This window comes from Nelumbo lutea, chromosome 6 (assembly GCF_056320005.1).
Source record: "Nelumbo lutea isolate HS-2025 chromosome 6, American lotus-T2T, whole genome shotgun sequence".
Classification (NCBI taxonomy): Eukaryota; Viridiplantae; Streptophyta; class Magnoliopsida; order Proteales; family Nelumbonaceae; genus Nelumbo; species Nelumbo lutea.
In genome coordinates, this window is record NC_142689.1 from 17,668,903 (window position 1) to 17,740,991 (window position 72,089).

The 72,089-nt window shown below is 37.7% G+C and overlaps 1 protein-coding gene across 2 annotated transcripts; it reads left to right on the plus strand.

Moving 5' to 3' along the window:
- Positions 1 to 6,415: 6,415 nt before the first annotated feature.
- UBP8 (ubiquitin-specific protease 8) lies at positions 6,416 to 56,285 on the plus strand. Of its 2 annotated transcripts, none has more exons than XM_088952084.1 (13): positions 6,416 to 6,798; positions 7,097 to 7,342; positions 8,090 to 8,231; positions 9,519 to 9,578; positions 9,669 to 9,764; positions 24,648 to 24,992; positions 25,133 to 25,273; positions 25,396 to 25,566; positions 37,101 to 37,358; positions 37,487 to 37,635; positions 46,670 to 47,230; positions 54,139 to 54,412; positions 55,720 to 56,285. In XM_088952084.1, exons 1-13 carry the CDS (start codon positions 6,713 to 6,715, stop codon positions 55,834 to 55,836), a joined length of 2,646 nt encoding a protein of 881 aa, XP_088808210.1. In that variant the 5' UTR covers positions 6,416 to 6,712; the 3' UTR covers positions 55,837 to 56,285. The 2 variants fall into 2 exon arrangements, with proteins under 2 accessions (XP_088808210.1, XP_088808211.1); XM_088952085.1 differs by having other exon boundaries at positions 6,568 to 6,798; positions 7,097 to 7,350.
- Positions 56,286 to 72,089: the final 15,804 nt, after the last annotated feature.

Below are 72,089 nucleotides of genomic sequence, written 5' to 3' on the forward strand. Positions count from 1 at the left end.
AATAACGAAGTGCAATAATCCATCACCCAACTTTTCACCTCCCTTGAAATCCATAATTGTCAAAAAATGAATATTCAACAACCTTTTCATAAGTGGTAAACACATTTGTTGAGTATTTTCATTGATGCGATTATTGTCTGGCATGGAAATAGGTTGGTGCAGATGCAAGAGTTCTTGATCCACCATAGCAGTCAAGTTTTTACTACTTTGTAGACTTTTAACTTTAAATTAATTATAGAAAATTAAACAATCAAATCCAAACTTTAATTCAGGGTATTTTAGTCATTTTCCCTTTTCATCAAAGTTAGCCATTTATAAATGTGAGAGGGGAGTCTATAAGTCTAATTAACAAAATTAGGGGATGTTTTGCTATTTATGTGAAATATGAAAGAAGGTTGAAGTCTTTTACCCTACAACTAATTAGCGGAGTTGTTAATGGGTCGAGTCGGGTCAGGTTCGGGTTTGGGCATTGGACTCGATCTTAGCCATGAGAGAAATGCACATCCAAGCTCATAACCAATATAATTCTTTAAAATTCTTTAAATTGGGATTAAGTTGGGACTTCATTAAAAAAATGAATCAATGTAATTCTTTAAATTCTTTAAATAGGTAATCATTTGCACCATAGGGCCATTTTCTTATAAAGCCCTTTATTTTAATGTTTGGGATTGTTGTTGGTTGTTGCACATATGTGTTTTTCAATGCCACTCCATCATATTGTTGCTACCCATAGTAAAAAATAATAATGATGCTTTCTTATACCACACATTTCTCAAATTCCAATGCATGGTTTAAGAATACATTTGTTGAAAAAAAAATATAACCAAACATAAGACATTTGAAAAAATAATGGATTCCATACGTGGTGCTGATGTAGTGTCTTTTTCAAGAAAACATTCCAAATGCTAACTAGGTCACTAAGGCCATGTTTGGTTTAATTATCATTATTTATCATTCTTAACCTATATGAACATTTAAAATGAACAATAATGGGTGAGCATGGATTTGCTTAATTCGGTTCCAAGGTAGAACCTAGACCAATATGGGTCGGTTTAGATTTTTTGAATTAGAACCTACCCTATTAAGATTTTTGGAATTGGACTAGTATGGGTCGGTTTTAGAACAAAACAACAATCTCCCCATTTTTTATGATACAGCCCATTGATGACAAATAATTTAATATAGTCATTAAATATTGTATCCAATCGATACTCGTCTTGGGCCGGTGGAATCAATCCTTAAATCACCACCACAACAAAAACGAGTGTCATATATCTTGGAATTTACAAGGTTTATGGAGTTCTCTAAAAAGTAAATGTCAAAGTACGAAGCAACAAGGGTGGTGCATCACCTATTTATCATTATTGATTGGGACATTAAATGAACATGCGTGCTACCAATTGTATTAGACTTTCAACCGGGCATTCTACCCTTGTCGAATAATTTTATATTTAAATAAACTCCTTTATGTCAATAAAATAAAGTGGGTTGTTTGAGTGATATTGTATTTGGTTGGAATTATAGTATTAAAATTCAAATAATTGATTCATTATCATTTCATGTACTTGTGAATATATTGAACTACTTTTGTGGACATGATTAGTATATATGGCGCTTTTATGTATATCACAGTATTGAATGATGTAATTCCTTATTTCAATTTCTAAATGTGTGTATGATGAATTTGTATGGTTCATTGTGAGTAACAGGTGATGTTAATTGTATACTGAAAATTGCATAAAAATATGGCGGTGGTCAATTCAACTTGGGTTTGATACTTCATTTTAACGAATTTATATTAAATTATAGCATTATGAATGTAGTTTATTATAGACATGTTTCGTTTGGTGTAATGGATGAAAAACTTATCTTATCAAGATGCGATTGGATGGAATACTGCATATATTTTAAATATTTATTTGTTTATGATTGTGGTGGTACATTGTCTTGCATTCATTGATAGTGGTCATTTACCTATTGTGCTTAGATTTTTTAATCATAACAAAACAAGCCAAGGCAACTATTTTAAAACAATACAATTCGAATAATTTACTTTTTTTAATAAATTCAATAATGCATGGTATGGAGTTGATGGGAAATTTATGAATAAATACACTGTTGTGAAGTATACTTTTGTTAATAGAGGTGAGATTACAAGGTCCATCATAAGCAAATTTAATGAATTTGAGAAGTAACTATTGATGTTGCAAGCCAAATCCCCATCCATTGCCAATGCTATATTGGAAAAGAAGTTATGAATCGAATTGGATAAATAACTTGTTCATGAATTAGAAAGTGGTTGGAGATAATAATAAAGATATTTCAATGTGTTGGCATGAATCTAAAAATACATAATTCATTTCATTGGCTTAAGCGAGTGGATAGCAATTACACTTCATTGTAATTTGAGATTGTGGTTCTCTTCTTGGAGTACTTCGAACAACTTATTTCCAACAACAATAATCCTTCACTATATGATTTCTCAAATTTGTCTATTGTGGTGTCTAATATTGTTTATCATATGTTATACCAATCTTTCTTTTTTCCTTTGAAGAGATAAATGAAGCATTTTTTAGTATTAACCCTTCAAAAGCCCTTAGCCCTGATGGTGTTCAAGTGGTTGTTTATCATAAATGTTGGTATTATTTCCATTGCCTATACATAATTGCATATATTGATCAAACAATAATTTTATTTACTCAAAAAATCAATTGCAATAGATGAGGCTAAGGATTTTCGTCTTACTGAGCTTAGCAACGTCATTATTAAATAGTGGGCAAAATAACTATGCATTGATTGAAACCTATATTAAAAAATATAATTTGACATTCTTCATAATGCATTTACAATAAAGATACAAATTTTGGATAATATGTCATTGCTCAAGAATTAATAAACACTATAAAGAGGCAGAAAGGTAAACACACATACTTTCTAATGAAATTCGATATTTCCAAAGCATGCGATAATGTATAGTGATGATTTATACTTTTAGCACTTGTTTTTTTCTATAAGCTTAAACGAGCATTTTTGTGGTTTGATATATAAATGTATTTCAACACCAAAGTTGATTGCTTTATTAAATGTAGCCCTTTACATATTTATTCTGACTGATTAAATTGGTTTAGGTAGGGTTGTTCTCTTTTTTCTATATCTTTACATTATTTGTATTGGGGTGTTTACAATAACTATTTTGTATGTTAGAGGAATGACTCGTAGGTGGCACTAGTTTTGAACAATCTTTGGTAAAATATCTTTAGTTGATGCTCAATGATTGAAGTTAGTAGTTTAAAGCAGTTGTTATCAACATTCTGTAAATGGTTTGGCCAACACATCAACTATCAAAAGTCTTCTATTTATTTTAGCAATAACACTTATTGATCGCTGCACGTGATCTTACATTTTTGTTTTTTTATGAGTGCATACCATGGGTGCTGATGATATTTATCTAAATTTGCCTAATTTACAATGTAAAACAATATTCTATGAATGACAAACTGAGTATACAATATGCATAAAAAGCTAGATGAATGGAAGGTTTATCTATTGTAACAAATAGGAATAACTATGTTTATAAAGTGAACAATGGATGTGGCACCAAATTATCATATGCAAAACAATTTCTACCAAATTATCATATGCATAAAAAAGCTTGTTGAACAATTAGGTTGGTTCAACACTTTTGACTATTTTTAATATTTTTTGTCAAAACAGGCCAATCGTTCGACCCAAGAACCAGACCCCTAATCAGTTCGTTATCCAGGTTAGCTTTAAAAACTTTGTGTATAATTTCTAATATATTTATGAGATTATCAAAATTACATGAAATTGATGGTGCATCATTGGTGAAGGTTGTCATGTTTCACCAAATTTGGATGGTCCATAACGTTTATGTATTCGAGGGTGGGATATTTGATTATATCAATGTCATTTTTAAAGCACAGAATTACATGAATTTTCTTGTTGGTTCTAATGATAGCAGTGTATCATGGGATTGCTATATAATAGTTTGTTAATGTGGATGCAACATTCAAAAATGATCTTTCAACGGTTGGTGTTGTGATTAGGGAATGGCAGAGCTGATTTATATTGGTGGGGGCAATTCCTTTCATATGTGAAAGTCTGTATATGGAAGATGTTAAGGCTTTCTATTAGGGTATTTAGCTCGAGAGACTATTATTTTGCTCTAAAATTGTTATTGAAAGTGATTGCTAATCAATTACAATCCTCCTGTTGGTAGACACTTGTGAACCATAATGGCTTCTTTATATACTATTATCGACAATTGCATGGGTGCTCTCTTTCACTTGAATCCTAACTTGACGGATCATATTCAAAGATCGTCAAATAATGCAGTCCACATTCTTGCTAAATATGAATTATTATTACAAAGATCTTTTAGTTGGTCTTCTATACCTACTTTCTTGAAGAATACATTTCATCGAGCTAATATAATGAGATGCCTTCAGGATTTTCATGTTAAAAAAACTAATAAATTTAATATCTTATAATTTATATTATATATACACTTATGCCATATATATAATATACCGTATAAAGCATAAAGTAAATAATTGCTTGGTACACATCATAAAAATTGAATTTGATTATATAATATTAAACTATATCTTATATCATTGTCCTTTACTTGCACAAATACATAACACATGCATTTACATTAATAAATTAAAAAATATTTTTTAATTATTAATTTTCTTAGCATCGGTGTCAGATTAAGGCCATGTTTGGGAGTGCATATTTTGGTTATTAAGCATTTATTGGTATTTGGGAAATAAGCCCAAAATAAATACTTAATTTTTAAAATAATGGCTTATTTTTTAAGCCCAAATTCCTAGTATTTTTTAAGTGCTTATACAATAAGCACCTATTCAATTTGTTTTCTTCAAAACTCATCCCTACTTGAAATTTCAAATATAACTTAAAAAATTATGCTTAGTTGAATTTTATAAAATACTTTCGTAAAAGTACTTTTATAAAAGTACTTTCGCATAAAAGTACTTTTGTAGAACCAATTTCATAAAAGTGCTTTCATAAAAGTATTTTCACAAAAAAGTGCTTTTATAAAAATAATATAGTTAAAGTTCTTTCATAAGGGTGTATTTTGAAAATCTGAAAGAAAAAGAAGGATAAAGTAGTCATAAATGTTTATTTTAGTGCTTATTGGAAAAAAAAGACTACCAAATAGGGGTGCTCATGCTTCGGTTCTAATTTTTGAAACAAACTAGGGTTAAAACCGATAATTGAAACCGAACCAAGCCGATCGGTTAACCAGTTGACCGGTTTAGTTAACTGTCGGTTCGGTTTGTCAATTTATTGGTTTTTTATTAGTGACAATATTTATTATAGAAAAATATATAAATATGTAATAAAATACCAGAAATATATAACATTAAATTTTAAATAATAAATAGTATATTATATATTATAAATATATATTTATATATAATGCATATTTATTAATTTATAATGTATAGAAAATATAATATATATTTTATAAATATACAATAAAAATATATAAATATGTGTATATCGGTTGATTTGATTAATTACCAGTTTTGGTTAATCAAAACCGAACTGATACCTTTGTTTTTTAATATTGAACCTAAACTGAACCTACTGATTTGATTAACCAAAATTTTGGGTCGATTTCTATCTATTCAATTTTTCGATTTTTTTTGCTCACCCCTACTACCAAATGAATGCAAAAATACTTATTCAAATAAACACTTATTTTTAACTTAAACACTCTCGGAGCTGGAACCGATCCGTATAACCACAACAGTGTCATCTATTTTATTACTTTTTTTTTTTTTCCAAATTCCGATGAAGGCACTATTTCGGACCTTGACTTTCAAGAATGGGACGTGAATCTGATCAAGTTTGTCCCCTTCCCCCATTTTTGGCACGAAGAATTGAATGACACTGTGTTCATTGAAAATCTTGTGAAGCGTAGACACCGTGAATTTGGAATATTTTCACTTGGATATGTCTTATTAAATCATTTTACTAGTTCCAGAAAGATCAAAAGCAGATTCCAATCTAACCGTAATTATAGCTTGGCACCACGCTACATCCATGGACCACCGATCGTGTGGTGGTCCGGGTTTCTCAAAGCATCGCGAGAGGAGAATATCCATGGTGCCTTGCTTTGGCTCACGCCTCACAGTCACAGGCTCACGCATATTTCGTTTCTGATTTAACTAAAAGCAGTTTGTTCTTTTCCCCATCACCAGTTTAACTTGCGGGCCAGTTGTTGATTCATGTACCGATTCCAATCTGACAGTTATCTAAACTGGGTTCAGATCAAGCAGCTTTGATCGTTTGATGTTATATGGCTAGGATTCAATGAATGGAAGTTGGCCAATGAGAAAGGATTGAGTTTCTGATGGACGGTCCAGATCTTCTGTTTCCTGTTAGAGTGCAGTGTGAAATCCTGTTCTTTTTTTTTTTTGCACACTCACCTCTCTTTTCTCCGCTTTACTTTCTTTATTTTCTTTGCGTTTTAATATCTTTAATATAAATATTTTCCCTCCTCAAATCCTCTTCACAAAAAAGCTCCATTTCTTTCTCTGCAAATCCGCCATTTTCTCTATTTGTCCAACTCTCTCCTTCTCTCTTAGCTTCAAATGCTCTGCATTTCCGTGAATCTCTTTAGCCGTTTTTGATCTCGAAGACCTTCAAATTCTCTGGAATGGACGACTTCGCCTCGGAAGACCGCGCCGATGGGGCTCAGCGTCCAATATCAGAAGATGAAAGGGTCTACTTCGTGCCTTACAGGTACTTCGTTGTTCTTATTCCGATGCGATTTCTGGTTTGTGGATTCTTTTCTCTATTGATATCCTCTTTAGATCTTAGAACTGTTTGGTTTCTGAATCTGGAAGTAGGTGTTAATTGAACTCTAATGATGCAATTAGGTGAAATTTTTATGATTCATGTGGAGAGTTTTGTTTTGGCCATAGGATTTACTTAATGGTTGGATATGTTATGTTGGTGTTCGTTTGTTGCGTAGGAAGCTGGAGATTGCATATTTTTATTAAGAGAATGTTTTCTGTCTGATGTATGGAGTGGATTTCAGGTGGTGGAAGGAAGCTCAGGAGCCTTCGTCTGGGGATGGAGATGAGAACAGAGGCATTGTATATACGGCGTCGTCAACCTCTTATGCCGGTCCGATGAAGATCATAAATAACATTTTTAACTCGGATCTCGTTTTCAACCTTAGGAGAGAAGAAGATTCCGGGCAGGATGATCTGGATGACGAGGGAGTATCGGGACGGGATTATGCCTTGGTCACTGGCGAAATGTGGTTGAAGGCGCTCAAATGGTGAGAGGGTAAAACCAAATCATTCTGGTAATCTAATTTTTTTGACTCCACTACGTATCCCATCAACTTCTTCGCATTGGATGTGTTTTTATCTACTCTGAAAACCAAAAATAAGAATTTGTACGTCTCAGTATCTTTTTCAATGATAGGTTTCTGAAGTGGAGTATATCATAACTACTACTTGTTACGATTATCTTCTGCTTAGGATGCTAGTTTCCCTTTGGTAGATGTTTTGGTTAAGTGAACTTCTCTGCAGATCCCCTCACTTGATGCTTTTTGATTACTAGAACTACTCCATACCGGAGATTACACACTTGTAGCAATACGTATTTTTCTTTATTCCAATTCCCACATCTTCTGCTAGAAAGACCATTAAACTGACTGTGCAAATGTTTCCTTTTATTTAGAATTTAGTTTGTATTGACTATGCCATCTTAGTGAATTTTAATTTCACATCTGGGTCATTGTTTCTAATTTTCCCATGCTCTTTTTTTTGGGATCAGCAACAGAAATATTCACCCATCCTTGATGCTTCTGGTACTTTATTTTTGGTGTGTGTGTGTGCTCTGAAATGAAGTGACATTTCTTTTTGTCACTTTTATTTGATTAATTAGACAACATCTATGAGGTGTTTACTTGTGGGTTTTGTTAATTATAAATTTTGGTTTTTTATTGATGCATATAGAACTAAATAAATCTTGGTTACATATTCGGAGGTTGATTTTTTTCCCTCTTGTTTTCCTGCAGGCACAGTGATTCTAATATGGCAATGAAGGACAGTAGGAACTTTTCAGGTGCGGAGGATGATATGGCAGATGTCTATCCTCTACAACTTAGGCTCTCTGTTATGCGGGATACAAATTCATTATCAGTGAGGATAAGTAAAAAGGTCAAACCTTGTGAAACTGTTCTTTCTCTCTCTCTCATACACACAAATATGCTTTGTTGCAAACCTTGATAATGGGCATGTACAATAACAAAGTACTATAAGTTTTGATGTAGCCTTAAGTTTGGTTTTAGAACTTTCTTTATCTCAATAGAAATCTAAATTTGCAGTTGCAATTTTTTTTTTTTTTTTTGCCAAACAGATCATCATCTAGTATTAAGTAAGCAGCTATGCATCGTATAACTAAATTTAATTTTAGAATGAGACAACTATGGCCCAATATTTTTTCTATAATTTGAAGAGTTGAACAGAGCATTTCTGGGATGCAATTTAATGATTAATTAGTTCTTACTTGTTAGGAAGCAATAAACAGTAGACCTAGCTTCCCCCAGTTGACTGGGGTTCTCAGGCCCCAAAATATATATTTTTTGGGTGTTGGAACTAGTATGGTCATGGCAGCTAGCTGGTGTCTAGTTAATTGGACTGGTGGATTGGTTTTCTCACTATCCACCACCACTTGGTCCACTCGAAGTGAAAACATAGAAGTGCTTTTCTCGCTGATCAAAAAATAAAAAAAAAAACATAGAAGTGCTTTCAATGTACAGCCCTTTGTGTTCTTTTTTTTTTCCTTTCCTTTTGCATTCTTGACCTGGCCATACTGGTTGTCTGGTTGGGTGAGGATTGTTAAATACCTATTTAGTCAACTAATTGAGAAGTAGGCAAGTAGCCAACAATTTGCATTTTTGGAAGCCTACTTTTGTCCAATTCTTAGAGGTGCAGACACTTAAAATGCATATGAGTTTATATAGGGTAAAATATTATAGGAAGTACTCTTTCCTTCTCTTTGTCTCTATGACATCTGCAACGGAGTCAGTAATAGATAAGAGAGAAAAGATGCATGATAACTTGATGATCAAAAAGTAACTAGTTAATTTGTTATCTAAATTAAAGTTTTCATAGGATTTTTCTTTGTTTGATTGCATTCACCTATTACATGCTATTCTTCTTCTGTGCTTTATCTGTTGAAATTTCCCCATGATTTGTACTGAAAATGGTGATGTAACAAACTTTATGTTGTATTTTTGTCTAAATAATTAATATTTTATTATTTGTTTTCTTTTTCTTCTTTGTTTGTTTAATATATATTTTTTGAAAGGTAAAGTAAGATTTTATTAATTCAGATAGTACCATGTAAACATTAAATACATGTAATTCTTGGTCACCATGTTCGCCTTATTAGAGCATTTTTGTTTTTAATTTTAACTCATAATGTTTATGTACATATTTTAGGACAATGCAGTTGAACTCTACAAAAGGGCGTGCAAGATTTTCAGTGTCGAACCTGAGCTAGTAAGCTTCCTAATTATTAATTTGAAGTTGTTTCAACCAGCAATGGTTTTACTAGCACTGGATGGTTTATTCACTTAAGCTATTGAACAGTTACGCATTTGGGACTTTTCTGGGCAAACAAACTTGTTTTTCATAAATGACAGCAGCAAGTTGCCTAAAGATGGTCAACGCCAGTCAGATCAAGAGGTAGGTAGTTGATGCCTTTTCATTAAGAAGCTTGTTTCATTCGCTCAGTTGTGGTTGTGTGTATCTCTTAATAGTTTTCCATTTGAAGGATGCTTTTTCACTTTTCTTAAACTGAAGATATTTCAACAAATCCTAGTACTTACAATAAAAAAAAGAACTTGTTATCTCTAATTCAATTATCTGATACATTAAAAAGTCACAAAATTATTCAATTATTGAATGCAGACTTTTCTGAGGACTCCGTACCCACTAAAGGGTGATATGGAATAGGGTCAGTTCTCTGGTAGATCAAGTTCATTTCATGTCCTAATTATAGTTAATTTTTTTGATAGATAAAATATCACATTTCCATTAAATAAAAGAGAGATTACAAGAACAGTCCCTTGGGAAGGTGCGAGATGCTGCCTCTTCAAACAGAAAACACCACATGGCTAAAGCAAAAAGTACATGAGTGTTAATACAAAATTACAGTTGAGCCCAAAACAATGTTTCCCTATTTGTCCCTTATTTTGCCAAGATATCAGCAAAGGAATTAGCTGATCTCCCCACCCACTGTATTGGTTTTTTGATCAGCAATTGTTAATTTTCATTAGATTAGAAACATGATATAGTACAGTGAGTACATATACATAGAAAAGACAGTGAAGAGATAAAACAACTTATTTCTCCCCTTAATTGCACCCTTCCCACCCCTTGTTTTGTTAGAGTATCAGCAAAGGAGTTACCGCTACGCTTACACCCGCTGAATGATACTTCCATAACCCTAGTTAGCCATCTGAATTTTTTCTTTTCATTGTTGTAGAACCACATCTTCATTTCATCACTATGAAACCAATTTACAACCAACTGTGAATCCCCTTCCACTATTAATTTCCTAATATTCAAAGACCTTGCCCTTTGGACTCCTTCCATCATTGACAAAACCTCTACTCTGAAAGAGTCTCCCTCTCCCACTGGGCTTGAAAATAAGGGCAATTATTCTCCCCTCTTCATCCCTAAATACACCTCCAATTCCTTATGGTTCTAGGTTTCCTATACTACTACCACCAAAGTTGAGTTTGATAGATCCTGTTTCTGGTGTAGACCAAAGATGAGTAGTAGCAGGTGTATAAGGAACAAAAGTTGCAACTTCCTTCCTTTTTCTAAGAATGTCATCCATAGTTACACTAGAAAAGGTTTCTAGAGATTTGAGCCAATGAGCCACCCTAACCATTAATGTTTCAATCAAGTCTTCCTTATTTCTTTCCTTTTCCAAGAATAGTCTTGAATTCCTTTCTTCCCATATTGTCCATAGTAGTCTCTACATTAGTCTTCCCCTCTTATTTGGCCATTGGAAGAATGAAGGTTCAAATAGTCTTTGCACGTCAACTTGAGGATTCCGCCCAAGGTTCAAAATATCGATATAGGCCGATACGCTGGTAGGGCATATCGACCTGTATTGATACAGTTTTTTTGATGTTTTTTTTTTTAATTTTTTTTGAAACTGGTTCAGAGGGGCTGGTTTAAGGCCAGTCTACCCCCTGAACCACTTCCCGACCCTAACACCCTCTGTAGGGGCGTATCGGGAAGGCTCCGATATGATACGTATCGGTTGATACGTGACAAAATTTTGATCCTTGATTCCGCCTACACCCAAAACAATGGAAGAACCATTCCCAAATATATGCAACAAAAGGTACAAGAGATAAGTAGATGGTAACAGTTCTCACCATTATCTTTGCATAAAATACACTAGTGTGGGGATAAACTTCAGTTCTTGCGCTTTCTTTGAAGCAAATCACAAGTGCCGATCTTTTCATGGACAACTTCCCAACAAAAAGCTCCAATCGTAGAAGGAATTGGCTTGCACCAAAGCTCTTTAGCTGGATAAGAAGGTAAAGAACTAATGGAGGGTTGAGAGAAGGCTTTGTAGAAGGAAGCACAAGAGAAAGAACTAGAAGGATTACAAGTCCAGATTCGACTATCTAGTTTAGCAGGATAAAGGAATACTTCCTCCAATAATTGGAGTAAGCTCATCACATTTTGAAGCCCAAGGTCTCTTATACCCCTTAGAAGCCCTAAATCCCAGCTTACACCATTGGTAGAAGTCAAGGGCATAGTTGTCAAGGCGTTGCCTAGGCGCACTTGGCTGGATGCCTCGCCGGAATGCCTTGACTTTTAGCAACTAGGTGCCCTTCTAGGTGACAAAAATAACAAGATGGGTGTCTTTTATAATATCATTTCTCTATATATTTTTTTGATCAGCAAAGGAGACTTTTATTTGAAATTAGGGTTAAAAAGTTTTACAACTTTGTGTATGGGATTAGAGCTCCCATACTATTACATATTTCTGTCCCTCTTTACATTGCAGCCCAAAACAATTGTTGCCTCAAAGCCCCTTGTTTAGTAAGATAATTAGCTAGCCCATTTGCACTCCTTCTAACCCATTTAATATCAGCCTCTACCTCCCTTGCGACCTTTTCCACTTCCCTTATCACTTGTTTGAAAGTCCATGGAGTAGTTCTATTGTTTTTAGCCCAAGAGATGATCACTTTGGAGTCTTCTTCAACCTCAATATGCCTCATTCCTAGTTGCTTAGCTATCTTCAATCCTTGTAGCAATGCCATTAACTCAGCTTTTAGAGAGTTACCCATGTCGATAGGTCCAAAGAACAATGCTAATATTCTCCTTTCAGAATTTTTGATTACTCCCCCGATACTTGACAGTCCTGGATTTCCAAAAGAGCTTCCATCAAAATTCAGTTTAATCTTGTTACCATTTGTAGGTTTCCATTCCATCCTTACTCTCTCTTTCGCCTTGAAGATTGCGCTACTTCTGTCCAGGATCTTATAATGTTTGTGACTGAGAAATCTTGAAAGATATGCAGAGATCTTACCCAATGAGCTACTTTAACTTTAATTGTGTCGATTACCTCCTCCCTTGTTCTACTCTTATCAAAGAATATTCTGTTATTCCTTTCTTCCCATATTACCCAACAAATAGTTGCCTTTGTAGCTTTCCACATAACCTTCCCTCTTTTCTTTGATTGCCTCAAAAAGTCTTGGTTGAAAAGTCCTGCCACATCTTGAGGGGAAACCCACCTGCAACCAAAGAGAAAACAAAAAAATTCCCAAATGTGATGCAGAAAGGAACAAGATAATAATAGATATGCCAAGGTCTCACCACTTTCCTTACAAAGGGAGCACATGTGAGGAGAAAGACAAGCAAAAGGCCTTCTCTACAGCATATCACAAGTATTAACCTTGCCAAGGAGAATTCCCAACAAAAGGCTTGAATTTTTGGAGGGATAGGCTTACTCCATATTTCTTTTATAGGGAAGTCCCCAACCGGATTGCTAGGTGTGGCAAGAACACTAAAGAAGGAGGAACAAAAGAAGAGCCCACCTGAGGAGCCTTTCCAAATTCTAGAATCTTCCATGGATGGGTCCAAATATAGGAGTGGAGCAGGCCACCACCGAGTAACATTTCACTAGAAGACAGAGAGGCTAGAGTGACACGCGACAGAGCCTCCCAGAGTTAGTTACTCAACAATTGAACTAAAGAGGCACATTCATTTTTCCTGAGGCCCCTCCTGAGATCTTGTTGGGACCCAAACACTCCCTTCAAACCCAACTATAGGAGTGGAGCAGGCCACCACCGAGCAACATTTCACTAGAAGACAGAGAGGCTAGAGTGACACGCGGCAGAGCCTCCCAGAGTTAGTTACACTGCCACCAGAAGATATTCTCTCCATGATTGCACACATGTAGGCCAACTATATAAGGCCCTGATCATGTAATAAGTGGCGTGAATGAATATCCCTTTCATCTCTCTCTCTTTGAGTCATTTTCTTCCTACCTTTCCCCTTTCCCTCCCATCTTTTGTTTCAGGAGGTTAAGCCACCCTCGAAGGGGCTTCCGAGGTGAGCGGTAACTCATCGGATTGGTATCAGAGCTAGGGCTGTTCATAAGATGACCCAACTCGAACCGACCCAATTCGAGTCGGCCGGGTTTTCTTCATCACCGGTCGGTTTCGGGTTATAAAAAATCATAAACCGATGATTCAGTTCGTAGTTACAACTGAGTTAGTAGTTACAACCTACTTAGTTACACTATATATCTCTCATCTCTATAGTGTAAGTGGACACCAGTTGGCAAGTAGTACTCTCAAACTCTGCTCCCTCCACAACTGGATCCATGGATGGGCCGCAAAACATTAAGGAAATGCTGGTTTCCTTTAGGAATGTAGAGCTAGAAATGAACACTTGAACAACAACTAAGTCACCACTAAGTAGAGCCGGAACCGACCCAAACCGACTCAAACCGATTAGGTCGGTTTTGCTTAACACAGGGTCGGTTTCGGTTTCAATTTCAGGTAACCCGACCAGATTGGGTCGATTGGAAAAACATCAGTAAACCGATCCAACCCAACCCATGAACAACCCTAATCAGAGCCAGGCTATCCAAATCCCATGCTTCACGATGCCACAGACACGTTCCACTACCGTGGATGAAAGGGTCGACCAGCTGGAGGTTGGATTTCACCAGGTGTTGAACGAACTCAAGGAACTCAAAGTGGTTGTCTCCAGCTTCGTTTCTCAGCAACAGTCCGGCGAGACCAGTCACCTAGCAGGAGCGGAAGCCTCTGCTTCCAGTAGCCAAAGAACAGGGTATTACCCCACTGGAAAGGTCATTAAGATCAACTTTCCCAACTATTCCTTTGGAGATCCCATTCCTTGGATCTTCCGAGCAGAAAGATATTTCGAATACCACGAAATTCCCGCATACCAGTGTCTCCATTGCCTTCATTCATCTAGAAGGAGACGCGATTCTATGGCTCTAGTGGTATCGCCAGAATCATCCCCAGGTAACTTGGGCGGAGTTCACCGAAGCTTTGTGCATCCGCTTTGAGTCGACGACGTTCGTGGACTACGACGAGCTGATCACCTGGTTGAAGCAGACTGGAACGGTAGCAAAGTATTGGCTCGAGTTTGAGCGGATGGCAACTAGGGTACACGACTGGCCGGAGAAAGCCTTAGTAGGATGTTTTGTGGGAGGTCTCAGAGAGGATATCCGTCTGGAGGTGAGGGCTCTCCGTCCGGTGACTGTCATGGTTGCGGTGGGATTGGCTCGCCTGCAAGAAGAAAGAATCGACAACCTTCATAGAGATAGCAAACCGACCTACCCAAATTTGAGGACTCCTCCACGGGTTGATCAACAACCCATGAAACCGTCTAGGGATCATCAGAAGCCCATATTGCCTCGGCCCACTATGCCCTTCAAACATCTCTCATGGGCTGAGATGCAAGCCCGACGTGAGAAAGGCCTTTGTTATAACTGTGATGATAAGTTTGGACTGGGCCATAAATGCTGGGTCCAACGGGTGTTTCTCCTACAGACAGAAGAAGAGCCGGAAGAGACAGACCCATAGCACTTAAATGACTGTGAACTGATTCTAGACGGGGCCGAGATCTCCTTACACACCCTCATGGGCCTCAACTCTCTTCAGTCCATGCGCGTAGAAGGAAGATTGGTGGGCCGGACCGTGATGATTTTGATTGACAGTGGCTCTACCCTGAATTTCATCACTTGCCGTTTGGCTAAGTAGCTAGGTATGACCTAACAATCCACTCCTCTCTTTTCAATCCATGTGGCTAATGGGAGTCAGATGTCGTGTAATGGTGTATATAAGAAGGAAAAAATTCTCATACGGGGCCATAATTTTGTGGTGGATCTCCACCCATTCGATTTCTCGGGGGCTGATATTATTTTGGGGGTTCATTGGTTGCGTGGCCTGGGCCCTGCTTTATGTGATTGGGCGAAAATGACAATGGATTTTCACCAGGATGGCCAGTCTTGTCATTTACAAGGGGTGCGGCCCCCTAGTCCACAAAGTGACACTTTAGCCTCCATGATACGAGCCTCCAAGGATGCTGGCCAACCCATATTTATGCACTTAGGCTTTCGGCCCACAGTCCCAATTCTGGACAACCAGGGTTGTGTTCACCCCACAGAAGCCCAACACAAGGCCTTACGACCGATACTCGATTAGTTTGGCGATGTATTCAAGGAGCCGAACCAATTACCTTCATCCCGGGCTTGTGATCATCAGATACCTCTCTTACCTGGTTCTAATCCGGCCAATGTGAGGCCATATAGATACCCTTACTTTCAGAAGCTGGAAATTGAGAAGGCAGTGAGAGAACTATTGGGAAAAGGGCATATACAGACCAACACCAGCCCTTTTTCATCTCCTATACTCTTAGTAAAGAAGAAAGATGGTAGTTGGCGCTTTTGCGTAGATTACCGGGCCTTGAATCAGATTACTATGAAGGACAAGTTTCCTATACCCCTCATCGACGAACTATTGGATGAGTTAGGAGAGGCATGAGTGTTCTTCAAATTAGACCTGCGGTCTGGGTATCATCAGATTCGGGTCCACCAGGCTGACATCCACAAGACGGCCTTTAGGACCCACGATGGCCATTATGAGTTTTTGGTTATGCCTTTTGGACTCACCAACGCCCCCTTCACCTTGCAGGCCCTCATGAATGACATATTCAGGCCATTTCTAAGGCGATTTATTTTGGTGTTTTTCGATGATATTCTGGTGTACAACAGGGATTGGGACACACATATGGAACATCTAAAACTCACCCTCACAACTCTAAAGGGGCACCCGTTATATGCCAAAATGACAAAGTGTTCCTTTGGACAAGGACAAATTCAGTACTTAGGCCATGTGGTTGCAGCAGGTCGGGTCATGACAGACCCAGAAAAGGTAGACCCCATCCAGAAGTGGCTCAAGCGCACTACTGTAAAGGCTCTGCGGGGATTTCTTGGGCTTATCGGATATTATGGGCGCTTCATTAAGGGGTATGTGTTTATGGCCGCCCCTCTAGCACGTCTATTAAAGAAGGATTCCTTCAGTTGGACTGATAAAGCCCAACGGGCTTTTGAAGACTTGAAGACAACAGTTTCTAGCCCTCCAGTCCTCACTCTTCCAGACTTCTCTCAGCCCTTTGAAATAGAATGTGATGCGTCGGGTGTAGGAGTAGGGGCTGTCTTGATGTAGAAAGGGCAGCCCATTGCTTATTTCAGCAAGGCTCTCTCAGCAGCTCACCAAAGTCAGTCCACTTATGTCAAAGAAATGATGGCTGTGGTGATGGCAGTGCAAAAGTGGCATGCATACCTATTGGGACGCCAATTTTTTATTAGGACAGACCAACGAAGTTTGAAGTACATAGCAGAGCAAAGGGTGCACACCCCGGAGCAGCAAAAATGGCTTAGTAAACTGATGGGCTTTGACTACCTCATAGAATATAAGCCGGGACCCGCAAACAGAGTAGCTGGTGCCTTGTCGCGAGTAGAAGAGTTAACCCATCTGACCTGCTCTCAACCCAACTTCCCTTTGTTTGAAGCTATACGACAAGAAGCTAGGTCTGATTTGCAGTTGTAGGTCATTAGAGATAAGTAGAGGCGAGACCCTTCACAAGTTGCTGGTTTGTTGTTGCCTAGAATTCGGCCCACAAAGCTGAACTGCTAAGGTTGTTTCATGACTCTGCCTTGGGAGGGCACTCAGGGGTGCTACGGATCCTAAAGAGGCTCAACAACCACTATCATTGGGTAGCAATGCGTAAGGATGTATTACAATATGTATCCGAATGCCAAACCTGCCAACAATAGAAATACTCGTCACAGTCTCCCGCTGGCCTTCTACAACCTCTCAAGATTCTAGATCAAGTGTGGGAAGACCTTTCCATGGACTTCATCACGGGTCTTCCTCGTTCTGCAGGGAAGGAGGTTATCATGGTAGTGGTTGACCGTCTCACCAAGTACAATCATTTCTCTGCATTACCTCACCCTTACACCGCAGAAATGGTGGCTGACATCTTCATTCGGGACATCGCCAAGCTGCATGGAACCCCAAGATCCATTGTCTCAGATCGGGACCCTGCTTTCCTGAGTTCATTCTAGAAGGAATATTTTTGGTTGCAAGGAACCCAACTACACCCCTCCACGAGTTATCACCCGCAGACTGATGGGCAGACTGAAGTTCTTAATCATTGCTTGGAAGCCTACCTTAGATGTTTCATAGGGGAAAAGCCTCGACAGTGGGCTCATTGGCTTCCGTGGGCAGAATACTGGTACAATTTGACTTATTAGTCGGCTGCTAGAATGACACCCTTCAAAGCTCTATATGGCAGAGAACCTCGTCCCATATTACCTTATGAATATGGGTCATCCAAGGTGGCAGAAGTAGAGACCCGTCTACTTGTGAGAGACGAGATTCTTAGATTGCTTAAGTTCAAATTGACAAAAGCCCAACAACGAATGAAGGCCCGCTATGACACTCACCACCACCCATTAGAATTTTAGGTGGGTGACTTTGTTTACCTTAGCTCCAACCTTACCGCCAGATCTCGGTAGTAAGATGGGCTTGGCACAAGCTAGCACCCAGGTATTATGGGCCTTATAAGGCTCTGGAGAGAGTGGGCCTTGTTGCTTATCGCTTGGACCTCCTTGCAACCTCAAAGCTTCATCTAGTGTTTCACATCTCACTTCTTAAGAAGGCGGTGGGAAATCATACACCTGTCTCACTTAACTTACCCCAATCCACTGAAGAAGGGGACATTGACACGGAGCCTATCAGAATTGTGGATTTCCGTTGGGTTCGATGAGGTGGTTAGGTTGTGCCAGAAGCCAAGGTAGAATGGGCTGGGCTTCCTCCAGATGATACCACTTGGGAACCCTATCTTAGGTTGAATGAGAGGTTTCCAAACCTAGACCTTGAGGGCAACGTCAATACTAAGGGGGGAGGAATTGTTGGGACCCAAACACTCCCTCCGAACCCAACCATAGAAGTGGAGCATGCCACCACCGAGCAGCATTTCACTAGAAGACAGGGCCTCCTAGAGTTAGTTACACTGCCACTAGAAGATATTCTCTCCATGATTGCATACATGTAGGCCAGCTATATAAGGCCCTGATCATGTAATAAGTGGTGTGAATGAATATCCCTTTCATCTCTCTCTCTGAATCATTTTCTTCCTACCTTTCCCCTTTCCCTCCCATCTTCTGTTTCAGGAGGTTAAGCCACCCTCGAAGGGGCTTCCGAGGTGAGCGGTAACTCATCAAATCCATATTCCAATTGATCCCATTTGGGCCATGATTACCTAAAATGCTTACTGTTTCCCTTTGAAGTTTGACAAAGTGTATAAGTCAAAGGGTGTTAAAAGATTTTATTATATGCTATATATATCAATTATACCTTGTTTTAATGTTTCACTATTGAAATTTAAAAGATCAAAGGGTTTTGAGGAGAGAAAAAGAAAGAAAAGAAAAGAAAGATTAAAATTATAAAGAGGTTTTTTTTTTTTTCCCTATTCTCCCTCTCTCTCTCGAATTAAATAAAACAGAAACTCCATCCTTGTTGTCTTGAATATTTATCATATAAAGTTAATAACCTTCTTTAGCTGCTAATTGATATGAAATTGCTCTTTTAAATACTTATTATATGGTAGTATTATTTTTGAAGATAATGAAATTAATATATGTAAAAGATTTTTATCTTTTGGATGTGATGATTTGCCACATTTTTAAAGGAAATTTAATGTTCTTACTAAAGGCAATTGTTATTATTATTTTTTGTTTCAATTAATATGCATGCTGAATGGTATATAAAACTAGGGAACTAGCCAAAAGTTAGTTTTTTATATTATAACATTTTTATTGCCTAGGCTCCCCAGTGTTGCCCAGAATCGCTTAGATGCCTTGAAAGCTATGTTCGAGGGAACGAGGAACTTGGAGATGGGCTCATTTTTGAAACAAGAAAGGGTAAAGAGAGAGGGAAGTTGATCTTTCAGAGTGGAAGAGCCCAACCAGATATGTTCCCAAAATTTAATCCCATTACTGCTATAAAGATTATATCTGATAAAGGGAAGGAAAGATGGTAGGATTTTATTGATGGCCTTCCAGGGAGATGCTTAATTTACCCTTACCGGTGCTCCAACATCTGTAAAATGCTATCAGATGCGAGAAAAACAGAGCAAGAAAACTCTGAATTAATTCCTTAAGATAGATGGTTTATATAGACAAAAATATCTGATTTGGACTAGTGGGCCAGCTGTCGGGTGGTTGTTAGAATGCAAGAGGCTTTCTGTTACAACTGTTATAACAACAGTTGGTATATGCTAACACCCCCTCCTTCAAGTTGGTGCATGAAGGACTTGAATGCCCAACTTGGGCACTAGATGATGGAACTTGTCAGATCCAAGAGCCTTTGTAAAGAGGTCAGCTGGTTGAGAGTTGCTAGGCAGATGGAAGGTCTTTATTTCACCACTTTGGACATGTTCGCGTACAAAATGGCAGTTGATGTCGATGTGTTTAGTATGTTCATGGAACACAGGATTAGCAGCTATGTGAAGTGTCGCCTTGCTGTCACAATGTAATTGCATGACGGGGGTGTTGATGGTTAAGTCGTGAAGGACTCTTTTCAGCCATAAGAGTTCAGCAGTGGCGGTGGCCATGGCACGATATTCAGCTTCAGCGGAGGACCGAGAAACAGTAGTCTGCTTTTTTGTCTTCCATGAGAGTGGTGAAGTGCCTAACAAAGTAAGATATCTGGTAGTAGATCTCCGGGTTAGTGGGAAACTAGCCCAATCAGAATCACAGTATTCACATAGCATGGGTTCACTCGTAGCATTGAAAAAAAGGCCATTCATGAAAGTACCCTTCAGATATCGAACAACACGAAGGGCGGCATCAAGATGCTCTTGTCTTGGCGTTTGCATGTGCTGACTGAGGCAGTTAACAACAAATCTAATATCAGGCCTTGTGACAGTTAGATAAACTAAACGACCCACAAGGCGACGGTAACGGGTTTGATCTTCAAGAAGAGGGCTAGTGGAATCAATGAAGTGACGTTGCTGCTCATGGGTATGGGAGAAGGCTTGCAATCTGTCAGTCCACATTCTTCAATGATATCTTTGAGATAGTTGTGCTGAGTGAGAGAGAGACCTGAAGGGGAGCGAGTAACTTCCAACCCCAAGAAATATTGAAGTGAACAAAGGTCTTTGATGCGAAACTGATCATCGAGGTATTGCTTAATGAAAGAAATGCGAGACGGATCATTGCTCGCAATGATGATATCATCAACATAAACCAAAATTGCAGTGTAGGAATCACCTTGGCTTTGTGTGAAAAGAGAGTAGTCTGCATTGGACTGTTTAAAGCCAAGGGAGAGGATGGCTTGAGTGAATTTGGCAAACCACATTCTTGAAGCTTGCTTGAGCCCATAGAGAGATTTTTGTAATTTGCAAAGCTTGTGAGTCCCTTCTTTGGCAAACCCTTGAGGATGGTCATATAAACTTCTTCATGGAGGTCACCGTGTAAAAGGGCATTGTTAACATCAAGTTGGTGTAGTTCCCATTGTTTGATGGCAGCAACGGCCAATAGGCATCGTACAATCACTAGTTTTTCCACTGGAGCAAATGTATCATGATAGTTAAGACCTTCAACTTGTGTATAGCCTTTGGCAACGAGCTGGGCTTTAAATCGTTCAATGCTGCCATCAGTTTTGTACGTGATTTTATATATCCATTTTGATCCAATAGCACGCTTTCTTGGTGGTAGGTCAACAATGGTCCAAGTGTTGTTCTTTTCAAGGGCTTCATTTTCTTTGGCCCTGGCTTCTCTCCATCTTGGGTCAGAAAAAGCTTGAGCAAAGGTAGTGGGTTCGTGGGCATTGGTACTAATTCCAATGTTGAGCACAACATTGGTGTTTGCATTTGAAATGGAAGGTGGGAGTTGTACAACATAATCATTGAAATGTGAAGGTAATCAAATTGTTCTTTGAGGCCTAGTGACTTGTTCATGAATGTGGTCAAGGCTGTTTGTGTTGGAATTGTGGTCAGGGATCAGTTCATCAGTAGGCTCAGTTACGGGCATGATGGTGGTGGTAATGGTGGGTTCATTACTTGGTATATTAGTGGGTTCTTGGGGATGGTGCTGATACGGGTGGATAGGTGTTAGTTAATGAATCTGAGGGTTGTGGTAAAGGCTTGACAGATATGGAAGAGGTTATGGGAACATTAATGTCAATGTTCTGAAAAGGGATTGTGGATTCATAAAAACTACATCTCTAGAGGTGAAAATGCGATGAGAAGGTAAAAAATTTTGTAACCCTTTTGCCCATGAGGATAATCCACAAAAATTCCTTTAGTGGCTCGACTAGCAAACTTGTCCCTTGGACATGGACGAACTTGTGCGTAGCATAAGCACCCAAAAGTATGAAGATGCCTGTAGTCAGGAGGTTTGTGATAGAGTACCTCAAATGGTGATTTGCCTGATAATTGCGGTGTTGGGAGCAAGTTTATGAGATAATTTGCTGTAAGGAGACATTCCCCCCAAAATGTTGTAGGGAGGGAAGCTTCAAACTGAAGAGCTCGAGCGACTTCAAGTAGGTGGCGATGTTTGCGTTCAACAACACCATTCTGCTGGGGTGTATCTTTGCAAGATCTTTGATGAATGATACCTTTAGTAGTATATTATTGTTGCATAGCTTTTGAAGTGAATTTAGAACCATTGTCCGAACGTATGCATTGTACACCACAGTTAAATTGTCGCTTTATCATGGCACAAAAAGCAATGAGAAAAAACACGGCCTCTGATTTATCCCTTGAGAGATAAACCCAAGTGCATTTACTAAAATCATCAACGACAGTGAGAAAAAAATGGGCTCTAGAGTGAGATGCAGTTCGGTAACCTCCCCAGATATCACAGTGCACAAGCTGGTAAGGAGCGGTGGTGCTGGATACCCAAACTGGAAATGGAATTCGTGTTTGTTTAGCATGGTGGCATGAATCACAACAGAAATCTCTCGGTGTGACGGGTATGCCGCTGATGAGTGAGATGCGTTGTCATGAGGCATGGCCAAGACATCTATGCCATGTGATGTTATTTATAGCGGAAGAAACAACTACATGTGCTGAAGATGACTGTGCAGGGGTTGTAAAATGGTAGAGGCCATCACAGAGCTTGCCCACTCCAATCACTTTCTTGGAGGCAAGGTCCTGAAGAACACAGAATGATGGAAAAAATATAGCCGCACAGTTGAGCTGATTGGTTAGTTTGCTTATAGAGAGTAGATTACATCTAAACTGTGGGAGATACATAACATTATGTATAGTATGGGAACCAAGATTCACAGACCCCTTATGAGTGGCTGAGATAGAAGTTCCATTTGGTAGGCTAACAAGCCTCTTATGACTCAAACACTGGGATGTTGTAAACATAAGACTCAGATGCAAGCATGTGGTCAGAGGCACCACTGTCAAGAATCCAATTGGGAGGAGGTAGAACCTTACCAGAGGTATTGGCCAAAGCAAATTCAGACCTGTCATTATTAAGAAGAGAAAGAAGTTGATTGTATTGATTCATTGTGAGCCCTGAGATGGGAGAGCTAGCAGCAGTCTCTGAAGATTCAGTAGCTACACATGATGTAGATCGAGGTTGATGTGGTGGACCCTTAGAATCAGACCGTCGGCTTGATCGATTCTTTTCCCAATTCTCCGGATATCCAATTAGCTCATAACAGCGGTCTTTGGTGTGACAATGATCACAGCGCAGTCATTGCTTGGCTTGTCCATTTGAACCCGATCCTCGTCCACTTGGTCTAGTAGAGGCATTAAGTGCTTCTGCTTCTGGCTGACTAGGAGAGTTGCGCAGAGATACGGTGAATAGATGCTTTTCTTCTTGAGTGACAAGAGCATATGCACGACTCATACTAGGCAGTGGATCAGATCCAAGAATCGCAGATCTAATTGAATTGAAGGAGTCATTGAGTCCCATGAGAAACTGATGTAGTTTCTCCTTGTCTCTTTCAGCAGCAAGAATCTTTGTTGCTCCACACGAGCATTCAGGTATAGTTACGAGTGTTCCTAACTCTTCCCAGAGTGTCTTGAGTCTGGTGAAATAACCAGTGACTGTGACTTGCTGGAGAAGAGCCAGGTCCCGTTTCAGTTGATGTATACGAGGAGTGTTACTCTGCGAGAACCGTTCTTCGAGCTTCTTCTAGATTTCAGCTGCGCATTCTATGAATGTTACGCTGTTGCATATGTCACGGGACAATGAATTGAAGATCCACGAGGTAACCATCGCATTGCATTTCGTTCAAGCTGATTCTTCTGGTGATGCAGCATCAGGACATGGCAAAGATCTATCAACAAAACAGAATTTGTTCTTTGCCTTTAAAGCTGTCTTCATCGCCCGTTGCCATGTCGGGAAGTTTTCTCCGACGAGTGTAGACGAAACCAACACTGCTCCTGGATTGTCCGTTGGGTGCAAGAAATATGGTGAGCTTCCATTGATTTCGAACGCCATTACCAATCTTGAAGAAACAAAAACCTAAGGATCTTGCGCCGCTCTGATACCATGTAAAATGCTATCAGATGCGATAGAAACAGAGGAAGAAAACTCTGAATTAATTCATTAAGATAGATGGTAAATATATATATACTAAAATATCTGATTTGGACAAGTGAGCCAACTTGGCCAACTGTCAAGTGATTGAGGGCCAGCTGTCGGGTGGTTGTAAGAATGCAAGAGGCTTTCTGTTATGACTGTTATGACAACAGTTGGTATATGCTAACAACATCCCATCCACTCTCCAAGAGCCCATGAATCCATAGGAAACAGCTTCTGAAGGCAGGGACTTATATAAAGGTTGATTATCAGTTTGCATATTGTTTTTGGATGACCATTTCATTCTGTTTTTTCACAATTATTCTTCTGAAGGCCAAACTTGAGTAAAGTGATCTGTCAATTTGTTTATTTGTAGATTTAGATATTATTTAATTCATGGTATTTACTGTATATTCTCTTGTTTTTGGTGTATATTTTTGTAGATTCTCCTGGAACTACAAGTTTATGGGTTGTCAGATTCCATGAAGAGCAGAGAAGGAAAGAAAGATGAACAGTCAAGATTGGGGGTTTCCTCTTATGGTGGTTCACCAATGGTTAATGGCAATGCTGGGAATATGGATTCTGGTTGTTCTCTAACCAACTCTTCAGTCTTTGGTGGAGGCTCTGGAGAATCCGGTTCTTTGGGCTTGACAGGACTACAGAATCTTGGAAATACCTGTTTCATGAATAGTGCCACCCAGTGCTTGGCACATACACCTAAGCTTGTTGACTATTTTCTTGGAGACTACAATAAGGAAATAAATCAGGACAATCCACTGGGGATGGAAGTATGTAATTATCCATGTCAAATGCCTTTTTTGTTTGTTATGTTTCTGAGAAATTGATGGTGGCTTTGCTTTTTCTAGGTAGTGGTACTAGGAACTTCTTTTCTCTTTTTCTGTCTCTCAGCTAGCTACTTCTTTGTCAGGGTGAGCTTGCCTTGGCATTTGGTGACTTAATAAGGAAGTTATGGACTCCTGGAGCAACTCCAGTGGCACCAAGAGTGTTCAAATCAAAGCTTGCTCGTTTTGCCCCTCAGTTCAGTGGCTTTAACCAACATGATTCTCAAGTAAAGTTTTATTTTTCTTTTTATTTTTTTCCACCACAAAAAAATGATGTTCTTATGAATTTTGGACTTGATTGTGTCTAGATGGAAATATTTGTTAATATGGTTAAGTTATTGCCTTTTAGGAGCTTCTTGCTTTCTTATTGGATGGTCTCCATGAAGATCTGAATCGTGTAAAACACAAGCCTTATATAGAAGCTAAGGATGCAGATGGTCGTCCAGATGAAGAAGTTGCTGATGAATATTGGCGGAATCATCTTGCTCGCAATGATTCGATTATAGTTGATATATGCCAAGTGAGTATTCTTTTCAGGTTTTGTCTAAACATGTTTTTAACTTTTTAGTCTCTATACTGTTGTTTTGCTATCATGGTTCCATGCTGAACTTGCTTCAAAATTTTATTATTGTTAACATTATTGTGCCTTAGATATGTTTTTTTTTTGTTATTGTTATATTTCCTTATAGCACTCAAACGAGCTTGGGCAACTTTATAATTTCTCTTATTATTTGTAGTCTCTTATTAATAAATGGTTTGAGTGAGGTGTGGACATCACACTTTTCCTTAATTATTATTTTTTCATCGTTTATTCTAAATGTCTGTTCTTCTCCATCTCCTCTTGACAAACCTTAGAAAGTTAACGATGTTGGACCGGAGCAGGTTATTGGCTGCACCACTGTACGTTGCTGTTCTATCTTTACCCCTTCAAATATGTTTGAAGAACAAATCTGACATCACTATGCCATACAGGTGATGTCAGGTCCTGCATGGTCAGCTCTTTTAACCTCATGAGAGAGGAAGTTATATGGGGACTATATATGATTTTTAAATGATTTTTGAAGGTAGTATATCATTTTCCATGATTTTTTTTGAGAAAATAGAATTCAGTTTAGTGTTCTTGGATGGTTGTTACCTTGTAGATTGGTTTTGGAAGAATCAGATGCATATTTATTTGATCCAGAGCATATCTGTGGAGATGCAGGGAGTTGTTTCGAGTTGATAAGAGCAGTACTGAATTTTTTAGAAGTCATTTTCTCTCCATATATTACTGGCAGCCATGAAAAACCCTTCTATTTGGACTGTTATGTAGGAAGGAAGAGCAGTGCATGCATTGCTGGTAGCAACTGGTCAGTTCTCAGTTGAGGGCCATACTGACTGCATCACTAGCTAGTTGTTTGATACTCATGATGCAGTTGCCTAGGATGACTAAGCCTTGACTAGGTTGACTAGTCGATTAATGACTTGTCAACCTAGCCAACCACAAAGTCATTTTAAAGCTTTATTTGTTTGTATCTCTAATTATTTAAAATAATTTATGTTTGCATCTCTAATTATTTAAAATAATGTAGAGTATTTTTTCATTTTATTATACTCAAACTGCTGCTTTAGATATTTGTAATGGAATATAAAATACATAAAAACATGAAATAAAAAAGGCAGTGGATGGGTTCTTTTATGTTTCCTTCCAATCAGTAGTGTGATGGTATGTAGTTGCCACAAACAACAGGCGCATCTAATGGCTAAGGATGCACTCTTCTTTGAAAAAAAACGGTTGTGGTTCTCAATCATATTCTTTCCAGCCTAACTTTTTCTTTGTTTGCAAATAAAAGCTGTCAACTAAATGTACAATATCCTTCTTTTCTTTGCATACTTTTTTTTTTTGATAGATAAAATTCAATTGATTTCAGTAGAAGCAACTGATAAATAGTTCGTTACAAGCATCCCAATATGAGGCGTGAGGTGCAGCCTCACTCATTGATACAGAAGCCTCATAAAGTTACAATTGGGCCCAGTACAATTGTTCCCTAGTTACCCCTTGTTTAGCTAGAGAATCAGCAAAAGCATTTGCCTCCCTCCCCACCCACTGTATAGTTACCTCCAGCTGCTGCGTTAACCATTTGAATTTCTTCAATTCATTTCTGTAAACCCAGATCACTGAATCTGGGTTTTTTTTGCATACTTGTAGTTCATATTTACTTATTTAGGAGATTGTACCAATATCTTTAATTTAGAACATATCTTTTCTTTGTTGACTAATCGTGTCCAGGCATTGACTAATCATTGCATCAACTAGAAAGGCAAAATGACTATTCATCACCTTATTGTATTGATAACACTATCGATGGTATTCAAGAGTTTAAACCCAGCATTATCCGTTGTGCTTGCAAGTGTGTTTGAGGACTGGTAGATATCCCCAATTTTTCTCATGTGTTGGACCGACAATTTATTGCTCTAAGAAATTTTAGCATTGGTTATACACAGTTTTAGAAACTAGACATGTCAGAAAATAGATGTATGCGAATGTCATATACTGCATTGGGTTCCAATAAATCCATGGGCATTGATCAGCTCCAAAGCAATTGATAGTGCAAATCACTACTGATAAGTTTAATGGGAAGAACCATTTGGAGTGATCTCAATCTGCAATCATGTTTATTGGTAGATGTAGTAATATTTAGTCTAAGGGTTGAGTTGGGTATGCTGGCATAAACCATTCTTATTTATTTCTTCTTAAAAAAAGGTAAAGTTACACTTCTACCCTCCATTACAAAGAAATATTTAGACTAAGTATAAATACTCCCCCAGAGTGGAAAATAGATGTCAATCATGCTCAATTTGTCTAATATAGTGTCCGGTTTCTTCTTTACTAAGCCTTTTGTCAAAAAATCAGCAAGTTGGTCTTTAGTCCTAACATATGGAAAGAAAATATCATTCCTGTCAATCTTCTCCTTTATAAAATACCTATAAATTTCCACATATTTAGTTTGATTGTGTTGCACAGGGTTGTGAGCAATGCTTTTAGCTATTTTGTTGTTACAATACAGCTTCATGGGATCCTTAGATTCTATACCAAACTCTTGCAAAAACATTTTTAACCACAACTCTGATATCCCATTGGCCATAGACCTAAATTCAGCTTCCACATTAGACCGGGCCACAAGATTCTGATCTCTTAGGAAGATTTTGACTGATTAGTTATTGTTATATTTGATTAGCTGCATAATTCGGGGAAGAAAGTTGTGGATTTACCAATATTGAGAATTTTGGGGTTGAGATGGACACCTTAACCCAATTTCTCCATCTCCTAAAATTCATACTACCCAGGAAATAATCCACTAACTACTTGTTAGCGTAGGGGTATTTCTGTCTTTATACCTAGATTAATGTTGCTGATCTGTAATGTTGTGTTGGAACATGTGCTCTTAACTTAAGTAAGGGCACATAGGTATTTTCAGTTATGTTTTAATAATAATATAAATACTTCCTGGCCGACTAGGAGAAGTCATGTTGACTCTTTCAGTTCGAACCATAATTCTCTCTTCTCTCTTTCTCTCTCTCTTTCACCTTTCTTCTTCTACATAACTGATCTCAGACAGACAGAACTCTAAGGCAGACTTGAATTCTAACATGGTATCAGAGCAACTTGAATCTGCCTAGGTTTCTATTCTTTACGGACCCTATCTAGGGTTTTTCCTTTTTTTCTGTGTTCGATTGGAGATAAGGGAAAGGGCTGAAAAGGAGTGATCGCCCTCTTCCCTTGGAGGTTTCTATGCCTTCAGTCAGGTTATATGTGGTCGGTTGCTGTGATTTCTGAGATCGCCCTCTCCTAGTAGAGGAAGAATAGAGGGCCGAACTGTGTGTGCAGTGGCTATCGTGTGTGGCTGTTGTGTGTGCAGTGGTTGTCGTGTGTGGACTGATTTCTTGCTCGTATGGGTGTTACTTCAGTGATAAGGTAAGAGATTTCAGTGCATGATATCTGTTATGGATTAAATAGGAAGTGTGTTTCAGACCATATGCTAGGGTTTCAGACAGTAATGTGCCAGGGTTTATGTTGGTTTCTTTGTGCATTTTGAAGGAAGAGATATGCTCATATAGTGGTGAGATTTCAGGTAGTTGTAGGAGTAAGGTTTGTGGTGTGAGCACACTTTTCAGCAACAACAAGTGCTGAAATTAGTGTGATAGGTGTGATCTAGGGTTTGTGGTGTAAAGAGCACACATTCCAGCAACAATAAGTGCTGCAATCAGTGTGACAGGTGTGACCTAGTGGTGTGTAGTGTGCAGATCTCAGTGGTAATAGATTTCAGCAAGTGTGCATTTTTGGTGATAACATAATGGGAGATAATAATGATTATAAACCTAGTGTGATGGTGCCTACAGATTACTTGAATGTTCAGATGACCTCCATTAAATTAAATGGAGAGAATTATGTGCTTGGGCTAAATCCGTTGAAGTCTTTCTGAAGGCAAAGAAGAAGGTAAAACACATTAGAGAGGAGAAACCCTCCTCTGACTCTCACGAGTATGAAGACTGGGAGCAAGAGGATGCTCAGATCATCACATGGTTGTGGAACAGTATGGAACCCATGATTAGTGTGAACTTCATGTTTCTTGATATTGCCAAAGATGTGTGGGACCATGCGAAGAAATTGTATTCGGGGCAGGACAATACAACCAGAGTTTATCAGCTTTATCAAGAGTACTTTAACCTGCAACAGGGCAATCGAAGTCTTGAGGAGTACTATGCCAACATGAGGAACATACGTAATGAGTTGAATGTCTATCATCCTCTCACTTCTGATGTCAAGATTCAGCAACAACAGAGAGCAACTTGATGTGACTAGATTTTTGGTGGGACTAAAGTCTGAATATGAACCAGTACGGGCTCAGATATTAGGAGGATCATCTCTTCCGTCCCTAGAAGAGGTATTTGCTCGACTTCGGAGGATTTCTATCGGATCTACTGAGAACTCTAATATCTCAGATAGATCTGCCTTTGTTGCATTTAGAGGCCATGGTGTTAGAGGTGGAGCTAGGGGAGCTCAGTTTGGCCGTGGTGGTGGTAGTGGTTCTGCATATGGCCGAAGTGGCAATGGTGGGTCTACTTATAATCGTGGTGGTGGTCGTATTGGGGGCAGAGATTCAGGGGGAGCCTGTGGTAGAGGACGTAGGTCAGGCCCGAGGAAGTGCACTCACTGTGGTATGGATGGACATACTATCAACTATTGTTATGATTTACATGGTCCTCCCTCAACCTGGGCCAATCATGTCGCGACCGGTGACTCAAGTTCCTGCTTTAGACAGGATAATCATTCATTTGATCATATGCCTCCTACATCCACTGATGGTCCCATGAAGGAGATGGTGAGTGTTCCCCGTGATGAATATGAGAGGTTTATCCAATCACAACAGAACATGGCGACTTTTGCAAACTCAGGTATGGCTTGTCTGGTATCTACACCCAATCCCTGGATCATTGATTCCGGAGCCTCCGATCACATGACTGGAACTCTGGGTGTGTTTTCCTCCTTATCTCATTGCTCAACATCACAATCTGTCACCCTTGCTAGTGGTTCCACATCCTCAATATGTGTGTTTTTCAGGATCTCAAGACGGGGATGAAGATTGGTGGAGGGCATGAAGCAGGTGGACTGTATTATCTTGACGGTGGTGGTGGTAGAACTTCAACAGCTCTCCAGTCATCTCTTTCTCCTCTCTAGTGGCATTGCCGATTTGGCCATCCGTCGCTCAAAGTCTTGAAGTCCTTGGTTCCGTCCTTGAGTCAGCTTTCTGTTTTGGATTGTGAGTCGTGTCAGTTTGGGAAACACCATCGTGTTCCCTTATAAAGTGATGTTATATAATGGATACAGATATTTTGTCATTTTTGTGGATGATTTTTCAAGGATGACGTGGCTCTATTTAATGAAAGAAAGAAGTGAATTGTTTACCATTTTTCAGAAACTTTATGCTGAGATTCGTAATCAATTTGGTAACCACATCAAAGTTTTTCGTTCTGATAATGGCCGCAAATATTTATCCTCATAATTTCAGGAATACCTGGACCAACACGACATTATACATCAGACCTCGTGTACCTACACCCCACAACAAAACGGGGTGGCTGAGAGAAAGAATCGCCATCTCCTTGAAACAGTAAGATTCCTCATGCATCACATGCATGTTCCCAAGTTGTTTTTGAGTGATGCAGTGTTTACCTCTTGTTTTCTGATTAATCGGATGCTCACGTTCATCCTTGATGGTCATTCTCCGTTTCAGGTCTTGTTTCCCACTTTGTCTCCGTTCCCTCTTACACTGAGAGTTTTTGGGTGTGCCTGCTTCATCCATAATCTGGGTCCCGGGAATGACAAGTTTGATGCCCGTTCTCTCAAGTGCATCTTCCTTGGCTATTCTCGGACCCAGAAAGGGTATAGGTTTTACCATCTTGGTTCTCGACGGTCCTTTGTGTGTGCTGATGTCAATTTCTTTGAGTCTACTCCGTTCTTTTTGGGGTCCGGTGATGCTTCTTCCTCTTCATCATCTTCTCCTCTTCCACTTCCCGTTGTCAATCCTCCTTTTGTTCCAGTTGTGACCAAATCCTTGCCTCCGGTTCCACTACCTGTTGAACGCCCACCTATCCGTCACGTGTATACACATCACCCACGCGCACCAGCTACTACTCCTCCGGCTACATCTCCATCGACGGATCTGGCACCAAACCCTCACTTAGCATTTGAGCTTGATCTACCCATTGCTTTGCGGAAAGGTAAACGTACTTGCACCCTTCATCCCATTTCTAATTATGTTTCTCTTTCTCACCTTTCCGCTTCCCATCGCCAGTTTGTTACCCTGTTATCATCAATTATTGTTCCTAAAGATGTTCAGGAAGCCCTTGCCTCTCCAGGGTGGTGCCGTGCCATGGAAGAACTCTCAGCCCTTCATCATAATCATACTTGGGACCTCACTACTCTTCCTCCTGGGAAGCAAGCTGTTGGTTGTAAATGGGTTTATACGGTTAAGTATTTGCCTGATGGTAGTGTTAAACACCTGAAAGCACACTTAGTTGCAAAAGGGTACTCCCAAACCTATGGTATTGATTGCACAGAGACATTCTCGTCGGTTGTGAAGATAGGGTCAGTTCGTGTTGTGATCTCTCTTGCAGCCATGTATGAGTGGCCACTATATTGGCTTGATATCAAGAATGCCTTTTTGCATGGTGATTTACTCGAGGAGGTCTACATGGAGCAACCTCCAGGGTTTTTTGCTCAGGGGGAGGATGGTAAGGTGTGCAGACTAAGGAAGGCTATATATGGGCTTAAACAGTCTCCTCGAGCATTGTTTGGTAGGTTCAGTGAGGTGGTAAAGAAGTTTGGTATGAAACAGTGCAAAGTTGACCATTCTGTATTTAGTCATGACTCTCCGAGAGGAAAAGTACTGTTGGTGGTGTATGTAGATGATATTGTTATTACTGGGAATGATAACATTGGTATTGACAGGCAGAAGACTTATCTGCAGGATCACTTTCAGACAAAGGATCTGGGTAAGCTGAATTACTTCTTGGGGATAGAGGTAGCGAGATCCAAGTATGGTATTAACTTGTGCCAGAGGAAGTATGTGCTTGATTTGCTGGAAGAAACATGCTTGTTGGGTGCCAAACCAGCTGAAACACCCATGGACACAAATACCAAGCTAAGCAGTGATATGGGTGAAGTGTTTGAAGACCCTGGCAGATACCAACGACTTGTGGGCAATCTGAACTACCTAACCATTACCAGACCAGACATCTCATTTGCGGTTAGTGTGGTAAGCCAGTTCATGCAAAAACCTTTGATTCCTCGTTGGAATGCAGTTCTGAGAATTGTGAAGTATCTAAAAGGGGCTCCGGGTCGCGGTCTGATATACAAGAGTGGGGGAAAACTTGAATTAGAAGGGTATTCTGATGCTGATTGGGCCGGTTCTATGTCTGATAGGTGGTCTACTACAGGCTATTGCACGTTTCTGGGAGGTAACCTGGTGACACGGAAAAGTAAGAAGTAGACGGTTGTGGCAAGAAGCAGTGCAGAAGCAGAATATAGGGCTATGGCGCACACCGTTTGTGAATTAGTGTGGCTAAGGAACCTTCTATAGGAAGTAGGGTACAACATTAACACTCCAGTAAAGCTCTATTGTGATAATCAAGCTGCAGTTCATATCTCCTCTAATCCAGTGTTTCATGAAAGAACCAAGCACATTGAGGTTGACCGCCACTTTGTGAGGGAGAAGGTGCTGAATGGAGAGTTAGACACTACACATTGTTAATACAGGAAATCCGTGGGCTGACTTATTTACGAAAGGCTTGAGTCGGGGAAGAATGGACTACATATGTAACAAGTTGGTGAGTATATACATATACTCACCAGCTTGAGGGGGATTGTTAGCGTAGGGGTATTTCTGTCTTTATATCTAGATTAATGTTGCTGATCTGTAATGTTGTGTTGGAACATGTGCTCTTAACTTAAGTAAGGGCACATAGGTCTTTTCAGTTATGTTTTAATAATAATATAAATACTTCCTGGCCGACTGGGAGAAGTCATGTTGACTCTTTCAGTTCGAACCATAATTCTCTCTTTTCTCTGTCTCTCTCTCTTTCACCTTTCTTCTTCTACATAACTGATCTCAGACAGGCAGAACTCTAAGGCAGACCTGAATTCTAACACTACTCTTTTAAGATTTCTTTGTTGCATAACGTGGAGGATGACCTCGTTTGGAAAGGTGGTGTTGTTGATATAAGAGGAGTTGGGAGGATGGATGAAAGGATGCAGGTATTTCAGGTGGGCTTGGTTGGTAGATTCATTGGGAGAGAGATGGGAGAGATGGAGGTGGAGAAAGTTGAGGTTTAGGCAGCTCTAGAATGGGGGCAGGAAAGAGTGATGGGGGTATGAAAGTTGAACGGAGGTTTGTTATTGTTCATGTTTTATAGGAGAAAGGATGTAGGAGTGGGTATTCGAGTCAAAAGGCTCAAAGAAGAGGGAGGTTGCCTGAGACTGGTGGTTCTTGGTGGCAGGGGAGGTAGTTAGTGGAAGGAGAAGACATGTTGTGTGGCTTGGAGTGGTGAATATTTCACTTCATGCTTGGAGCATTCTGACTTTTTGAATAAGTTGGCAAATTTTGCAGTAGATCCTAAAGTTTGATGCTAGAAACAAAACATGGGACAAACTGGACATGGCAAGAGTTTTGGTGGAAGTGATGGATGTCTCAACTATTCCTAACAATTTGGAGCTTAAGTTTGCTGGGGAATGCTATGAGTTGAGAGTCATAATTGAAGGGAAACATGGGACTTTTCCTAAGGGCGGATGAAGAGGTTTTGAGAGCAGAAAGAGAGGTAGGTGTTTTAGAGGTTGGAGATGAGAAGAAGGGGGGAAGGTCATGAGGGAGAAAGCTCTGGTTTCAGAATAGAGGAGATAGTGGAGGGAGTTAGGAAGTTGAGGGTTGTCTGAAGGGGGAAGATGATTAGGTGGTTCAAAGGCCAAAGGTGGAAACATGGAGGAAGATGAAGTTGGGATGTTTTTACTAAATCAATTCATAATAACATTGTTGAAAAGTGTTCTTAACAAGGTGGGAATGCTAGAGATTTTATGCACCAGCTTGAGGGCAGTGTTAACAAGGTGGGAATGCTAGAGATTTTATTGGTTCCGTTGTAGTACTCAATTGCATAGTTGTCAAGGTGACGCCTGGGCGACAAGGCGCCCTTGGAGACTCGCCTCGCCCGGTCGCCTAGCAGTTTTGTATACTCTTATAAAATACTTTTATATTGTTACTTTTTTGTAATTTTAATTATAAAATAGACATTATTAAACAAAAATATTCATTTTTTGTGTTTATAAATTAATTTCTTTTTATTATTTTCTTATTTGTTAGGGTTTAATAAACACAAACATTGCTAACTGCTGTATTGAACCCTCAAAGACTTCAGAATTTGAACCAATAAGTAAGGGAAAAAGTTAAAGTTTTGTCTAATCAGCACATTTCTTCCTCCACATTTCTTCTTCTTCTTCCACCTTTTTTTTTCTTCTTTTTCTATAACAAAAATAGGGGTTCAGTCCCTATATTTTTAGAATTTTCTTTTCTTTCTTCTTTTTCTTCTCAGAAATATGTTGATTTTCTAGACATAAACATGAAGTTTATAATTTTCTTATGAAAATTATGGATAGTTATAAAGGAAAGATGGTTATGGAACCTAGTGAACTACCTAGGATATGTATTGTTCACTTAAAAGAAATCCATCACCTAGGCGACTAGGTGACAAGGCACCCTCCTGTTGCCTAGCCTTGCCTTGGTGCCTTTGAAAACTATGCTCAATAGAGCATGGGCAACTTTATTTGAGTGAGGCACGACCTCACACTTTTCTTCATGTCCATTTAAGTTGTGATTATCTTGAAAGATTCTTTGTTGCCTATCTATTTTCTTTTCAATAAAAGAACACTAAATAGGCAAAAAAGAATCTTTCAGGATATCACAACTTAAATAGGGCCAAATAAAGTACTTCTGAACTGTCATTTTGGACCTAAATCCATCACGACTAGTTGAATCATGAGGCTACTACGGTGATTTAAAAGGTGTGCCTAGGCGCATAGTTGAGGCGCATTTTAGGGTATGCGCCTTGCCTAGGCCCCAAGTGCAGAACTTTCAAAAGGCGCTCACCTTTCGAAAATTTGCACATTTTCTTGTTTTTTTTTTTTTGCCTAGCAGCTAGTGAACCGGGAAATGGAGAGACCTATTTTCTAATGTTATTCATTCATCCTAATAAAAAATGTTTTTAAAAGAATTAAAATTATAAATCTTTTTCATTGGGATTAAGAATTTAAAACCCTAAAATGGACTTGTTTGGGTTTGCCTCAAGGAGATTGGCTCAAAGGTGGCTCGTAAGATCAGGAATACATAATCTTTAACATCACGTTAGCTATTTGAAGTAATGCAATTAGGGAAAAATAAAGAGATTGTGATTTTTTTTTTGATAAATAAAGAGATTGTGAATTTTACATGCTTGAGTATGTTTTATATGTTATGTTTGATTTTATTTTTATTTTTTCATTTTAAAAATGTTTTACGTGTTATGTTTGTGTATCTTAATTTGAGATAATAGGTTTTTAAATTTAAGTTTATATTTTTAATTAATATTATGCTTAATATTTTTAAAATTTTGATTTTTTTTGAAAAATTTTGGCATTTTTTTGAAGTTTTGGTATTTTTTGAATTTTGCACCTTGCTTTGAAAAGGTGTGTTCCTTGGGTGCAAAATGCTCCTTGTGCTTTTAAAACACTAGGCAGTTAAATCCTTGTCATGGTCATTCATCAAAAAAAAAAAATCCTTGTCATGGTGAACACATTACTTTCTCATTGCTGTTATTTTTTGGACTAAAATTCAATTTATGGTTCTCTGAATTTAAATTCAAGTTTATATTTTTAATTAATATTATGCTTAATATTTTTAAAATTTTGATTTTTTTTTGAAAAATTTTGGCATTTTTTTGAAGTTTTGGTATTTTTTGAATTTTGCACCTTGCTTTGAAAAGGTGTGTTCCTTGGGTGCAAAATGCTCCTTGCGCTTTTAAAACACTAGGCAGTTAAATCCTTGTCATGGTCATTCATCAAAAAAAAAAAAAATCCTTGTCATGGTGAACACATTACTTTCTCATTGCTGTCATTTTTTGGACTAAAATTCAATTTATGGTTCTCTGAATTTAAAACTGATCTTTGTGTGCTTTCCCTTTACCCATTTTGCTTTATATAATTTGATACGGTTTAAGTTCATTGAACCTAGACTGGGTAAGCCCTGTATGGAAACAATAAGGCAAAGCCAAAGATGACTCCCCAAGAAATACACCATCTTCTAGGCATCCGCCTTGACAATTCTGATACAAACTTGTGTTATGGTTGTCCATTTCAATCAGTTCAGATGATTGATCTTGCTTTCAATAATCTAGGCTTGAGGTTTAGTGATTCTTGTTTGTAGTTTTCAAAGCTCCTTTATGTCTATTAAAGTCATTATTTGCTTCTCTTGTTGGATGTACTTATTTCAGGGTCAATATAGATCAACATTAGTTTGTCCTGTTTGCAAGAAAGTCTCTGTCACATTCGATCCATTCATGTATCTATCACTGCCTCTACCATCAACAACAGTGCGGACGATGACTATAACAGTTTTAAGCACTGATGGGAGTACTCAACCATCTCCATTTACCATAACCGTGCCAAAGTCCGGAAATTGTAAAGATCTGGTCCAGGCTTTAAGCATCGCATGTTCCTTAGGGAGCAACGATACCCTATTGGTGGCTGAGGTATGTTGTAATGATTAGTTTTCTATACATCGTCATTTTGCATCATTGACAAATATGTCAGACTATATCTATACATTCACATTTGTTCATTTGGGATTTGAGTTGAGAGAATGTAAAACTCTATGCAGATATACAACAATCGGGTCATTCGTTACCTAGAGGAGCCGTCTGATTCATTATCCTTGATTAGAGATGATGATCGTCTTGCTGCTTATAGGTTACCAAAGGATCATGATAAACTCCCTTTGGTGGTTTTCATGCATCAGCGGGTGGATGAGTAAGAATTTTCTGTTTTTTATGATTAAAATTAAATTATCAGGGTTTTTCTTGTTAGTTTGATTTCCCTACATGTACCTGTTCTCTCTTATTGCTTTCCCTATGCATATACTTATTTAATTACTTAATGTAATTTGTTTTTGATTTGGAATGAGTTGGAAGAGGAGAGAAGAAGAAAAGGAGGAGGAAGAGAGAAAAAGTATGAGGTGGCAACCTCTATATCACTTATATGAGATTGTACAATGCAGTAAATGACCGGAATACCCCTGGTTGTATATTAGAATAGTAGAACAAATAGTAAAATAATAAAACAGAAAAATAAAGTCAATGAACTGTAGCAATAAAGAATTTGATGATCTTCCAACACTTCCTCAAGTGAAACATAGATGTTAATCATGCCTAGCTTGCCAAGACTGTACTGCAATGTAGACTTCTGAACTCCTTTGGTAAATACATTGGCCAATTGTCGATCAGTCTTAATAAAAGGAAGACACACTTCCACTGTCATTATTTTTTTTATAAGCAACAGTTTCATTAAAGAAAACTACCACATTGCTCCAGAAGAAAGCAGCAAGCAAAAACAGTTACAACAGACCCAAAGGTGATACAAGATAAAGCTCCTGTACACAAGGAACTCTGATTATGGCAGTAAAGGAAGCTACAAATTACAATTTGGCCTTGGACATTCCCATTCAATCTGGTTCCTTGCCACCCCTGCCCTAGCACTTCTAGGCACCCAGTTGAATATGCTATTCAATAAAGAGCCCAAATGTTGTGTCTGTCTCACTATTGGCCTGACTTTCCAGGGGATCATATCTTATTGTTTCATCCAACAGATTATAGCTTGATTTTCTCCTTCAACCTCCACATTTTTCATTTCCTTCATATTCATCAATTTTAATCCCTGAGTCAAAGCTTGCAGTTCATCCCTTGGAGAGTTTCCAACACCAATGAATGGGGCCTGAATTTGGGGTGTAAACAGATCGAATTCGAATCAAATAAGGCAATATCCGAATTCGAATCTGATTCAATATCTGATGGATATTGAAAATTAATATTCGAATATTCGATTCGATTTGAATTCGACCAATTAATTATTTTGTTATTTATTTATTTAATTGTTATATATAAATTATATAAACTATTTAAATATTTTATATTATATATAAGAATTAAATAAGCGGTCAAATTCAGATATTCTTGCGAAGCAAATCAGGCCATACCTGAACCCGATTAGCTAATCAGTATGTATAGGATATCCGAATTCAACCGATTATGATATTTGAATTATCCGAATTTGATTCGATTATGTCGAATCTCGAATTCGAAATCGGATTTTCGAAAACCATTGACACCCCTAGCCAGATAGCTAAGTAGTATGTGTCCATTGTGGTCCTTGACTAAACTCCCAGTCCATTGTGGTCCTTGACTAAACTCCCAATACTAGAATCTTGTGGATTCCAGAGTAGGGGTGTAAACGGTATTCAAAAATCCGATTTTGAATTCGGTATTCGATATAATTGAATCAAATTCGGATATGATCTGATTCGATTCGATAAATATCCAATTTCGACAGATTATTTAGTTCTTATATATAATATATAACATATTTTATATAATTTATATATAATAGTTAAGTTATATAAATAATTTATAATTTATATACTTTATATCAATAAAATATTTATTTTATGTATTTATTAATTATTTAAAATAATTAATTAATTAATCGAGTTTGAATCGAATCGAATCGAATCGAATATTCAAATATTTAATCGGATTCGAATTCGAATGTTAATTTTCAACATCCGTCGGATATCAAATCGAATTCGGATTGACTAATTAGATTCGAATTTGGATATTGCCTGATCTGATTCGAATTTGATCCGTTTACACCCCTATTCCAGAGGCTGCGACCATCAAAGTTGAGTTTAAATTTGTCTAATGCTGGTGCATGCCAACTGACCACCTTTTCAGATTCCTCACTTGGAAATTAGCAACAATTTTCTAGCCTCTTAAAAGGTCGATACAAGGCGATACCTTTGAATTCCTTTCACACCAAGGCCCAACGAGCTACTCTTATCATAGTGAACTCAATCAGCTCCCCCACCTCTCTTTCTTTCTCCTAAAAAAATTTGACATTTCTTTCATTCCAATTCCTTTTGTCTCTTGTGCATCTCATCCAGTTTGCACTAAACACATCTTTCATTCTCTCTTGGGGCCACCTAGTCATACCCAACCAAGGATAAGAAATGTTCCCACATCTGGATTGCAAAGGTACAGTGCAGCAGAAGGTGGCTGGTGGTTTCCCCACTCCTCAATCAAAGGATGCATACATGAAGTGAGAGACACCGGTTTTTCCGCTCTCCAAGGTTTTAATGTTTTCATTGGCAGCTTCCCAACAAAAGACCTTAACCTCAGGTGGAATAGGATTACCCTAAACTTATTTTACTGGAAATGGGTTTGCTTCTTTGGATTAGTAAAAGGTTTGGAAAAAAGTGGAGCAAGAAAAGAGCCCATTAACGTTAGGTTCCCACACTCTCCCATCCATCCTTGAAGGACACAAATTTACTTGTTGAAGGATATCAAGTAGGGAGGTCATATCACCCATTTCCTTTTCTCTTAAAGCCCTCCATAAACCGAATTCCCAAAGATACATACTTACCCTGTCATGACTCTCTCTCTCTCTCTCTCTCTCGCATCGCTCGCTCACTCGCTCATAAAGTGGCTTTCAACAATGTCAATGTGTTTTGTCATGCTGTACAGGGTTATGAGCAATGTTGATTGCCATTTGATTGTTGCAATAACGATAGCCCATGTACAAGCATATCTAGCTCCTTAAGTAATGATCTCAGCCACAGTGCTTCTAACACTCCATGTGTCATAGCTAATACTTGGAGCTTAGAGAACTTCTGTACACCATGAGAACAAAAATGCATGGGCTATAGCAGCTTGTCTTTTCTATTCAAAGATGTACATGCAGTAAGTTGAGGAGGTTCTTTCAATAGTATTGAATTGCTGTTTGTTTCTGTAGGTTTTCAAGACCACTATTCAGTCTTGATCACTAAGAAATTTCAGGTTCGATGAGAAGAGAAAGTGAAGAAGATGTAAAAGAAAGAGTGGTGGAAGAGTAATAGAACACAGATTTTGAGGAGAAGAACAGAATGTCAATGTTCTGCCGCCGCCACTTTAAGTTAATATATATAGGTTATGCTAGTTACATGAAAGGACATATCTTCCCTTGGTGTTTACATCATAACTGCTAACAAATAACAAACAATATAAAACTGAAACTAGAATTAACAGAATAGCAAAATAACCACAGCTGTGACTAGATGCATTCTACCCTACGGAATATCAATGTTCTCTACACTCCCCCTCAAGTTGGGAGTATATGTTCATCATTCCCAACTTGGATAGATCCGCCTCTAGCTTCTTTCTTGATACGACTTTAGTAAGAATGTCTGCTAGTTGCATATTGGATGTGATGTAAGGGAGGCATACTTCTTGGGATGAGACCCTCTCTCGCACAAAATGGCAGTCAACTTCAATGTGTTTGGTTCTGTTATGCTGTACTGGATTATGTGCTATATTAATGGCGGCTTGATTATCACAGTACAACATTAGGGGCTTCTCATACTCAATACCCAACTCCTCAAGTAGAGATCTTAGCCATAGGATTTCAGCCACTCTATTGGCCATGGACCTGTATTCTGCTTCAGCACTTGACCGGGAGACAACACTTTGTTTCTTACTTCTCCAGGAGATGAGGTTTCCTCCCACAAGGGCACAATATCCCGAGGTAGACCTTCTGTCATCAACACTCCCAGCCCAATCTGCATCAGTATAAACCTCCACTTTCATGTGATTGTTGTTCTTGAAAAGTATACCCCGACCTGGGCATCTCTTCAAGTAGGCTAAGATTCTTTCTGCCGCAAGAAGATGTGTGGTTCTAGGAGAATGCATGTACTGGCTGACAACACTAACAACATAAGTAATATCTGGCCGAGTGAGGCAGAGATATAGGAGCTTTCCTACCAGTTGCTAGAGCATAACTTTGTCTTCAAGAAGTTCCCCACTCTTGGCACTAATCCAGTGATTCTGTTCAATTGGTGTATCTGCAGGCTTGACACCTAATTTTCCAGTTTCTGCCAATAGGTCGATGACATATTTCCTCTAAGATATAAAGATCCTCTGTTTGGATCTAGCAACCTCAACACTCAAAAAATACCATAGTACACCAAGGTCCTTCACCTCAAATTCTTGGTGAAGAAGCTGTTTAAGATATTCAATCTCATGGCTATCATTCCCTGTAACCACAATATCATCATCAACATATACGGCCAGTAGTGTCAAAGAGGACTCCACCCTCTTGATGAATAGGGTATGATCTGACTGGGCCTGTACATATCCAAACTTCACAAGTGCTAGTCTGAATCTATCGAACCAAGCCCTAGGTGACTGTTTCAAACCATACAAAGCCTTGTTGAGCCGACAGACCTTCTTACCTATTTCTGCATCATAGAATCCAAGAGGCAAACGCATGTAAACTTCTTCCTGTAGATCTCCATTCAGAAAAGCATTTTTCACGTCCATTTGGTATAAAGGCCAAGTGTGACTTGCTGCAAGGGACAATAGAACTCGAATAGTAGTCATCTTGGCTACCGGTGCAAATGTCTCCAAGTAATCTATGCCATAAGTCTATGTAAACCCTCTTGCAACTAACCGAGCTTTATACCTCTCAATAGATCCATCTGCATTATGCTTCACTGTAAATACCAATCTGCATCCAACTGGTTTCTTTCCTTTTAGCAAATCAACTACCTCCCAGGTGTTGTTTTTCAACAGGGTATCCATCTCAAATTGCATTGCATCTTTCCATTCAGGGACGGATAGGGCTTCTTGCACTGTTCTTAGAATAGGGACATTGGAAATGGAGCTAAGGTAGGACCTGTAGGTAGGAGATAGGCGATCATAGGATAAAAAATGGGAAATACAATGGGCTGTGGATGTGGTACAATGTCGTTTCCCTTTACGGACTGCAATTGGAAGTTCAAGATCATCTGTAGGGGAAGTCTCTGTGGGCTCTGGGACCGAAGTATCTGGTCCTGGAGCTGCATATGAGATTGGAGCTGGTCTAAACTGCTGATGATCAGGATCAACCTGCCTGCACCGCCTGTGATAAACCCTCAACTCCTGATCCCTCTAACCACCCTCACCATTGCAGCTTTCCCTCAACTCCTGATCCCTTTGACCACCCTCACCATTGCGGCTCTTATCACCCAATGGAATAGGTAAAGGAACTGCCCCACTCTCACTGCTCTCCCCCTGAAGACATGAACTCAAACCCCCACTCTCACTACTCTCCCCCTGAGGGGCAACCCGAGGATAATAGGGTGCCCCCTCAAAGAAAGTGACATCCATGGAGACAAACTTTCTTCCGGAGACAGGATCATAACAACAATAACCCTTTTGAGTTTGTGCATAACCAAGGAAGATGCATTTGGTGGCTTTGGGTTCGAACTTGGAGGGATGGGGTCCGAGAAGTTGAACAAAGCAAGTGCAACCGAATGCCTTAAGGGGAATAGAAAACAAGTCCTCACGTGGGTGTAGAAGCGAAAAAGGAGATCGCATATCAAGGACACTGGAAGGGACCCGATTAATAAGGTATACCGTCGTGAGGATAGCATCCCCCCAGAAGCGAATAGGGACATTGGAAGTAAACAAGAGGCTTTTAGCCACTTCCAAAATGTGCCTATTCTTCCTCTCGGCAACTCCATTTTGTTGAAGTGTATGAGGGCAAGAGCTCTGGTGGATAACCCCATGATGAAGAAGATAAGATGTCAAGGATTTAGCAAAGTATTCCTTTGCGTTATCAGATCGGAGAGCTTTGATCTTGGCATCAAACTAGGTGAGGATCATTTGGTAAAAATTTTGGGTCAGGGAAGGTACCTCATCTCGTGAACGCATGAGATAAACCCAAGAAAAGCGGGTATGGTCATCAACAAAAAACAAAAAATATCTGTACCCACCCATGGAAGGGATATGATAAGGCCCCCAAACGTTAGTATGCACAATATCAAAAAAAATTATCACTCCTTTTATTACTCAATAAATAAGGCTTTCTACAATGCTTAGCAAATTCACAACTTTCACACTGTAGTTGAGATACTCAATAGACTCAAATAAAGTAGGAAACATGCTCTGTAAAGATCGAAAAGACAAATGACCTAATCGGTTATGCCAAAGCATAACCGGACTCACACTTTGAGAAACAAAAGACAACTTCTGTACTGACTCTCCCTGATGGGATCGCTCCCCGTGCAGATAGATCCCATTTGTCTCACGGCCAGTCCTAGTCACTTTCTGCGTCTCCAAGTCCTGAAAAGCACATCGGTCAAGGAAGAAGGTTACTGAGCAGTTCATATGCTTGGTAATATTACTGATTGAAAGAAGGTTAGTATCAATCTTAGGCACATGCAAAATAGATGATAAGGAGGTAGTATCTGAAAGTTTGATGTCACCCTTCCTAGAAATAGGAACCAGGGAGCCATCAACAATAGATACCTTATCCCTACCAGAAGACAAATGGTAAGTAGTAAACAATGAAGGCAAGCTAGTCATGTGATCAGATGCACCTGAGTCTATTACCCAACAAGGTTCAGTAGTACCTGGAGCTGAGGCATGATAGGCTGAAGCTCTAGTACCTGAATGGGCGAAGGCAGATGTGACAGGGGCTGATGGAGGCTGTGGTGGCTGAGTTGAATTTCCAACCTCCTTTTCTAGTTGTATTAGGGCAGTGCCCTTCTTGTTTCTTAACTTCGCAGGAACCAAGTGGGGATGCAGTTTCCAACATGTCTCTTTTGTATGTTTGGGTTTCTTACAATGTTCACATACTACATCCTTCTTGTCTTCCTTCCTCCTGTCCTTCTTTGAATCACCCCTGATTTGGGTGTAGCCGCTACAAAGGCTGATATGGGTTGCATCATAACCTTCCTTCTGGTTTCTTCACTGTGTACAAATGAGTAAGCCTGAGAGAGAGTCACACTGTCTCTAATCAAAATCTGCTGCCTCACAATATCATATTCTGAGTTCAGTCCCGCCAGGAACTCAAATACTCTGTTTGTCTCGATGTGCTTTCTATGGGTCTGCGCATCTTTGGGACTCTCCCACTCAAGAGTCTCTAAGTGATCAATCTCATGCCACAGGGACTTCAAGGTAGAGAAGTAGGCCGATACCGGTTTCTCTCCTTGTTTAAGGGTGTTCACCTCACATTTCAATTCATATGCTCTGGCAACATTAAGGGGTTGGGAGTAAGTTTCTTTCATAACATCCAATATCTCCTTAGCTGTCTTTGCCCACAAATAATTCCGGCTAATATGAGGCTGCATAGAATTACACAGCCATGTCATAACCAAGTAGTTTTCTTGCATCCACTTGGTATATGTCGGGTCTCCCTTGGAAGGTTCTTTTATATCTCCCAGGAGGTACCCTAATTTACCTCTTCCACCAATAGCCATCATGGCTGATTGGGCCCATTCCAAATAGTTTGATCCATCAAACTTTACAGTCATAATCTGACCACCCATCTCAGAAATACCACCATAACTGGTGTTCCCAAGACTGCCTTCTGCCTGAATTTTAGACTCCATTTCTGTCAAGTCTCAAAACAGTACTTGAATCACCAATCACAATCAAAAACAGTATAGGCCTGATCTGTATTCTCAGTGTATGTGCACAAAACCGAAGTAATTCTGATCTGAAACCAACTAGCCAACACAACAGTAGCTGTCTGTAGATCTCCAACCCCCTTAGAACTCTGAGAACAATTTTAAAACAAAACTGATATTGTAGGGAAAGTTAGGGTTTTAATCAGTCCTGAAAGGAAGCAACTTAGTCGTACAGTCCAAACTGTATAGATGGGCTTGCAGTAGGGTTAATAAGAAACCCTAGAATCTGATTGGACCTACCAATCAACTTAAGAGTAGCTCTAGGTAGATCACAGGGTTCAGTCAACCACTAGGGCTTGCCGCAGATCACTTTCAAACCCTAGAGTAGAGAGAAACACAGTTTGGTTCAGGGTTTGCTGTAAAACCCTAGGAAATCGAAGAGAGAAAGAGCTAGAATTGTTCGGCCTTCCCCTCTAGATAGGTCCAACCTATCTTCTCTGAAAGAACTTATATTAAAAAGTAAACAACTTACAAGGAAAAAATAGTTTGCTGCCTTCTAGGGTTACATGAACCCTAGTCTTCTCTGATCCTTCCTGACCACCAACACTCTGCAACCCTAGCAAGTTTCCAACAGCTGCTAGTACCTCTGGCGATCTCCAAGAATCAGTCTGCGAACTCCTCCTTTTCAGCTTTCAGTCCTAGGAGATTCTCATGTGGTTGGCTGGTATTAGACCCACATGAAAAACCCTAACTTGGCTTTGATACCATGTAGGTTTTCAAGACTGCTATTCAGTCTTGATCACTAAGAAATTTCATGTTCGATGAGAAGAGAAAGTGAAGAAGATGTAGAAGAAAGAGTGATGGAAGAGTAATAGAACACAGATTTTGAGGAGAAGAACAGAATGTCAATGTTCTGCCGCCGCCACTTTAAGTTAATATATATAGGTTATGCTAGTTACATGAAAGGACATATCTGCCCTTGGTGTTTACATCATAACTGCTAACAAATAACAAACAATATAAAACTGAAACTAGAAATAACAGAATAGCAAAATAACCACAGCTGTGACTAGATACATTCTACCCTACAGAAGAGTGGGACCACAGCTGTGGGGCCCACATCAATGTTCTCTACAGTTTCCAAATCCAAGCATTGAATTTCTATTTCAACAAACATGCTAGCTTATTTTAGAAACATATGTAGGAAACTTGAGGCTTGAAAGCTAGTACTTGTGCTGACTATTGAGAATTAATGTTTGAAACATGTGCTTACAATGCTACCTACTAAGATTACTACTTTACTGGGTGATTTTCTTATTGCTTTATCTCTTTATTTGTAACTCTGATGAAAACTTACGTTCTCAGGCTTTACATCCATGGGAAGATGACATCATGTCCAAAGGCATTTGGAACCCCTCTTATAGCAAGCCTGTCTAATGTTGTTAATGGATCTGATATCCGTAATCTGTACATGAAACTACTTAATCCATTCTTAATATCCACTGAAGATGACTTGGATTTTGATGATAATAGTGGGAAGGATAGTAATGCTGAAGTTACTAAGATGGAGTTTGACACTGGCACTCCTGTTTTGAGTGATGGTGGAAGTTCAACTGATGAATCAAGAAATAGATCACACTCTGATTCTGAGTTTCAATTCCACCTGACAGACGAGAAAGGCACACTAAAAGATTCAATGGTTGAAATGGATGAGCCAATATTAGTAACAGAATCTTCCGGGCGGTTGAGTGTGCTTGTTTCTTGGAGCGCTCAAATGATAAAAGAATATGATATTCATCTTCTCAGTTCATTACCTGAGATTTTCAAGTCTGGCTTTTTTGTGAAGAGGCCTCAGGAGTCTGTTTCTTTATATGCATGCCTTGAAGCCTTCCTAAAGGAGGAACCTCTCGGACCAGAAGACATGTGGTGAGTTTGTGTACTTCTCTAATAGTCTTTACTAAAATTTAATGGTATTGTTAATGTACCACCGGGTAGTCTTTACTAAAATTCATCTTCTCAGTTGCATGACAATTGGTTGTAAAGTTCAAGGAAACTAACAAAAATTTTGCCAATTTAGTAGTTTTTTTTTTTTAATTTGTTTTGTTACTCTGAAGATTCATGTTTTTGGTCCTTTCGTGGAATTCGAAGGCTTTTTATTAGATTAAAGATTACAAGCTTAGATCTGTCCTTAATGTCTTTTGTATTGGTTTTCTTTTAGTAAGCAGACCTGTCTTTAATAAATTTAATATTGGCTGTTTCTCATCAAACATAAAGTTATTGATTTTCTCATCAAACATAAAGTTATTGATTCTTCGATGTCTCAACCACAGATCTCTCACCTAGTTATTTACTAAATTAGAGGATGCAACAACATTGTATTTTTGTTGTCCTGCCCTTGTTATTAATTCTGCTTTGCAATTCTGTTCTCTTTTTGACCAATAGATTCCATTCTTTTGGGACAACATGCTATCATTTATGGCTGCAAGTCAGGTTTCCCTACTTGAAGAATTTTAACTACATTGGGCTTGGGTTGGGATTTGGTCCCATTGAAAATTTAACAAATTTCCAACCCAAGTTGCATCTCTTCTCGTATTGTATGAGTTTTCTCCCCTTCATATTGGTGTATTTTTCATTTTGTCATGTGTAAGACACTAAATTGTAGTGAAATACTGGGGAAATTTTATCTGTTTTGTCAAAACAACTGGAAATAATTTTACAGTAAAACAAAAACTGGAAATAATATGAGATATTGAGAACACCGTCAAAATCGTGGTTTATTTTTTCTAAATAAAAACCAATGTATTTGTTGATTCAACTAAGAACTCCATTTGGAAAACGCAATTTTTTGGTGTTATTAATTTATTTCACATTTTCTTTGTTTGGTTATGTATGGTATTATATACTATTTGGTTAAAATTAAAAAAAAGAAACAATATATCTGCAATTAGACTTCTTTTTATCACTGATAAGATCAGTGAGTTTATTAATTTGTATGAAGAGAAAGAAGTACAACCTTTGCCCATTTCAAGGAGGTGGGTAGGAGGACAATATTACAGTTTCAGGACTGACAACCAGAAAACACTAGGGCGTTGTTTGGATAGACTTCTATTTTTCTATTTTTAAGAATATCAAAGTATAAAGTACATAAAATACTTTTACTTTGGTATTTTTGCTTTGAAAACCATTTGGGTAAAAAATTTTGAAAAGTATGCTTTCCAAAACAGAATTACAGTTTTCTGTTTGGCAAAAGCATGTTCATTTTTACTTCTGGTGACGGTTTGGTGACGGCAGTCCAACTCTAGTAGCGGCGAGTAGAGGTAGGGTTGAGAGTATTATAGAAGGGTGGTCACACGTGACCACCTGTTCGCATGAAAATGAAAGCACAACTTCGCCAAAAGCACGAAATATAAAAAGCTGACTAACTTCATGCTTTTGGGGTTTTTCATACTTTTAAAAGTAAGAAAGCAAAAAGTATAAAGTGCATCATACAAACGCTATGCTATGTTTTTCATACTTTTATACTTTCAAAAGTACCAAAGTTCTTTATAAAAGTCTATCCAAACAGGGCCTAGAATACCATAAAATACAATGCAATGTTACAATGAGTTAGGAGGATCCTAATAGAAATTTTGTCTATTTACTCTCCTGCTAGGCTATACTAGAATAGGATAAATTGTGAAGTAAGACAATTTTAGAAGTTTGGAAATTAATATGGTGGTAACTTTTGCAAATTAATGTTATGTAGTAATATTTTTATTTATTTTTTTGATAGTAAAATGCACATTTCATTAAAAGAAAAAAGAGAATACAAGAGGCAAGGTGATAGACATAACCCAAGAGAAAAACCCAAAATAACCACCAGCAACTTCCCAAACCTTACATAAAGAAACTGGAAGAAAAGTCAGCCCAGTCGGCAACACTTAAAGTCATCAACCAAAACCAAACAAAAACCAACCTGGAACCCCTTACACCCCTACATAACCGAAGTAAAAAACTCTCCCAACCAACCCTCTACCCTCCTTTAGTAATTACTCCTCCACATCCTCCAATTCATTATCAAGGCTACTTTTATCATCACTTTTATCGTTATCCTTATTTTATTTTGCTACTCCAAAAAAGGCTCTTGCAAACTCTGTGGATGTCATTTAACAAGTAGGCAAGACAATCATGGTCCACTGTTTGGCACCATTGCTTGGCATTTTCTGTTCCCTTCAATGGTGAATGGCAAAAAACGAGATTGCTTGGCAAATTGAATACGAGTCCGGATCTCCTGCCCACACGAACTTTGCCCACGTTTACCCACATAACATCGCAGCCACACATGGAGAACATCTCATCCTTGTGCATAGTATTATGCCGGGGGAGATGTTCCCAATTCACGGGGGGTAGTGTGTCGTGGGTAGACGTGGGCAGGAGATCCAGAGTTGTTGAATACCCCATTAAATGAGATCCCGCTTCTGCTTCTATGTAATCCACATTGCTAGTGGGGCCACTAAAAATTCCGAAAAAGACCCTGTCCGCCTTGGAAAGGATGCCTCCAATTCTGGCTGGTCTAGGTTTCCCCTTCAAACAACCATAAATTGAAGTCTAATTTCTCTGTCCATGGGTGGGGGGATTGCAGTCCTTCTAGGTTGCCTTCAGGAGAAAGAAGGATCCTGGGTAGGTTTCTTCTTGTGATGCTGCAGAATGCCTTTGTACTCCTTTTTGAGAATACACTCCACATAACTGCATGAACTATAGACCTCCAATAGATTTTGCCCCTTGCTCCAAGTCTATACCCTTTCCAGTAATGTAGTGCATCTGTGATTATGTGCAGTTCCATTTTATGACATATTCAAATAAATAAATGCATGGAATAATGTTTCTTTTATACTCTATAGTCTATACTCCTTTAAATGATGTAAACGGGTCTTTTATGGCCTAAATACCCCTATTTATTAATTTACCCCGATTTTATTGTGATGGCAAAGTGGTATGGTGGTGTTTGTTTTGATCATGTATTTATTATTCAATACAAGTAATAATCAATATGAAAAAAAGTGCTATTAATATTTCTGGTTGTCTTTATGACTGAACTACCCCTATTTGATAACCTATCCTCGTTGTATGTATGAGGGGAAACCCTTAATTGGCCTAGGTTACATTGGAGGAAGCTGCACTGTCTTTCTTGACAAATCTCCGTTTGTTGCATTTTCATCTTGGCTCAAAATGAACATACTTTTGTAACAAGTTACTTATAACTAGGGTGCATAACCTGTTGGCCTTTCAATCTTCTATTTAGAATGATTCAAGTGGTATTGGACCACTGAAATTCAAGGCTAGAAGAAGAATGCTGCTAGGTATACTAGTTAAATGCTTGAGAATGGTTAGGGGTGAGTCATCTCCTTTTTCTCTTTTTGAGAAGGCCCGGTGCAAATACACTTGGATTGATGTAGTACTTTAATGAGATGGTTTAAAACCATGTCATTTAAACTGCAATGTATAGCATCTGAAGTTAAGCAAATATGTTTTCTTAAATTGCTTAATTTCTTTTAGAGTTACTTTTAGGACTTGAAATTCTGAATAGTCATGGACTCATGGTAAAACCTTTTTTTCATGTCAAATTTACATTTTCTATTTTTTATAAATAACAGTGAACAGAAAAATTATCTATTTTCTTCAATATTAATCATTTTCATCTACCACAGGTAAAAAGGAAACTGGTTTTAGTTTTAATAAGGTTTCAATGTTACAGGTAAGCTATATTAGAATCTTAATTGGTTACTATGGAATAAGACATAAAATATCGTCCTTCAAAAAGCCATGTTCTATCAATGTTTTAAAAACTGACCCGGAAATGGAACTGCTTTGGCCTCCGGTTTCCAGGTCAGCGGTTCAACTATCCAGGTCGAACGGTGTGACCCATGATGTCATAAATATAGATAATAATATTGAAAATTATAAAATAGTTAAAAATACATAAATGAAAATAGGAAAGAAATGCAGAAAATAAATAAGTAAAAATAAAGAATTTGCCCTCACTGTCGATCAAAGGTGGAGCATTATACATTTTCTGACTAAAAATAACAAATTGAGAACAAAATCCCTTCAAAATAACCTTCGATTTGTCGATCAGAAGCAGGGGCTTTGTTCTATCCCTCTGGCTCTGATTGAGAAATCCAAGCAGGGCATAAAAAACTGAGAAGGGGAAAACCCCTGTCTCTCTTTTAGATTTGAACAAAAATGGAGATTTGAACCCCTTTGTTGTTTCAGAGAAAAAACGAAAAAAATGTAGAAGAGGAAAACCCCTTTCTCTGAGTTCCTATTCAAACATAAAAAAATCCATTCTCAGAAAACCCCTTTGTCATTTTGAATTTCTGAGTTACTTTTCCTTCAATACTTCAATCTATCTGTCTCATTAGTATCTGAAACCCCTTTGTTGTTTCAGAGAACAAAAATGGAGAAGAAGAAAACTCCTTTAACTCCTTTGTCGTTTCAGTGCATCTCTGAGTACCTATTTAGACGTGTAATGACTAATAAGGAGGAGGAATATGTGAGGGAGGAGAGATTGACGGCAGGGGTGAGAAATATGTTTACGGTTTAGATTTGGAAACTTAAGTTTCATCTTTTATTATCAAACCGTGAACCGTTGTCCAGGTCAAACGGTTTTGTGGTTTTTAGACTTTTCAACTGTTGTCCTGTTCCTGGGTTGAACAGTTATGTTATTCTTATTCTTATTCTTGTTATTATTCACATGCATGCACATGCCCTTCTGTTAGTTCTTTTAGGAAAGTGGTAAACAAATAACATAACAAACAAGAGTTACATTTGAATGCCATTTGGAATATGATGGTTTTGCAATTTCTCCAACATGAGTATTGAAGGTCTGTTAACAAGTATATATAATTTTCCCTTAATCACATAATGGACACAGCATTGTACTTATCTTGATCAGCAATTCTATGGTAACACCAATTGGTATAGGAACAATTCCAACATGCCAGCAAACTGCTTGTTATAGAAAGGAGAGGGATGATGATATCTGAGCTGCATTGACCCTTACATGATGTTTGTAACTTTATATGTATGTACAAATTGTCTTGGCTCATCTATCCCTTGCCCCAATTATATGGGGTTGGCTACATGAATCCTGTTTTGCTATTCCGCTCTGTTCAGTGCCATGCCCATTGTTAAAATATGGGCCCTTAAATCATTTCTTACTACTACAGCTCATGCCCTTTTGGGTCTGCCTTCAGAACTTCTAGACCCTTGTATCGAATCACTTCTTCTCACTGGTTTTGTAGATTGTCTTCTTTGCAGGTAGCCGGATCATCTTACTCTGCTTCCTTTTATTACCCATTGGAGCTGCTCCTAGTTTGTTTGAACAAGTTTATTCCTGATTCTATATTTTATAGTTTTCCCACTTGTTCATCTCAAGTTCTCAACATTTACATTCCTGTACACTGGATTTTTTGACATGTTTGTTGACTGCTCAAACCTGAACACTTTGAATTATAGTAACTAGGTGCCCGTCTAGGCGATATGATGCCCGTCTAGGTAACAAAAAGCACAAGGTGGGTGACCTTTTATAATATCAGGACTATGGTTGCATCTCATTAATATTTGTGTCAATACATTCTATTAAATACTATATATATTATATACTTTGCTTTAAAGTTTTACCATTGAATTTTAAAATGTCCTAAGGTTTTGAGAAGAGAAGGATATAGAGGTTTCTTTTTCTTTTGTTTTTTGTACTCTTTCTCTCTCTCTTACATTAAATACAACAGTGGCTTCAGCTTTCTTCTTTTTCTCTTTTACTTTCCATCTTAAATTTTTATCATATAAACCTCTAATCCACTTTAGTTGCTAATTTGATATGAGATTGCTTGACTAAATACTTATTATATTAGTAATATTTTTGAAAATATTGAAAATACTATTGTCTTTTAGATATGCTGATTAGCCATGTTTTGCAAGGAAACTTAATGATCTTAATAAAGAAAGTTGCCATTTTTTTAATTAATATACATGCTGCTCGGTATATACAACCAGGAAACTAACCAAAATTTATTTATTTTTTGTTCTGTATAATTAATTTTGCCTGGTGGCTAGGCACCCAAGTGTTGCACAGAATTGTCTAGATGCCTTGATAACTATGGTTGTGTGGCATAACATTGATAAATTCCATGGCTTTCCTTAAACTTCCCCCAAATAATATAGTTTTATTTCTGTTTCCTATTTGCAAGAAGTGAACAATTATTGGATAAGAAAATCTAGTATCAAATCCTCAAATTATGCATTTAAAACACACAGGCTAGCTTGGTGTCATTACTGGCCTGTCTTTGACATATGCTAATCATCCGAACCACCTTCATTTCTTGTTATCACCTATTAAGGCTATTTCTAGGTTCCTGGGTGTTCTCATTCTGTTTGTATTCTCTAATTTGCCACTTCATCTATCTCACTGTCCCCTAGGGTTACAATCATTTTATGTACATATATATTGATTACTGATTGGCGATTCCTACTGCGTCATGATCATCATGTCTTTGTGATCCCCTTCTATCTTTTTTACCTCACTTCCTCCTTATCCCTTTCTCCTTTTTTATAATCATTTTGTCTGATAAACTTTATCTCATCATTGATAAATTTGTTTTCACCTCACTATAAAACATAGCAGGTATTATTGCTGTTTTGTACAATTTGCTAGTTAATATGAGAATTCTATTTCCTTGTTTATATGGAGCTTTTATCTTTAGTTTTTCTTCTGTCCCCTATTTTGGAAATTATGGTCCTGGCCTTGTATCTTTTTTGTTACAATATTTGGTGATACTGTCATTTTTAAAATTTAGGTATTGCCCGAGCTGCAAGAAGCATCGGCAAGCAAGCAAGAAATTAGATCTCTGGAGACTGCCGGAGATTCTTGTTATTCATCTAAAAAGGTTCTCATACAGCCGGTTTTTGAAGAACAAACTAGAGACATTTGTGGACTTCCCTATTTGCGATCTTGACTTGTCAAGCTACATTGCCTACAAAAATATCAAGTTGTCCAACCGATACATGCTTTATGCAGTCAGTAATCACTACGGGAGCATGGGAGGTGGTCACTATACTGCATTTGTCCATGTAAGTGGTATTTCTACTTGTATTGTTTGTTGATGCTCTATTTTTTGTTAATCTTTATACAGAGAGTCCAATTGACTTGGGGAATCTACTAAGGAGGTGTTGGGTTCCCTTGTTTAGTTCAAAATTGATGGCAGAGATCCTACATAGGCCATCCATGAAAGGTGTTCTAGTCATTTGTAAGTTATTTAATGACACCATAGACCAATTGCAGAACTGTAAAGGGATCAGTTCACAATCTTAATAAAGCCATTGAATTGCCTCATACTAGTTGTTATTGTCTGTTGGGGACTACTAGTTTTTTTGGTGAATCGTGTAACATTATTATCCCCTCCCAAGCACCAGGGGCCATCCCATAAGTCCTGATTTGCATACAACTCCTCCCAAAGTTCAAAGTTCTCTATTATCTTTTGAAGTAATAACTTTTTCTTTATTCATCAAAAAAAAAAATGTATAGGGATCAGTTCCATATTGAAGCTCCGAACTAAGATGGTGTTTGCCACCACTGTTAGTGTATAGCCATGGTGTGTTGGGTGAGAATGGCTAAGCAAAAACATGAAATTAAGTTGTTTTAGCACAAAACATAAATGTATAATGTTTTGTAGTGTTAAACACATAGACACTATTAGGCACCACATAGGACAGATGAAGTGGGAATGCCCCTCAGATTAAAAAATTGTCCTTTTGACATTTCCCCAATATGCCCATGCACATAACCCAATGCAAAGTTTTGTGTTGCCATTTCAACTTAAATCTGCCCAATCGCATACATTTTTTGTTTGTTAAAGTCAAATTGCATGTGGCATCTGTATGGAGTCAAAACACAAATGCCACACCATGGTAGCCTTGTAGAAACACCACCTAAATCAACAAAGTAGCAGCATGTTCTATGTTTCTCTATTTAGTTATATTGGAAACATGTGTTGATGTTACGTTCTGCTAGTCATAATTCTTAGCAGATTGAAGTATGGAAACAACTATCAAAATAGAGAAGTAATGAGAGAAATACTTATAAAAAATGTAATGAGAGAATCTGTATAGTATAACTGTATAAGTCAGTTTGAAGTTCAAGATGTCACAAATAGGTTTGTAAATATTTTCTAGGATGTTGAGGATGGTCTTGACTGATTAGCATTCCTATGTCATGCGGGTGTAGTAATACAACTATAAAAGTGAATGCTCTTTAATAAGCATGATCTCAAATCTTCTCAGCCATAACATTATTTTATTGATACACTGCATGCCTACAGTACACATTTATCCAAATATATTCTCAATCTGGGATTACTGACTTCATTTTTCCTGTGTAGCATGGGGGCCATCAGTGGTATGACTTTGATGACAGCCATGTTTTTCCTGTCAGTGAGGACAAGATAAAGACATCAGCTGCTTATGTTCTTTTCTATAGACGAGTCACAGATGCATAATATGACATTGCTAATGGAAGAAAATTTTAATCATCGGGGACCACTACTCAGCTGAAGCTACTCAATGCTTCCTTTCTATGTGGCCTTGCATGTACCATTTTTGAAAGTAGCATTCTTTCGTCATCGGCATTATATGGTTTGGATTGATGCACCTAAAGAGAGGTGGCATGGATGAATAGGAAAAGAGGAACCCAAGCTTAATGGTGGTGCCAAAGATGACTGTAACATATTAACAGATGAAAGTGAGGTTCTTAGCTGTTGAGTCAGGCCCTATCTGTCCTTTTGTATGTTGTTAGCAAGTATAACTTTCTTTTAAGGAAAAATCTGCCACTAGTTTTCATTTTTCCTGAAGGGATGGTAGCTTCTACCCATTCTTATATTTGTTGATTAATTTTTTTTTGAGTGATATGTTTTATTAATGAGTTTCCTGAAAGTAGGACATTTCTCAATTTCCTTCTACATTCTTTTTCCATCAAGTCTATTGTTCCATTTTTCTTTCTGTAACTTTTCTCCTCCCATTTGGTTTGCTTGGTTTGGATATTGGAATTGACGGGTGGTTGATTATTGGCAATGATTTTTGTCCTTAATAGGACATTGATGACATCAGATTTGCTCATTTGTCTGAGAATCGAACAGGGTATGACAAGCAGAGAACACATTTTGCAGCAATAATATTGATGTCCTTGAGATAATAGTATTGGTACTGAGATCAGAACCCAGCTTCTTTTGCTCATTTGTCTGGGAATTGAACAGGGCATGACAAGCAGAGAACACATTTTGCAGCAATAATATTGATGCCCTTGAGATAATATTGTTACTGAGATCAGAGCCCTGCTTCTTTTGCTCATTTGTCTGAGAATTGAACAGGGCATGACAAGCAGACAACACATTTTGCAGCAATAATTTTGGTGTCCTTGAGAAAACGTTAAATAATATTGTATTTTATTTATTTTTTTTGGTAACCCTGGCTATTAATTATTGTGTAGGTGAAATCAACGACATTTGTTCATTTTACTGGAAGAAATGAATACTGCAGGAGCAGATAATACATATTCTTCGATTTCGTTCTGGGTTCCAACTTCCAATTGTCCCTGACTATCATTTTTATGGGGTAACAGCAAGCGCAAATCCAAGTTTCCAACTCCAGTAGAACTTTGATTCATTTTCGGTTGTCATCTGATTGTTGTGGAAAGTGGATACAAGGTGTTCATAGCATTTCGGACTGAACCATTCGTGGGTAAAATATGTAAGCAATTTACAAAGCCTTTAAATCTTTAATTATGGGCGTTCGGGTGATTCACATGAACTTTCAACTCAATTTTTTCTCCTGTTCTCCCTGGACGAATGCATCTAAAGTTCTAAACCGGCTAAAGTGGACTTGTGACGGTGATTTATTTCAATTGGTGGTTTGTTCAGATTCCAAAATTAAAATTGTTAATGAGGGGAAATAATTGACGACAGAATGGGCGGTAAAGAGCTGCTGTCCAACGCCAACCTGCTTCAGAAAGCCAGAAGTTCTGAACCCTGAAATTTGGACTTGGACGCTAAATGGGTCCATCAATTACATGAATATACGTTTATATAGAAACCAAACACACCTACTAGAATGATTGTACTTCAGCAGCATCTGTTGACCTGCATCATCTGTTTGCTGCACAAAGTCAGGACTAGCTACAAGGAGCCTCAGCTCTCAGTCGCATCGCCAAGGACGACGTGCGAACATAAGCATGAGCATGCCTGCAGATGAAATGGGGTGATGCAAGTTATCGTTTAATTTAATTGGTCCCCTCCTCCCACTAAGGGGCCACATGGTGGTTTGAAAATTAGAACCAAATAACCAACAAATCTCTTATGAGGCCAGATGTCTAGAAAAGTAGAATCAGTCAATCAGAAAAGCAGGGAGGACCACACGCTTTCATGTTTTGGGTGGGGTAGACGGTAGATCAAGGTCGAGCAGTTGGTGTCAAACAACTAAGCCATCGAATCGAAGTTTACTCCGGGACCGCCCTGAGTCCCGACAATTATTTTGTTCAGTTTCAAATCGATGTAAATGCACGTACATGTTTTTTGTTTGGTATTACATAACACGCATTAGTACATGTGGTGTTCAATTATCATATTTTGTTGGGTGGAATCTAAAAAAAGTAAACTCACTTTGGTCGTTTAATTGGTTCAATGGAGTATGAAACGAGGATTGATTTTAAGTTTATGACTGGGTTTTGCTAATTGATACCAGCCCATCTTGCATCCTTTCTCTTTATTGTTTTCTTCATTTGTTATCTATAAGAGAGAGAGATGATTTGAAAGCAGGGAGAGGGAAATAAATGGATCAGATTTTTCTCATGGTGATCTACACGTGAAGCCGAGGCATGTGTTCTCATTATATACGGTAAGCCATGGTCTCTCTGAAGTTGAATTCATAGACGAAGAGAATAAAATTACAAATACATCCTCGTATCTCCTTTTAGGAAGAAAAGGTACAATTTCTCTTAATCGGCTTTACCCTTTATTCTGCTTAACAAAATTGCCTTTTTGTTGTTCAGCGGGCCAAGTCAACAATGATTTCCACTTGAATATGTAAAATATAGCTTCTGGGGATTATTTTGGTCAACAGGCCTTCCAATATTATTAGTTTATTATCTGTGGACAAAACTGGAATTCTGTAATGTTTAAAAGAATGATATTATTTTTGCAATGTGCCATTGGCAATAGGGGGTGTCCATGAAAAACCGAAAAACCAAACTGAGTTGATAAAACAAAATCGCAAAATGCGGTTAACCAAACCGATCGGTTTGATTTCAGTTTGGGAATTTTGAAAAACCGAAGGACTGGTTCGGTTTTTGGTTAACCTACAAAAAAATCGACGGTTAAACGAATTGGCCAGTATATATATTTTTAATATATGTCACATATTTTCTATGTATTATATATAAATATATATTCATTATATAAAAAATATATACTTATATTATATTTATAATGATCCATTTATAAATATTATATATATATTATATAATTTTCAAATATTTATAATATATTATATATCATTTTTTATTTATAATATAATATTATACATATATTTGTATACTATATATTATAAATATAAAAAACCGAAAAACCGAAGAACCGAACCGATCAAAAACCGAAATCGACAGACCGATTAATCAGTGGTATCGATTCAGTTTCGGTTTGGAGAATTGGAAAAACCGGTACCACCGGTTCAGTTTACAAAAAATATCCATGGTTCGATTAACCGAACTGTGGACACCTCTAGGTGGCAAGGTCTTCTGCTGGTTGTAGCTGAGACATGGAATGGAATTCTGACTGTACCAGAGTTTGGGGTGATTATGGGTTATCCCTTGTTGTGTAGCCTCATGGAAAAAAAATGTGGTGCATTTTTAATGCTTACTGCATACTAAATCAAAATTTAAACTATTCATGTTAAAGATGTAACATGGTCTATTTATTTTTCATTGGTTTATATTTCATCAGATTTTATGTTCAACTGTGATGTATTACTTTTTCATTGGTTCAAGTTTTTTACTTCGTAGTTCTATTAATGCATCATAGATTTTACCTATTAATTTTACTGTTGTAAAACATATTAACATTTTCACTATCCAATTATAAGATTAAACTATTTCCTGAGGTCAAAAATACCAAAAAAACTGTATTACTTGCAAAATAATTTATGTATTTTTTTGGTATTGATTACTCGCCTTTCACTCTCATAGGGGCCGTAATTTAACTTTCATGGCATAGTACCACAGACTTTATCTAGCAACATTACATTCTTCTCAAAGGTGGATTTAGAGCCGTTAATAGTGGGGCCATTCAACTAGTAACAATATGGTTATTGAATACTTCTCCTGCTCCAACCACCACTACTAACATTTTTGAATACATAGTTTACATGCTACAAAAGTACTGTTGGATGTAAATGCTGCATACCAAGACTAAAGTCTAAATATTTTTATATCCCATTTATGCAAAATCTAGAGTCCTATAGTGCTTTTGTAGTACTGGTATTAGAAAACATGTTTTAATACCATGCATAGGATTTCCCGAAAGTAAAAAATGTGTATATATTTGAGAGCGTTCATCCATCTGCATATAGGGGATATTTTCCTGTGATATATATATATATATATATATATATATAATTTTTATTTCAAGAAATTTATCTTATGATTTTCATCATCATCATTATCATCATCATCATCATTTGCTTAAATCAGTCAATTATGGGTTGGGCTTTTTGTATGGTGGATGAAAATAGCCTCCATACCATTATACCATTTATGTAGGCTGCATTCCATCATCACCATCATCATGTGTGAGGTATGGCTTTCTGCGGTTGGATTGACATTGACACTCATCATGGGGTTTGTCTTTGTTTTCTGGATTCAGCTATTTGTTTTTAAGACCTATCTATATCTATGGGTTGGAACTCGCTGGCAGGCAATGTTGTAGATACTGAGCCCACAAGAAAATGTTTTGGTTCTTGTACTGGTCCAGAACCAACCCCTTTCAGTTGGGTTTATTGGGTCTTACTTGATTAAGACCTGCTTATATATTAACTAACCTATCATTAGCTTGGTACCTTTAACAAAATCATCACAATCTCATTTAAAATAATATAAAACATCTTATAGATACAGTGTCATATTTACATATCAAATATTTGAATTTAGTTATTTTGTAACTAATCAGTTTTGGTCCTTATCCAATGGGTCAGGTTAGACTCAGCACCGACTCAATTATTGTCGAGTCCAAAAAGTTGGGCTGGAGCCAACCCATCAGAACTGACAGGACCCAGATAATAGGGGCCAGAATGATTCTGGTCAGAATTGGGTAATCATTGCCGTCGGATCAAGAAAAATATTTTGCTGATTGAATGTGGGCTATCGTTGATTGGGTCAATAATGTTATTATCTGGATTCTGGAATATGACTCTTAACAACCTTTTCTTATATATGTTCCTTTGTTGAGGTTCAATGCAACTTCATATCATCCTAGGGTTCAAATATGGTCCAAAATAGATGTCTTAGATGCTTGGCATTAATGGTCTCTAAGAGTGTGTTTGGCACCGTGGCATTTATCTGTCGTTGCATTTAATTTATTAGTTACTTCTATTTCAGCAATGAATGAATAAAAATGGCGTTTTTTCAATGTTCGTTGATGTGGAAATATCAACCAAATTAACGTTATTTTTATGCAACCCACCTAAAACATGTCCTATATCATGTGGCATATCGGAAAACGATGAAGTGATTTATTTATTTATTTAATTTTTGAGTTAAATTTCAAGAAATGCTTGATATGACGCACAGAGACATAGACTGATTCCACCCAATGGTTTAGATGGTCACTCAGGATTCCTCTCAATATTCTCATTTAGTCAGGTTAGAGAATAAAAATCGATTTAAAGACTTAATCTAACAACTTAAACTTTTAGGTTAAACAGTTGCTCGTCACTTCTATTATAGTCGATTAAATTTCAACATAAAGTATAAGTGGGTTTGTGCTTATTCACACTTCAAACTCAATAAATTTATGAATTTTTACATAAAAGAATATAGAATAAAACATACTTAAACTTTTAGATTGAACGATTCTTTTAAAATAAAACTTGATTGCCAGTGCACAAATGCTAATATCACAGACCTAGACCTAATAGTCACTTGTGAATTGCAATGAAAACACAAACACACTATAGATGAAAATAAATTCAAAGCTTCACATGAAATGCTTTATCTAGTCATTTGCCTCTTAGTCTCATAGTGGCTGGGTCAGGCACCATGGATTTAATTATTGCCTGGAACCCTGGGTTGAGCCCAGTCCGGCCACGGAGAGTGAACAAGTGTAATTCTGGGGACCCGATGGGCCACGCTCTTTGAAATTTGAATTATTAACTCCACCTGAGAGATAATAGCAGAGAGTGCGGCCATGACTCTGGAGTCTGGCCCATGCATGCACCACGGGCCACGGCACGTCTCGTCTTAATCACCCCATAATTTGTCTTAATCAGTCTTACCTGGACAGACCCTAGCTTAGCTTCTACAGATATAGTCCAAAAACATTCGACTGGCTCTGGCTGACAGTATCTGCTGAACCAAACTCCGTACTCACGCAATTAATATTAGATGCATGGGTGGGGTGGGGGGCGGGGGGGTCCTGGGGATCATATCTCTGTACTGTTTTGTCATTTCATTCCAACCCTGGTGCGGCCCACGAGGCACAAGGAGCTTCATTGGATGGGTGTGCCCGGATACCCGATAAAATGAGCCTTCATAATCATATGTTAGTAGGATGTGGATGGATCGGATAGTTTACTCTACATATTTAAATTTAAATTAAAATTAAGAAAAAGATAATATATATATATATATATATATATATATATATATATATATATATATATATATAGTTTTTTTAAGATCGATTCCTTGCTTGATTATAGTAAGAAGAACGCCTATATCCTGCATTTTGAGTAATAAATGAACAGAGAGGGGTGATGACCAAATGAGCCAAACAGGCATGTCTTAGACCCAAACAGACCTGTCCCAACGTTAATTGCAATTAGGCAAACGGAGCTTCATCATAAATTATATATGATGAGGTGTATAAAACTCTCTCTCTCTCTCTCTCTTAGAAAATCAGTTGGCAAACTTCTTGTACACATGACAACTATGGTCATAGGCAATAGATTCATGTTCTCTTAGTCAAAGTAGATAGTTTCTTTTGTCAGTTTTGTTGATTGAAATAAACGGAAAAATAAGATTGCATAATGTACAATGAATTAAGGGGTTGATAAGGGGTCACATCTTAATTAGTTCTTGAACATTCACTATGTTATGTATGTATGTATGTTTTTTTGTTTATTTGTATCTTATTCATGTTAACAATTGATTCAGACAATCTGTGTAATGCATAGGGCAGAAGATTATCTATCAAAAGAAAAAACATAGGGCTGCAGAAAACCTACATTAACCTCTTGTTTCACTTGTGAAAGAAAAAGAAAAAAAAACTTGTCTAGTTTCTCTATCCATGTAACCTATATGGCCCACCTTGTATTGGATTCTTTTGCCTTCTATAATACCACTATTGAAGGTTCAAGAGTTGGAAAAAAAAGATTCCTTTTTTCACATAAACAAAGGTTATTGAGCTAAAATTTAGATGCCGAGGGTTAGTTGAGTTGACACACTTGGAGCACTTTCAACCTAACAGCCAAGGTTTCCATGTTCATGTATGAACATGGAAAGGGTCCATGTATAGAATATACCTAGTGTACTCATTTTTTTATATTCTCTTTATCTGTGGGACATGACACTCCTTTCTTTTTCTTCCCTGTTGTATACTGTACATGAAGGAAGTTCTCAAGTTTTTTAAGCCATTGATATACAATAAGAAGCTCCTAATTGATGGATCAGGATACACAGTAATCATTTATAGAGGCTCCTGACTGCAAAGAATAATGCAATTTATATAGGCTAAATGGCTTTGATTCACCTTTGGAACTTCATTTATGTGTGGAAATCATATGTATGCACCATTACACCTGAAGTATGAGAAAGAAAATCAATATTTTGATTAAGGTTTTATTTTTGGGTACTAATGTATAGTAGCTAGGATCAAAAGTTGAACTCATATTTTACTTAAAAAGATAGTGGAATTCTCTTCCTTGAGAGGTTGGACATAATAAAGAGAACTTGAACTCATGAACTGTAGAATATCTAAATAGCAATGATAGTGTTGGTGTTGGTAGTGGAAACTCCAAAGCCTTAGACTTGCTCTCTCTACTTGAAGTAGTAGTTTTCCACAAAGACCATCCCTTGCTTTCTTTTGCATCAAGGAGGGAATGATAAATCATGTCAAGAAAATAATTGTTTTCGATTCCTGTCGTGTAGAAATACAGACCTACAGCTTTCAAGAATGCCATAAACCCTTATCATTCAATGAAGGGAAAAAAAAAGGGGGGGGGGGGGGGGGGTTTATACAGTGTCATTCCCATTTACTATTAAATTTATAGCTTGTCAGTAGTCCCTTCGTTGTCTGTCTGGGGAAACCGAAACTTGTCTTTGATTTGATATTTCCTCAACAAGGCCTCTGTGGATACATCAACTCATGTGACGAAATAGTGAAGGATGGTAACGTAAGCAGTGCACGATACCCATGATCAGAATGCTCCAAATCCGAATGCATCTCCATGGGAGCTTGCAAAGTCAAAACTGATTTCTACCTGTCAAGAAAAGAAAAAGAGGTGGTCATGATTTGCAAAGTGTCAGCCACTTCAGTACTTATCATCTAAAAAACAATTCCTACCATCCCAAAGTAAAAATGTTGAAATGGGATTGTAATAAATTTTCAAATATCCCATCCCTTTCCTTCACAAATGATGTTTGGTGATATGAAATGGGTTCTCTTTATGTAACTAACATGATCATTTCTCTTGAAAATTTTGAAAATCGAGTTCAATCTTTATTCCGTGTTTAGTGGAAGAACTTAAGTGGCTAATGAGATTTTTTAAGAGTTGGGTTAACAATTCCACCATGTTGTGTGATTCACTCCACAAGTATGACATTTTGAACTTTACCTATAAACAATGGAACTAGTCCCAATTCTATCATCTTGTAAAGAATTATCATGCAGGTGATCTCTTATTTACTCTGCAAAATTGCACTAGATGGATAAAATTTTGGGTTTTGTTACTTTAGTAAGCACTCTAAAGTCCAGCAGTGATTCAATTCAAATATGTTAATTCCTTAACATAGATAGCCCATTGTGTTAGGAGTATGCTATTGTGTAATTAGTTTCCTGATTATGATCATGTGTTTGACTGTTTTAACTCAAATAAATTTCATAAACATAAAACATGCTTGTGATAAGATGTATATGCTTCCAATTGGTAATTGGACCCTAGCTATGTGGTTGATATTGAGAATTTGAACTGGTAGAAATAGAAGTTTCATTGCTTTGGTATAGCTATCCAATTTGCTTGGGCAGGCTATAATAGAGGAGTTCATCACATCTCCTCCCCACAAGGGGCCGCCCCACAGCACATCCCCACCGTGTATTGAGAACATCTCTCGATGATGACATCGTTGGTTCTGATGTTATCATCGGGTGATGTTCATAATACATGGTGGGGATGTGCTGTGGGGCGGGCCCTTGTGGGGAGGAGATGTGATCTCATTAATAGTGAGTGGTGAACCATGCTTTATTTTTGGTATGCCCCTAGTTCTTCTAGCTCCCTCAACTTGTAATAAATTGCTTCTTCTTAAAGATTGTATATGTTCTTATATATCTAAATGTGCCGAGACCGTCTTAGTCTATTTGTCATTTTATCACCCATTGGAGCTATTCTATTTTGATTAGAATAAGGATTATATTAATAATAGAGATGCAAAATCATCTTATGATGAGGAGATGCCCTTAATTTTAGTTACCTAGCTAAAACTATAGTGTTAAAAATTACAAGTTTCTCGAACACCCTAATCTAATTGCCCTTTACGTTCAACAAAGAAAGGATGCACCACGGAATAACCTTGGAGCGAGGTTGAAAAGCATTCATTCATATCTCAGTCATCTAATAGATATAATTCCAGCAAGCTCTATTTACCTTTATTATTGATTAGATATTGCATTCCGCTTTCTTCCACTCCCTTCTGAATACTAAGTTAATCAAGACAACATGCAATACTAAAGTAAGAATGGAGTGTTAACACAAAGTGAAGTGATTAATTTTGAAGAGAGATTTGCGATGTAAAATTTTCTAAAGGCATTACAATCTTTAGAAAAATTTTATTTGTTCTTTTATAGTTTCCATGAATGAGTGGCAAATTCATTTTTTAAGAGGTATACTGATACCTCCTCTCTTACCCCAATTAAAGTCAGGCCTTCTTTGCTTTAATTATGCTCTACTTTGCATTCTGCCCTACCTTGATTTGTGATGTATGCATATACACATGTATACATACATACTACAATCTTAAGAAAATCATGAACCCTACTTTATATTTGACAAACTCTAATAACGCTAATTAATCAAATCTTTAAACCAACCTAACCTAATTAAATCTTTTTTTTTTTTTATAGATTGGGTTAAGTTGGGTTTGTGTTGGCCCAACATGAGTTGCTCCTCTAGTGTCCGAGTCATGGTTCAGATGTTAACAATTAAGGTCTAAATGTAGCTTTTTGATACTTTGGTGACTACAATTTAGTTGGTGACAGCTTACACAGCTTGTATATCCGGCCTTACACTTCCATAGACACACACTCTCTCTCACACACTTACACAAACAAGTATATCATAAAGCATTTGTCCTATTACAATATGAGGTCCACTAGCTAGCACTCATGCTACCTATGCTAGTCCACTGGCACTACCTTTTGGTCCTAAGCAACTTGATGTGCTAAGCAAATGAAGTTGGCAAGAGAGCACCTTCATTAATGAAGCTGACTAAAGTCAAAGAAATGATCAATTCAGTCTTTTATATGGTTGAAATTGTCCATTCATGCTCAACATTCAGTATATAGTTCATTTAATGGGTAGGTCATCACTGTACACAATATAGATAAAGGGTAGGTAGCTAGTGCTTTAAGTACCTCCATTCTTCCATCATTTAGCTTGTAGAAAATTGATATATGAGACCAACTTTAGATTGATCAGAATCAGATGGTCTACCTTTACTTGTGTATCATATATAAACCAATACATAAGCTAGATTTCTTGCAATAATATCAAACCGAATGATATATAATGGCAATTTTGTCAATGAATTATCCTTATCCTTATGATCGATCATTGTATGTTCTATGTACCCAACTGAACAAATTGACGACTATTTCTAAGTAGTAGATGACTTAATTTTGCACTGGAAAAAATAATAAGGGTCCGTTTGGTTTTATAGTCGGAATCGGAATTAGAATGGTTCATTTACATTGTCTGTTTGATTTAAACAAAAATGGAAATGAGAATAAAAATCAGCAGGAATGGGATTTCATTCCCAGGGAAAGGGCAGGGAATGGCTATTCCCTCAAATGGGAGAATGTCATTCCAACAGGAATGAGAATGAGATTTTGATTTCGCCCAAACAAATAGTTGGAATTGGAATAGTCCATTTTGATTCCGATTCCAGACCCACATTTTCACGAACCAAACGAGGCCTAATACTAACTAGAATTAATAATTCACCCTTGAGGTCAAGATATATACTTATGAAGTGAAAATAAAATAATTATGTTGGCTTTCAAATGAAGTATGTAAACCCAACAATTCTAAGTATAAATGTCAAGAATTATTGTAATACTCCAAAAAAAGAATAATAACTCTGTCCTTAGAAACTATTCAAACAAACCAAAAACTGAGTTCAATCTGGTTGGGTTGGATTGATTTTGGGATGGGGTACATCGGGTGTTGTAGTCCTACCTTAGTCCTTAAAACCCATTGAAAGTTGGCTTGCGTATTGATGTCGAAGTGCAAAGCGAGGCTATCTTGGCGTTTTATACCAGAGGAAGAGAGACGTTTCATGTTGGTGTCCTCCAAAGAAGGACAAAACTCATTTGTTTTTTTCTTTTTTTTTGTACAAATCTAAAATTGATCATGTCTGTTTACAATGTGTCGGTACTCTATGAGATTTGATAGCTATATATATATATATATATATATATATATATATATCTTGAATGTGTCTTGAGTTGACAAGACGATCACCTTATCTCCCTACCTTTAAGGGCTGCATTTTAATTGACCTCTTCTAGGAAAGAAAGATGAGGAATTTCTAAAGAAGAGTGGCTGCCCACTCGTGGGTTTCTTTGTTAATAGAGATATGGGGTAAAAGACAACACATCTGAAGTTTTAGCTAATAAAAGTTCTCTGCCATTTCATTGAGTAGGGTCGAGGGCAGGCACCGGTTTAAGTAATTAATGGTGTTAGCTAGATATTGTTAGACATGGAATTTTCAGAACTAACCTTAAGTTGATTTAAAATTTTAGGGTAGAAGACTTAAACCTCTCATGAGATTTATCCTACATATTAAAAACATTTCCCTACTTTTTGGCGTTTGGAAGAGGTGTAAAATGTCATCAGTGTAAAAATATATTGATGACATTTTATACTGAATCTTAAATATATTTGACTGTTGTATTTTAATATCGATGTAAAAAGTGGTTCAAGTTTTACATCGATAAAATCAATGTAGTTTTTACATCGATTATCGATGTAAAACTTTAAATGTGATGAGGTTTTATATCTATCATTGACGTAAAACTATACTCCATCCAAACGCATGCAAAATTGAAACAGAGTGTAATTTTACATCGATAATAATTACACTTGTTTACCAAATGCAGTATATGACATCATGTGTGGTTTAACTTTTTGAGAGATCCAGTTTTTCCCTTTTATTGCCTCTTTTCCTTTACCTCATTGCGTTTTAACTTATTTAGACAAGACCCTCCTCACCTAGAAGACACAAGTACACAACCTTTAACAAAGGTTCTGATTAAGGGGAGGTTCAGACCATAAAAAAACATATTTAAACATTATACAAATGTATTGATTAACATGAACCTACAGTTCCTGCCATCCGATGCCCAAGATTCACCAGCTGATTGGAGGTTAAGTGCTTTGGTCAAACATCTTGTAGATCAGTCTGCTTTGTCCTAAGAGTCTCAAAATTCTGGGTACAATCGAGCCGAGACCAGCTAAATTTCTCAATGTCTTGGCTCAATTCAACTAAAATACCATTAGGTTTGAGTTTGAGTTTGATTTGAATTATATTTCTTGATTCATGTTTGGTTCAATAGCCAAAATTTCTTACCCCATCTCCATGTCAAGGAAAGCTACCTCCTCCCCATTGTAGATAGGGAATCCCTGGATTTTCTCCATCCTGAAGCAACCACTTAAAAATATGTCATAATTGCAGGTATTTTAAAAATAAGATTATGTGAATTAGGAATTAGATTATGAGATCTTAGAGGTTTTAGAAATTTAGGGGTATTTTAAAAATTAATATTAAACCTAGGCATATTTTAGTAATTTACAATCGAGTTCAGGGAATAGTATGCAAATCCATCCCAACCGCATCCTCATGGTGTGGAGCAAAAACATTTAAGATTGGAAAAAACCTACCCTCTTCAGGGTGGGGTAGGGTGTGAGGCCCCAGTTTTATGGGGAAAATTGTCATCTCTAATAATACTAAAGATTTTTTGACCAAGTGGTCTACTGTTTGATCTTTTATGCCCCCATCATAATTAACTAACAATTTTCCACACTTTAATCCTAACGGACTTTCACATGAAAAAGTCTATTAGAGAATGAAAATCTATTTAGAAACCTCACCTAACACCTGATTTAAGGTTGAACGATTCCTTGAGACTCAATAAAGAAAAAAAAAAAAAATCTGTGGCACAGATCGTTATTTGGAGCGTTTTTTTTGTTTTTCCTTTTCCACGCAAAGAAACACATATTGATATTGACATGATTCGTACAATGGCCTTGCTCTTTAATTAGTGTCGAACTCCCTTTCCTCCTTTACAACATAATAAATATATACATCCTCACATGATTGATACTCTGCAATCCTTACACTGGTTTTCCACATTTGTGTCCACTAAATCCACCCTTTAAAGCTTCCCGAATAAAATCAAGATGTTTATTCCTTGATGCGCTTAAATGAACTATCTTTTGAAACCATTAGCACAACTTTGTCCTTTTCTTTGTCCTATTACTATTTGAGTTTAAACCTAACGATATTATCCCCAGCATGTTCAAAGTATTTTTTATTTTCCCAAGCTTCTAACAACCACACGGTTTTGTCAACTGAGGTTCGTTCCAGCAGAGACAAGGACTCAAATCTCGTTACCATTAAATTTGGATCGATGTTTGGATTGGGATTTAGGAATCATTTTAAAATTTCTATGTATCAAAAGTGTGGAGTTCCATGATGTCAAAGGAAGTAAGATGGGCAAATGTTATAATTAACTAATAATATTTAGGGGGTGTTCTTTTTTTGGATTTTGAGAGGGGGGAAGTTTGTCAACGGGATTTTGATTCTTATTGACCAAAAATCACATGCTCTTTTTTTAAATTTATGTGGGGACCAAGGAAAGTTTATTTTCCTGGGTTTCACTTACCCGAATAAGTGATATCCACCTCCTAGGTGAGTAAATAACCTTCTCACCTTGGGGAAAGTTGCCAACACTTAAATAGGACAAAATGCCCCTTGTAATAATGGTTTTTTTATGACTAAAATAGTCATTGCCTTATCTACATAGGAAATAAAAGAACATGGGTAAATGTAATTACCTGTGTAAGTCTTTCTTGGGAAACGCTTACCTGAGTAAGTGATTTACCCGGATAAGTAACTTACCAAAAAATGAATGGGGCCTTAATGTGAAATTAACTTAAGGAAACAAGGAGGAAAATCAATATAAATAAAGTGCCATTTAATGATTCTTTCTCTTTTTTTTTTTTTTTTGAAGAGTAAACAATATACATAATGAGAACTGAGAACAAAAAATTATACTTCTAAATTGGATAGAGGCAACAAGAATTCAATATATATTATATTGAATCAAATCATTTCAATTGACTCTGATGTGTTAAGTCACTACGGTTGATTTGTGTGGAGGGATCATTTTATACATTTGTAGTTATGCTTGAGAATGGAGTTGATTAATTTGGGAGTCATCAATCTATGGTTAGGTAAATGTCTCTCTCCTTGCCCAATGTTCAAAGTGAATGTGGTGTGTCCACAACTAGGAGTGGCCCCTTCTATCTTCCTGATGTTACCCTCCCTGATCAAGAGTTTGAATGTTTGATTTCTTCAAAAGGCGAAAGGCTTCAAGGCTTTCTCCCTTTTTTCATGATTGATTGCTACCTCCCCAAAATGCCAACCAGCAATTTCTGCAAACACAATCAGTCACCAGCTGCTACTTGCTCCCATGTTAGACCTTCTAGATAACTGTCACCCTTTTGATGCCATTCCTGGGTCTGTTGCCCAATCCTATCAATAAAGGCTTTACTTTCACACACACACCACACTTGAAGAGTAGCCCAGATGGCCAATTTGACTTCTTTATGTCACCTAGCCCTCGAATCATATTTCCATATTAAGAAAGATTTCTTTAATAATATTCTTATTCCATTGTCTTCTCTATAAAGCATTGTTTGGGTGTAGGAATAGAATCTCCTCCGTGGTAACCAACTCTATAGTGTATAAACACCCCATTTTGTTCCATGCATCTGCACTCCCCAGAATCACTGTCATTCTTATCTCATGATGACCAGAGTTTGATATATCTTCAAAAGGAAAACAAGGACACTGATCAGAGGGGCAAAACTTCCTGAAATGACCAAAATACTCTTATAGCAAATTTCTTTGATTTTGGATTAAATTATTTGAACAAAAAAGGTTGGGATAGACTTAGAAAATCAATTAGTTTTCTGGAGGATCTGTAAAACGGGTTGCTTTTCTCATATACTGTTTAGTCATCCGAAAGGCCTGCAGTTCCTTCCAAATTCAAGCCAGTCTGCTGCATACTTCTCCAAAATCCATATTTTCTCTTTCATTTTTCCTCAATTCTATGCTTCCATTTCTTACCAAACTAAGATTTATTCTATTCAAACCCTAATTAATAGATAACCAAATTGGAGAGATCTATATATCCCTTCGCAACTATGTTCTCTCAAAAAAAAAACATCAAGTTCTAAAAATAGAAAATTTTTATCTAATATAAGCTGCCGCTTTATTCAAATCAAATAAAGGTAGTTCTCAATTCTATTTAAAATTTTCACTATTTTAGTGTTATTTCTCTGCAAAAAATAAGAATCACCCTTTTAGGGGAAATTAAATGGTATACAGTAAGACACGGCCGAAGACCAGTAGCTTGAACAAAATAATAACCTTTAAGCTCTGTCCTAAGTAGGGGTGTCAATTGGACTGGACTTGGTCCAATCCGATCCAGTTCAATTTGAGTTCATTATAAATGGATCAGGTCCAATCCAATCCAATGAATATTTTGGATCATTTTGGACCGGTCTAATTCAATGTCTAGACTGTCTAATCTGACCAAATCCGTTTTGATTTAGATTAGTTTTAACCCAAAACCAGTCCATTGACACCTATATTCTTATCTTATATCAATGGACGAGATATTGGCCTAATCCAAATAAATATTTTAGACCGGATTAATCTAATCCAATATGTCTTGTTGGTCCATCCAATCCGTCCAAATTGGTTTTGGAC

What these genes read in the sequence shown, in the direction of transcription:
- UBP8 (XM_088952084.1), top strand. Translation starts at nt 6,713, where the DNA reads ATGGACGACTTCGCCTCGGAAGACCGCGCCGATGGGGCTCAGCGTCCA. An exon ending in TTAACCAACATGATTCTCAA is followed by an intron (nt 25,274 to 25,395) that starts GTAAAGTTTTAT and finishes ATTGCCTTTTAG; the next exon opens with GAGCTTCTTGCTTTCTTATT. An exon ending in ACTATACTGCATTTGTCCAT is followed by an intron (nt 54,413 to 55,719) that starts GTAAGTGGTATT and finishes TTTCCTGTGTAG; the next exon opens with CATGGGGGCCATCAGTGGTA.